Source organism: Trachemys scripta, chromosome 5, assembly GCF_013100865.1.
Source record: "Trachemys scripta elegans isolate TJP31775 chromosome 5, CAS_Tse_1.0, whole genome shotgun sequence".
NCBI classification, from domain to species: domain Eukaryota; kingdom Metazoa; phylum Chordata; order Testudines; family Emydidae; genus Trachemys; species Trachemys scripta.
The window spans coordinates 41,272,110-41,344,198 of NC_048302.1; the positions used below are offsets into that span (position 1 = coordinate 41,272,110).

The 72,089-nt window shown below is 39.1% G+C and overlaps 1 protein-coding gene across 7 annotated transcripts; it reads right to left on the reverse strand.

Annotated features, from left to right (window-relative positions):
• Positions 1-5,931: 5,931 nt before the first annotated feature.
• ANKRD50 (ankyrin repeat domain 50) lies at positions 5,932-59,913 on the reverse strand. 7 transcript variants are annotated; one of them, XM_034770647.1, is made up of 6 exons: positions 57,367-57,488; positions 53,011-53,200; positions 36,727-36,810; positions 35,143-35,372; positions 11,127-14,677; positions 5,932-8,327 (listed from the first exon to the last, which is right to left on the reverse strand). In XM_034770647.1, exons 4-5 carry the CDS (start codon positions 35,345-35,347, stop codon positions 11,130-11,132), a joined length of 3,753 nt encoding a protein of 1,250 aa, XP_034626538.1. In that variant the 5' UTR covers positions 35,348-35,372; positions 36,727-36,810; positions 53,011-53,200; positions 57,367-57,488; the 3' UTR covers positions 5,932-8,327; positions 11,127-11,129. The 7 variants fall into 7 exon arrangements, with proteins under 7 accessions (XP_034626538.1, XP_034626537.1, XP_034626535.1 ...); XM_034770646.1 differs by having other exon boundaries at positions 36,727-36,940; XM_034770644.1 differs by lacking the exons at positions 36,727-36,810; positions 53,011-53,200 and adding an exon at positions 59,779-59,913 and having other exon boundaries at positions 57,367-58,569.
• Between the last annotated feature and the right edge of the window lie 12,176 nt (positions 59,914-72,089).

Here is a 72,089-nt window from a genome sequence, read left to right on the forward strand (position 1 = left end):
AGATGACCTCCTGAGGTCTCTTCCAACTCTAATCTTCTATGATTCTATTATTCTCTCACAGGGCCTTCAATTGAAAAGCTTTGCATTAGTTTACCCTGCCAACTAGTCCCAACTGCCTTTTGGAAAATGCATGCAACTCACAAGCAAAATTGTCCTAAAGACTGTATAGAAGATTTGAAGCATTAATTTAATCTGACTTTACATATTCCTCAAGATCAGAGATTAAAAACAGGCATTCAATAATTTTGTTTAAATATTATGCTTATCAGAAGAAAATGTGTGATTGTGGAACATAGTATTTAGAGATTAATTCACAGGAAATACTTTGCTGTCTTTGTGAAAAATAGCCAGTGAACTAATCCAATGCATATGCTGTTATTCCTGGGCATAAAGAGCATACCAAAAGTGGGTCAATGGTTAGAGAAGGAAAACCACAGAAATAGTATACAAAAGGTAAATGAAAAACTACTTACAGTAACTATGTTTGCCCTCCCGCCCCCAATCTTACAAACCAACAAAGTCATAAATACAGAGACTGGAATGAGTGCTTACCAAGAAACAAGTAGGCAAACCTGAATGGTCAATGACAGAAGGCAGATGAATAGAGTTCTTCCTTGACACTCAGAAATTTCCCACACTAGAATCAAAATTATGCATATTAAAGAAGGGAGCAGAATAGGATTAGAGTGGAAGAAGAGATTATGACAATTACTGGAAATTCTTCCTTGTTGACTTGTTCTTCCATTGTAAAAGTACAAAGAGTCGATGTAGCAAGGACTACCATAAGGCAGGCCTACATTAAGCAACAGCCTGAAGAACTCCTCTTTTGGTGACTTCACTGGAGGAAGAAAGCCTGTGTTCGAGTGGGATGCAAAGATATGCTCATGTAACAACATGACTTGGCCTCTAGAGAAAATGTGCTTTTACATAACAAAAAGAACAAAGAAAATCACAAATACACCTAGAGATCGTAGTCTGAAGTTTTATTCACTTTGCTAGGCCTTTAAAAATAACAATGCAAAAAAGCCAGATTTTAGCCCATCCTAGATAAAAATTCATAACCCTTTTTGTGCTCAACAAATTCAGATTTTGTTCCTGGAAATTCTGATTTGGGTAAAATCATGTCTAAGCAATCAGTTCATTGGCACAGAGATATGAAATAATTGGAATGCTCTTGGGGAGAAGAATATATATGAAAAAATATATTTTCCAGAAAAATTAAAAAAAACCTTTCACATATAAAGGAATTATAGTAATTGGGGTGTTTAGTTTACCAGCCTTCCTGACAAATGTAATGGTATAAAGGTCATCTTGCAAGAAAGTACAATAAACTTCTTCTTTGAGTGATTGCACATGTTCATTCTACTTCAGGTGTGTGCATGCCCAGTGCACCAGTCAGAGATTTTTCTCTAAGCAGTACCCCCATCATAGTGGCAAATGTGCCCTCAGCTGTCTCGCACTGCTGCACAATGGTATAAAGGGTGGAGTCACCCTATACCCATCAGTTCCTTCTTACTACCTATGATCAGTAGTCGGAGCACATTGGCTTGCTACTGCAAGTTTTCTCCTGCAGGGAGAGTATCTTCCTCCTTTGAATAATCTGTTGGTACTTGACAGTTTAAGCTCTGTATTATTTTCTTTTTCTGACTTTGAGCATCAGATCCCTCTTTTACAAAGGGTACCATCAACTGGTACTGGGCTTTAAGCCTGGTGCTGGCTGCAAAAGTCTATGCCAGTGAGTGACCCTCATTCCAGGTGCCTGAAGTACCTCGGTGAGGATCATGTTTGAGACCACTGCCAGCTCTGCAGAGATTTCAAAGCCCAGACAAAGAAGGATAGAGAGGGGAGACTGTCACATTCCCAGAGGCCACCTGGTGTCTATCCTCTGAACCTTCCTGCTCAGGGTGGGCACTGAATACTTATATCTTGATTAGGAGTACTCCTCAGGACCTTGGATGGGAAAGTTGGCGCCGATCCCCATTTCCAGTGCCAAGGTTGAACCATCACTCTGCTAGTGGAGCTCTTCTAGAAGGTCAAGGTCCCTGCTACCATCCACTAGTAAACCATCAGGAGGACATCTGGAAAGGGATGCTTCCTGGTACCAATCTTTTCTTCTCATCAAGAGTGATGGATTCCGGCACTGTAGGGTTGCCAACTCTGACTGAAGCTATTCCAGATCCCCCCTCATCCCCCAACATGACATATTTTCTTAAAATATGCTATTAAAATCTCCTGGGTTGCTTTCAGTAGTCACTGAGAGATCAATGTCGATTCCGGGAAACTCCAGGCCAATCCTGGAAGGTTGGCCATCCTATGGCACTGGTGCCTGGGCCGTTGAGGCCTATCTCTACTGCAGTGCCAATTCCTTCTGTGTAATAGCAGCATGGAAATCGCTGAGCACCAAAGACACCAGAGGACCCGCTCTACCTTGTGGTGCAGAATTCTCCGATTGTGCAGGAGACATACTGGCCAGTACTGGTTGCTCCTCAGGCCCCAGCTACAGTTTTATCTCTGAGACAAGTTCAGCCCTCGATACCTCTTAATAGCGTCCAGTGCTTCCTTGCCAGGTGCAGGCTGTCCTCAGTACCAACATCTCCAGTGAGATGCCACCAGACTCCAGCACCAATTGGTACAGCATCTCCACTGTCAGGTGACTCAGAGTTCTCCTCTGAGTCTGAGGTAGATTCCTATATCCCTTGCTCCCAGGATAGAAGCTGACACTAACCTTTATGAGGATTCCGCTCCTGGTAGTTGTCAGATTTCCCAACATAGTCCAGAGACACAGTTCCTTGGAACAGTCATGGCTGGGGTCCGATGCCTTAGTAATGGTCTTATTGGAACCTGTGGGAGTTACCTCCCACCTCCAGATCTTCCATAATATAGATCACCAAGCAGATACCAGACTAGTTCCCAAGAGAAAGTCCAAGATGAGGACAGTACTGAGCAGGAACCTCAAAACCAATCTCGGATTTTGGAACCTCAATCCTCCTCAGTACAGGAGACCCAAACAACTGCCTTTGCACTCATCATCATTACCTGATGAGATTGTGGTGCCCGGGTGGTCTTCACCTGTTCAGGATGACTACTGGGCTTACTAGGAGTTACTAAAGAGTAGCTACCTGTCTTGATATTCAGGTTGAGGGGGTTCAGAAGAGTTCCCATAAGTTGGTGGACATACTGGCTTCTAGTATGCTGTTACCCATAAATGATACCATTCTAGAGCCTACAAAATATTTGTGGCAAATGTCATCCTTCTGCCACCAACAGCTAAGAGGACCAAGAGAAGCTACCATATCTCTTCCTAAGGTTATGAACATTTTAACACACATTCTTTGCCAGGTTCCTTAGTTGTCTCACCATGAATGAAAAAGCACATCAGGGATGACCTCCTATCCCAAAGAACAAAGATGCAAAGAGACTAGACTGTTTTGGTAGGAATATTTATTCCACAGCTAGGCTAAAAATTTTTATCTTCAACTAGCAAATCTAATTGGCTGGATAAAACTTCAATTCTTGTTCTAGGCTCCCTGATGGATGCTTTCCTAGTCTCTCTTGGAGAGAGAAGCTTCTGTATGCCTACCATCTTATCCTACCCAAGCTGTTATCCAAACTCAAGCAGAATCATGCTCACATGATCTTCATAGCACCGGTTTGGCCTCGCTATCGTTGGCTCTCCAGTCTGCTGAGCCTCTCTGCCAGGGCTCCTATAAGACTACTTCAAGTTCAAAATAAGATCTCCAAGAACCACAGTCAGATGTTACACCACAATCTATTCTGTCTCATGGCCTGAGTGCTCCATGGTTAATTCCTCAAGAGACAGAGTGTTCTGCAAATTTGCAAAACATTTCTGAACAGCAGGAAGCCATGCACTAGGTATACTTACCTGATGAAGTGAACACTATTCTTCATCAGGTGAAAGCAGAGAGGTGTTTCACCAGTCCTGGTCTCTATCCAACATGTTTTGGATATGTTTCACCTGAAATAGCAGGCACTATTGGTTAGTTCCATCAGAGTTCATCTGGCAGCAACCTCCACTTTCCAATCATCAGTTGTGAACCACGCAGTATTTTCTAACCCTATGTCAATCAGATTCTTAAGAGGTCTAGACAGGTTATCTCCCCATGTCAGGAATCCCATTCCTCCCTGGAACCTGAATTTGGTACTGGCAGGGTTAACAAGTCAACCCTTTGAACCCACAGCTACTTGCTCCTTACTGCATGTCTCTATGAAAGTAGCATTTTTGGTAGCTATTTTATCTGCAAGAAGGGTAATGCAGTTACTAGTGTTGGTAGATGACCCTCCTTACACTTTTTTTTTTTAAATAAGGATAAGGTATATTTATATCTGCATTTGAAATTCCTGACTAAAGTAGTTTTGCAATTCCACCTCAATCAAGCCACTTACTGACATTATTTCCTAATCCTGCTCTCATAAGGTTGAAGAAAGGCTTCATGCCTTGAATGTTCAAAGGACTTTGCTAAGTTTGATCTATAGTCATTGTTCAGATAGATCCCAAAACACATCTCCAGACTTAACTGCTCGTAAGTGACTTGAAATGAAATGGATGTGCAATCACATGAAGGAAAAAAATGGTTAGTAACCTGTTCTGTAACTGTTATTTGAGATGTGTTGCACATATCCATTCCAGCCTTCTTCCCCTTTATGTCGGCATCTGTCCGGTAAGAAGGAACTGAGGGTGATCCAAGGTGGCTCCACCCTTTATAACAGGGGTAGGCAACCTATGGCACGCGTACCGAAGGCGGCACATGAGCTGATTTTCAGTGGCACTCACACTGCCCAGGTCCTGGCCACCAGTCTGGGGGGCTCTGCATTTTAATTTAATTTTAAATGAAGCTTCTTAAACATTTTGAAACCTTATTTACTTTACATACAACAATAGTTTAGTTATATATTATAAATGTATAGAAAGAGACCTTCTAAAAAGGTTAAAATGTATTACTGGCACGCGAAACCATAAATTAGAGTGAATAAATGAAGACTCGGCACACCACGTCTGAAAGGTTGCCGACCCCTGCTTTATAACATTGTGTAGCAGCACAAGATTGCTGAGGATGTACGTGTACCTAAAGGGCACCACTTAGGAAAAAATATCTCTGACTCTAGTGCGCTGGGCATGCGCACACCTGAACAAAAATGGACATGGGCAACATCTCAAAGGACAAGTTACAGAACAGACTAATAACTGTTTTTTATTCCTGCTGGTTTCAACGCCTTGTAAGAATGTGAAATACTAAATCTGAAGTCAGTGGAAGCTGCTGAGAACTCAGCATTTTTGAAATATCAGGACACAAACAGGTGTCTAAATATGGACTTAGGAGCTAACTTCAGGCATCCAGTTTTGAAAATGCTGGCCTAAAATGCTTACGACCTTTCTAAATCATATTCTAATTTCCATTAGGTTTTATTAGACGCTTAACAAATGCTAGTCAAGTTTTCCTAATTTTTAAGAACCTTTTCCTGAAATGTCCCAAGAAAGCAGGTTGTAAAATATAACAGATAGCTGCTGAAAAGCAAATATATTTATTATGCACTTTCATATACATAGGGTTTTTCGCTTAATATAATACAAGGAATAAAATAAAAATTTTACAATGTGAAATTCATTCAATGTACATTATAGGCTATATACAACCCAATCCAGGAAAAACAAACGAACAAAAAAACCCCCCAAAACACAGTCTATCTGCAAACCAAGTTAACTGAACAGACCAGATGGAGGATATTAAGCATAACACACATTTGCATAGCAGAATAATGAGGGAAACAGACTTTTATTTTTAAATCAATGGTAATACTTTCAATAGTGATCACAAGGAGGACAAAAGGGCATCATGTACCTCAATACCTTTTTAGGTCTGACAAATTTCAATACTTTTCTCTTTTGAAGGCTTTCTCCACAAGTATATGGTATTGATGTTAATGTTCACAAGACAGTCCTTTCTCTAGCTTTCCCATCATGAATTTGTGATCACTTCTGGAGATGGTTGTTGGAGAGACTATGTGAAATGTGAGGAGGAGGAGGAGAAGGAGGAGATAGGACTAGTCGCATAGTGGCTTATGAATAACAAGATTGGGAACAGAGAAAGATTTGACTTAAATTCTGCTCTGAGTTACAAGTGTGCAACCCCACTGACTTCTGTGTGATTGTACAGATAGCAGGACATCACCCAACATTTTAAAAGTCCAAATTGAATTGCTAACATTTGGGGGATATTAGTTTTACTTTCTTACCATGATACAGACCACATAAGGTGTAATATTAAAATCACACACAAAAGCAATGCAGAATGTCTCACACACCCTCATCAAAGCGGATATTTTAACAGAGTAGTTCATGCTCTATTCCAAAGCAATACTGAAAAGCTGCAGGAACTGTTATTTTGATTCAGAAAATAACTTTTCAACAGGTCTTCTTTCAGTTGATTTATATGGGAGGTTTACCCACCAACTGTTTCAAATGTAAATATTATTCATACAAAAACTTGAAGCTGTCTGGAAACTGTAGCCCATTGTGAAATGGGCCCTCTGACCCAATGTGCACTTTGTAACAAAACAAAACAATAAAATTAAATAAATATAATCCCAACGACAAACTAGTAGTAGAAAATGTAAGCCTTCAGGGATATCTTTCTACAGAACAAAACATACACCCAATAAAAAAAAAAAAAAAAGAGGAAGTTATGTTCTTGCACAGTATTGCAAATGCACTACACTTAAGGTTCATAAGAAGTTTGCTGAAACTTTCTGGTACTCTCTTTTTACTGAACCATTAACATTCTTAAGGCTATTCTGCAAGAGTTCCATTGTGTTTATTTTATAAATATCCCACAGGGACAAGAAATTAAATACTTGAAACATTCACTTCAGAATTATCAATATTGCTATGGTGTAAACTTCTAACATTACATTTTACTACACATCATATATGCCTATGAAAGATTTTCTTTTTACATTTGATAATATGAGTGAATAAGGAGGTGCATTAATTAAAAAAAATCAAATTGAATTATGTTCTGATGACTATTCATCATAGTAGTAAGCTACCAAGATCTTCAGTGTCCCAGAATATACATTGTATATGCATCCAAGGGCCATTTATCTAAATTTATAAACAGATCATCATAACTTTGGATCATACTATTCAGGGAATGCACAGACTCACAATATGAGAAAAGCTGAATTCAAGTTTTTAGAGGAAATACTTATGTAGAAAATATTAACTTTTATTATCTAGAGTCAGACTATGTAATAGTGAATGGTGCAATATACTTTACAGTTTCAGGTGTTAATCAGTTTTATGACTCATGAGTGATAGAGTTAGAGTTGTGCATGTTCATCCTGTGTAAATGGAGAAAATTTCATAGTGGACACTGTTACATATAATGGACCTGTTTTTGCTTGCACAAATATTACACAGGTACAAATTCACTTATTTTAATGGAGTTATTCCTGAGTTCTTATGGAGGCTAAGTGAAAGCAGAATCAGGCCTTAAATTTTAGCACATTCTATTTAAGCACCTAATATTGAAATTAATCCAGCTTTTTTTAAATCATACTAGACTATTTAGTATGGGCTAAGTTTTGCCCGTGGATGCACATGCATAGCTCCTATCGTTTTCAGTGGTAGCCAGTCTGTACATCCAGATATCAAGCTGTAATTATAGAAATTAGATTTTATTACAAAAAAATCCCAGAGGTGTGGTGTATGGTTATAATCTTGCATCTCTACCATTGAACAGAGTACTTGTATGTTCTGTCAGTAAAACTACTGCAAGTTCATCAAATACTGTTACCAGATTTGTTTTTCTTGAGAGAACTTTTGAAATACACAGGAAAATGACCACACATTACAGCAATGCAAATATGGTATAAACTGTATGTTTAGTTTCTTTTGTCCCAGGAAAAAGAAATAAATACAAAAAGCACTGTCCTCCCATAAATAGTTCATTGTGGCACATGCACATTTATCAAGCCTTCTGGGACAGGATATCAAAAATCTTTGCTCTTACAATTTTTCAGGTGTTGTCAGGGAAACAGAGCATATATTATTCTGCAATTAAGAAAAAAGTGCTTATTCTGTGTATTATGTACAAAGTACACAAAATAAACTTCTGAAGCGCAGAGAGTTACACTGAGAAGGCAGCCTTAAAATTTAGGCACATTACAGTAATTAAGGTAATTGTACTGCAGTAATCACATTCTTAGTTTTCTAGGTGGACTACCAAGCATTATATGCTTTCATCCCAGGCAGCTGATTAAACCATTCCAGGCAGAAACTCTTCTGTTCATAGCATCATGGAATTGGCCTAAAAGTGAAAATTAAGAAGTTAAATTTGGGAATATTCCATATACATACAGTATATACAGAAAGACTACTACACACAATTTCTAACTAAAGATATTTAGAAATAGGAATCTCGAAATAAAGATTTTCTTTAAAAACAAAAAGTTCACAATTGCATTCACTATCCATCCAGGCACTCATATGGCTCCAATAAAACTTTTGAAAATATTGCCAAAAAAAGGCAACAAGTGGTGAGAGCTGGAGTTCCATTCCTGGAAATCCTTGGAGATTAGATTGGCAATGAGTTTCTATATGATGAAATAATATTTTCTAACATGATGTTCCATAGGTAATTCACTCAAAATAATCAAGATTAATCTGTGAAATATTTTTTGGGGCAGGCACTGAGATGAACTTCAAGAAGTATTCGATCTCTGGTTTGTTGGTTAGTAGAATTTTTTTTTAATTGGGATGTGGCAAAGAAATAGAGAAGACATCAAAGTAAAAGATACTTTTGAGGCTGCACCATTCAGCTGTCACCACAACAAATGATATGCAACTTTACCATTTAAAACATAGTTGTAAAAAGGATTAAAAAGAATGCAAAAGCTACTCTTTGGTCATATTTCACTTTAACACTATGCAGGTGGGCAGGTGTTAAACTGAAAAAGAGCTAATGAACAAAGTCAACATATAGTTATAAAATTATGAGGTTATTTCCACAAACTTTCCTTATATTTTAAATCCATTTAAGTCAGACAATTCTAAAGAGTTAGCAAATTGAATGATTGTATCTACGCTCCTGCACAGTTTTATTCTGGTGGACTCCTTGACATAGCTTTCACAGTTCCATGATGTTATTTGAATTTCATTTCACTTAATTATTGTTTAAAAACAGTGTTTGGGGTGCTCACATTATAGAAGAGTTATGAAATAAAGAGACTGATTATGCAGCATTTTAACCTTATAAAATATTATATGGAACAGGGGTAAAATTTTCAAAAACACAAAAGTGCTGTAGGAACCTAAGTCCCATTTTCAAAAATGACTAGCACATTTTGGAGTCTAAGTCCTGTTGACTTCTAATAAGATTTAAGATCCTAAATAACGTAGGTGCTTTTGAAAATTTTACCCCAAGACATCTACTGGAAACAAGGTGGCAGCTATAGTTGCTATATAATTGAAGATAGTTTACTGAAGATAGTAATACTAAAGTTTTATATAGAGGCAAGCTCTGAATGGCCTTTGTCTGAGCCATCAAGTTGTTTTAACTGGTTAGCATTAAAGTTGTATCAAACATTTGGGGAAGCAGCTTAGGATTTTGTAGAATACTTTGGCTTTCTTCCCTTTACAATAAACCTCAGGAACTAAACTTGTAGCCTAGGAATAGCAGGAGGGGACATAGATGTCAGTGAAAATGACTTCTACGTTCCAAGGTAGCCTGGGATAAAAACCCTCTTCTTTTTTTTGCTAGAATAAGATGTATGAATGTCTCACCATCAGGTGATTGACACAAAACTAATAAGCAACTTTCACAAAAAACATCCTTGTTGACCTGCTGCAAGACTAAGCCAGCTAACAAGAACATTTTTGTTCTAAGGAAGAAAGAAATCTGGTCTGTCAGCATTCTAATGTTAATGTAAACAAAGAAAAGAAATATGGGAAATAAGCAATGTATATGAAGCTTTTGCATTTCAGAAAGATGCTGCTCCTCTGAAACTCAAATGTTTATTGGGATCATTATTAATAAAGTCACAATACCTTAACAAAAACTCAAACTTCATCAGGATGTTGCGGGTATAAAGGTTGGAGGAGAGTGAATTAACTATTTAACTAACTCCTGGATAATTTCTGTAGGAAAAAAAACTATTAAAAGCTGCAGAATTTCTGCTTGAAAATGTATTATGTAGAGAGTGAGAAACTAAAATTAATTTCATCTGGAGTCTTAGATTATACTTAAGAACCTTTGTATGAATACACAATTCCCACACTCAGAAAACTGTTCCCATAATCCAATCCTACAATGAGATGCATGAAGGCCATTTAGAATCCCATCTCCTTTAAAAGAGCATTGTTCTGTACTTCTCTCACTGCAGGAGATAGGCCACATTAAATATTTCAATTTAAAGTTGTAGAGTACTTATTCTTGTAACTTGAACATATATTTTACAGTTTCTTGAATAGTTTATATGTAAACAAATGAATTTCAGCGTAGCACTGAAAATATAGCAAGGTATTTTAATGTTAGCCTTTCAGTTGAAAATAATGCAGTGAATTAAGTATGTATGAAACATGCTACTTCTTCAGCTACTTATTAAAAGTACTGGAGCAACACCTTGCCTTTAGCTTTATATCATTTACAAGAAACTGTATTGATCATCCAATTGTTTGATTCTGATGCTTTGAAAAACATTTTATAATGTAGAAATCCGATTTGACACTTCACAATTTTGATTAAAAATTTATGTTTAAAAAAATTACACTAGTTATATTCTATTTATTTAAAATGCACATATTTTGTCTATAGGTTGTCTACATGGTGCATTACTGTGTACCAGCTAAGATGCAAGTTCTAGTGAATACCAGTGTGTCGTACGCTGTCCATGTGGACCCTACTGGTGTGCATTAAAAGCTCCCCAGTGTGCAGTGACATAATACTATTTGGGACAATGTCAACATGCACTAAGGAATTTTTAGTGTGCGCCAGCAGGGTCTACGTGGCCCGTGCAACACAATGGTGTGCACTAGAACTTACACCCCAGCTGGTGCACACTAATGCACCATGCAGAAAAGCCCTATGTGATTATGGTAAGCGGTTTACCTATTACAGTGGTGTTTCCTTCTTGTAGTTGAAACTTGGGTCAGTTCCCTCAAGCTGAAGTTTTAAGGCTTGCTTAAGGCTTAGTTCTGTCTCTGCAGGAGGATAGCCTTCCAAAACTTCCTGAAGTCCTCTCTCCTGTCCTGTTCGCGGGACAGAAACCCTACCAAGAAAAACCTGATTGCTTTGAAGGTGATAATTTGGGTTTGTCATTATTCCATTTCGCTTCTTCTGTTCCCCACTCTGTTGGTGAATTAGGAATTGTTGCTGAGGTCGACCAACTTCTTGCTGAGATGGAGGGACCAAAATTTTGCACTGTGGCTCTGCTGGTGTTGATTTAAGTGGCACACTGGTTCCAGATTTGGCAACAGGTACTCGTTTATCAAACTGAGTCATTTCATATTCTAAAACTTTTGGTTGAGAGGAGCTGCTCGGCTTGATTTTTTTCCCGGCAGATCCAGATTTGCTGGAGTTTTCTGTTTTTCCCCCTTTGTTTGCTTTAGTTGATTTCAAACTAGGTTTTACTTGGCTCCATTCAAATTCACTACTAGGTGAATTATGATTCTGACTTAAGGAATGAGTTGTGGAAGAAGGAGAAACAATTGACTGCCTGCTTCTGCTACGAGGCAGTGAATGCTGCTGTATTTGTTCTGTAAATGACATACTATGAAAACTATCTATAGGCACTGTCTGGGCAGTTGCTGTAGATGACGTAGTACGCAGAGAAGAGTTTTTGGAACTTTTCAGCGAATTATTTGATAAGGACGACTTCTGGCGGTCCACTGTAGAATCTGGAGATTCTGAGGGAGAACTAAAAGCATGAGCAGGCCCATTAGACAAACCACGTATAGTAGGCTGCATATCTCCTCCACCAGTGCTCCCGGAACTATTTGATTTTATTGTTAATGACTGCATTTTTGAAGAGACTGACTGCAAGGGTTTTTGCTCCATTGTGTGGACTGGTGATGGAGTGCAGCCATTTAGACTAGATGCACCATATTTTTCCAGTAATTTAATAATCTGAGAATGTCCATTTTTTGCTGCAACACGCATAGCAGTACGTCCAAATTGATCTGCATGATTCGGATCAGCACCATGCTCCAGTAATATCTGCACAACATCAATGTGTCCTTCTTGTGCTGCAATGCAGAGTGCAGTAGCACCTTGATTACAGGTGTGGTCAACTAAGGCTCCATGCTCAATCAAAAGCCGAACTACTTTCACATGGCCTTGCCAAGCAGCAGATTGCAAAGCAGATCGCTTCTCATTGTCTGCAGCATTCACATCAGCATGGTATGTTATCAGTACCTGCACCATCTCCAAATGGCCCTGCCAGCAGGAAACATGGAGTGCTGTCCTTCCTTCTGCATCGCTTGCTTCTACATTTGCACCATTTTCTAAAAAATACTCGGCCATTGTAAGCTGGTTTTCTAATGCCAAGATGTAAAGTGTTGGTCGGCCGTCAGCATCTTTGTAGTTTACATCTGCTCCGTGGCTGAAAAGTAGTTCAACTATATCTCTATGACCTTCTAAAGCAGCAACTCGGAGAGAATTTCTCCCATCATAGCCTCTCTGATCAATATTAGATTTATTTTCCAGTAATATCTGTACACAATCATAGTGACCTTCTTGTGCAGCCAGTATGAAAGGTATACGTCCATCATTATCAATTTCATTTGTTCTAGCACCTTGTTCTATAAGTGCTTCACATATCAACCTGTGACCTTCAAAAGCTGCCATGTGCAAAGGTGTCCATCCTGCATCATCTCTATGATTTTCATCTAGGCCTCTGTCCAGCAGAGTCCGTACTACTTCAACGTTACCTTGGGCAGAGGCTATACTAAGAACTGTTCGCCCTTCACTATCAATGCTGTCCACAGCAGCACCCCAAAATAAAAGAGTATTTACAACTGAAGCATGGCCCATAGAGGCTGCTGCCAGAAGGGGTGTACGGCCATTATTGTCAGTGTGATCCACATCAGCTCCTCCTTCTAGAAGTAAGTCAACAACATCTACATGCCCTTCGTAGGCAGCTACCAACAGTGGAGTCATACCATCTTTGTCACAATGATCTACTTCAGCACCACGGTCAATTAAAAGGCTAACCACTGAAGCATGCCCCTTACTAGCAGGTACACAAAGTGCAGCAACAGACAGAGCAGTCCTTCCATCCACATCCTCATGATTTACCTCTGCACCATGGTCAAGGAGGTGCTCCACAATCTCTTTATGTCCCATGTATGCTGCTGCAATCAAAGCCGTTCTACCTTCATTATCAGCTTTGTTGACTTCAGCTCCATGTTGTAGCAGATTCAGCACTATATCTTCGTGTCCTCCCCATGCCGCTGCTCTCAAGGCTGTTCGACTGTCAGCATCTGCACAATCCACTTTGACTCCAGCGTAAAGGAGTGCAGAAACCACCTCGGTGTGTCCACCCCAAGCTGCAGATCGTAGTGCTGTCCAGCCATCATGATCAGTGTGATTTACATTAGCCCCACATCCAATCAAACAATTGACAACCTTGGTATGTCCTTGTCGAGCAGCTAAAGTAAGTGCTGTCTGCCCATGAGTATCTTCTATTTCTAAATCTGCTCCTCTAGAAACAAGTAAGTTAACAACATCAAGATTGCCACTATATGCAGCATTAGCTAACAATGTTCTCCCATTTGAATCACACTGATTTACTGATGCTCCATTATCTAACAGGGTCCGAATGGAATCTTCCCTTTCCAGAGCTTGTCGTACAATGCAAGATGTACGGTCATCTTCACTGTTGACATGAGCACCAGCTTTTACTAGCAGCTGTAGTACTTCCTGCTCTTTGGGAATTAAAGTGGACAAAGAGTCTTTGACTGGTGTGCCATTCCATATCATCCACAAAGCCAACTCAGAAGTCTCTAACTGCAAATTTGAATTAATTAGATGCAATGCAAATTCTTGGGCCTCTAATGGTGTCAAATCCTTTGCTCGACAAGTGTAACTCATTGCTAACATTCTGTGTCCCTCTGCTGCATTACATAAATATTTCTGTGTACAGTGCTTTACATCCAGCAGCCATTCTGCAAAACTGTAATGAAACAAAATTTTAGTATTTCCTAGCCCATCAACAAGAACTTTTGACAGAACATCTAGTTTGCGTTGAAAGTCTTCCACAGTCAATGTCATGTTTTTGGTCCACACTGCATGATACAATTCTGTTGTAGTCAATGGCCTACAAGCTGCAAGAATTACATTCAGAATGGGCTGGACCTTTGCAAACTGTTTTCTTACAAAAAGCCTCTGACAAAGCCAGAGATATAGGCCATTTAGTGTTCCAGGAATGTCACGGATCTCTCTTAGCATGATAAAATTTTCCACAACTCCATCTAGGACACGTTCTAGATATAAAAAGCAACCACTGCTTTTGATGTGAAGCTGGTTTAGCATTTCTGCAGTTTCTTTTGTGAGATGTTGTCTCAGTGCTTCTTCTTGATCTAAACGATGAAGAATATACTGCTGCACATCTTTCACGATATATGCCTTTCGGAGATCATCTAGACTTATTTTTCGAAAACCTATTTAAAAAGAGAAGATAGATAAAGGTCAATGAACAATTCTGCGGTTTAGTTTTCAACTAGTTTTGGTTGTTCAATATTACAAAAGAAAAAGATGGCTTTTGGAGAGGAAGTTTGGGAAACAGGAAAAATGATGTATGTATCAACACAGTATATCTGATATTCAATGACAAATATCTAAACTAATAGTAGCGGAGAACTGTGCTATAATATATAAAGCAGCATATTTTTTCATATTCCACCAAAAAGAGAAATGCACATTAGTAAACAAAACTGAACTGGACCATGGGACAGAGACTGTGACACTGTCAGACAATGTCAAGCACACTGACAGCACATAAATAAATAATTAGAAATAGTAAAAAACTGATCTGCACCCTTAACAAAACACCACATTCTATATTAGGAATATGAGAAATTTAGAAACATAGTTGTTTTTGTTTGTTTGTTTGATGGACCATCAAGCCCAACAGCTCAGCCTTTTTATTTTGGTTCATCTTAACTCCACTTTCTGCTTTTTAAGAATACTCTAATTCATTTGAAAGTTGAACTCTAATCTTGGCTTCACAATCATCTACACAATTTTAATATATTATCCTTTGTGTGAAAGCGTTCTGCTTAAAATTTCCATTTACTCAAACTTTCTTAACTTTCAGATTATGACATTTAATTTTTCAACCTCTTAGAAGTCTATAATTAATAGTGATTAATCTCTTGCATAATTTGGGGACTTTTATTAGGTCGTCTTGAGGCCGCTTTTTGAACAAGAAAGATTTTGTTTAGTTTAGATTCTTTAGACCTGTTCCCCTCCCCTCCCCCAAGGCAAAAAACTGTGATACCACAATGACGTAAGCAAATGAGTAGCCCTACTAAAGTCAAGGGGTACTCAGAGCATACTGAAGTCAATAGATGCAATGATGAATTCATATTATATGAGGATGATGAAGTAGTTTTCAGTTCATTAACTGAGGAGGATGTTACACTTCATTTACTAGGGATAATCATTTAAAAATCAGTAGGACTGGATAATTTGCACCCAAGAGTCCTAAAAAGAACTGTCCGAGGAAATTTCTGGCCCACTGATATTTTTAATAAATCTTGGTGTAATGGGGAAATCTTCGTGTAACGTGCCAATATTAAAAAAGGTAAGCATGATGACCCAGATTATAATAAGCCAGTTAGCCTGACATCAATTCTGAGCAAAATAATGGAATATCTGATATGGGGTTCAATTGATAAAGAATTGAAGGTTAGAAATACAATTAATGCCCATCGACATTGCAAACAAACCTGATTTCATTCTTCGATGAAATTACAAAGGTAGCTGATAACGGTAACTGCATAGATATAATACGCATACATTTTTGATTTAGCACCACACAAAACATTCTGATTAAAATAAAATCAGTACTCTAGAGTACTGACAGAGCACATGTGAAATAGATTAAAAACTAGCCATTTGACAGATCTCAAAAAATGTCCATGGGGAATCATCATCAAATGAAGTGTTTCTAGTGGGGTTCTACAGGGATCAATACTAAGCCCAATCCTATTCAACATTTTCATCAATGATCTGAAAGTAAATATAATATCACTGTTGATAAAGTTTGCAGATGACAAAGACTGGTGGATTGTTAAATAATGATGTCAGTCATACAGCGTGATGTGAATCATTTGGTAACTTGGGCCCATTCAAAGAAAATATATGTGAAAAAGACACCCCTTGAGCAACACAAGTTACATTGCCCTAAGTACTGTTCACACCAGTGTTATGTAGGCGGGAGAGCATCTCTCGCTGATATAGCTTCCGCCTCTCGCAGAGGTGGAGTAATTATGCATCTTCACCACACGCACTACAGCTGTGCCGATGTAGCGCTGTAGTATAGACTTTCCCTGAGAGACTTAAATCTGTTTAATTTATCAAAAGAAGAATGAGAGGTGACTCAATTACAGTCCATAAGTACCAGGGAGAAAGTACCAAGTTCTAAAGGGCTCTTTAATCAAGTGGATGAATGCATGACAAGAATCAATGGCAGTAAACTGAAGCCAAACAAATTTCAATTAGAAATCAGGCCTTTTAAAAAAAAAAAAACAGTGACAGCGATAACCACTAAAACAAACTACTATGGGATTCCCCACCTTTTGATATCTTCAAATCAAGATGATGTCTTTTTGGAACATATGGTTTAGTCAAAAACAAATTATTGAGCACATACAGGAGTAACTGGGTGAAATTTAATAGTCTGATATACAGCACATCAGACTAGATGAGGCCTTAAAAACTCTATGAATCTATGACTATTCCCGTGCTTAAATCTTTGCAGACCCAGGGAATCTGACATGATGATCTGTGTGTAAGTGTAAAAGTACAAGTAGGATCTAAAAAGTACCTAACAGAATAACAGTATTATTACTTATGTATCTTCCTCATTAAAACACAGTAAGCTGTTTGCCTTTTTAAAAGTTGCTAAAAATTGGGGTGAGGTTTTCAGTACTTTCCCACTATTCTGTATTACCTAAATAACCTTGTTCTTTAAAGTGCTGACTGATTTCTGTATCTAGCAAAAATAAAATTTCAACACAAGTACTAAAAACCTCTATAAAAAGGATGACTAATCTGAATCTTAAAAAATGATCCGGGCAGGTAAGAACAATTATAATTACTAGTATTGCCCTCTGAAAATTAAAATTTTAATATACTCTAATGCTGAGAGTTGAGTACACTGTACATTTCAGAAAGAATTAAGCATACCATTTTAATATTTTACTCAATTCTTGTTTGAAATTAATGCAGCTATTTCAATTTGGAACAACATTATAGTTATATACTGTAGAAAAAGATAATTCACTCACATTAGAGGAAATTATGGCTAACAACAAATGCATAATGATGGAGAATTTCCAAGTTAAAAATAAATACAATTTACTGCTGATAGCATGATCATCTTAATCTCCTTTAACAGCCTTCAAAATATTGAAAGCGAACACTGTCAGAGATATATTTAACTATCTTTGTAATCCTGTAAATTGCACAGTATATGATTCTGCAAATGAAGGTTGTAACGTAGATCAATTTCCAACTTCTTCAGTAGTACAACGAACCAGGTTTCCTCAATGTCACGTGGTCCCTTTGTCTTCCTCTCTGTTCTTAAGAGGAAGAAGGGAAATCATTACACATACAAGAATGCTATACTTGGAAATATGTCAAAACTGACTCTTGGAAGTTTTAGTAGCCTGCCGATTCCCAGAACGTAGCAGATGGATAGAATGTAGTGTATAAAAAAATTCAGTTACATGTAGCACACAACTGGTCTCTGTCATTTGAAACATCAGTCTTCACAGTGCCAAGTTTTGTATTTGCCACAGATCGTTTTTTTCTAAACAATAAAACATAACAATGCTTGCATACCACTTTTCTGGAAGCTACAGAACTCTAAGAAACTCTAGAAGTCATAGAAACAGCAATTTAAGTTGCTGAGTAAAAAAAAAAAAAATATTCTAGGCCACAATTGTACCTCACCATTCCAGTGACAGACAGTAACCTCATCCATCCACAGTAACAACGTACACACATTTTCTTAGAGTCAGCTAATCTGACTTAAAAACTTTTTTTTTTTTAAACCAAAAGTGGTCATCAAACTGCAAATTATCTTGGGGGAGAAGCAATCATGTGGTAACCAGTTCAATCCAGTTTTGACCATTATTCCACAGAGCTAATGGTTTGAGGTGATAGATCCAAACAATGCCATTTTTTATTGTATGTTTTGTTTAACATGACTTCCAGATCTAAATACTCAGTTTATAAATTTTGTTCTAGCTGCAAATTCAACCTGGGTTCTAAGACTTAAGATGGATTATCCCCTTTTCAAGCACCCTCACTAAAGGTTCTGCATCCCATATTAGGCCCTCTGTGGTACCTATGCAACCCCAATTACCTTCATGGGGGTTGCATAAATAATACTGACTAGAGTTTAATGAACAATTCTGTTAATATTACTGAAGAAAGAATGTAGTCTAGCTTAGGGATGCAGTTTCATTCCTTTTGGAGCTTAGGACTGGACCTAACTACACACACAGACATGAGATGCAGCTATTTCTAGAGTGGAGGGTAGCAGCAAGCCAGCACACAGCATGCATCATCACAGTGCTATAATGAGGGAGGGATATTCTGGCCAAATTAATCCGACTAAAACCTTGATAAAGGAACCACAATATCTTTCACCTCCAAAAAAAAAAAAACCAGCAGAAAGGATCCTCCCAATTCCACCCCATTTTTTTTAAGTGTCATATGAAAGCAGACAGCAGAATACTTAAATTAATGGCCTTGGAAGAATGATGGACTGAGCTGTCTCTGTCAGGATCTTAACCCCATACTTCCATAGAGATATAGGTATTTTAAATTGAAGCTCAGATTATGTCATCCTCTTTTATCATGTATAAATGCCATTCTGAAAAATAACAAAAAAGTCAGAGTTTAAAGCCAGAAGGAACCACCAGATCATCTAGTCTGACCTCTTAACATCACAGGACACCAACACCACCCAGCACCCACACACTAAAACTAACAACCAAAATTAGACCAAAGTATTACAGCCAACAGGAAACTAGACTATTACACTGGTCTACAATTTTTGAGAAGTCGTCTGCTTCAGAGATAAAAAGTGCTATTTATTATGTATTTTGATGTGCTGAATTCAAATATGACAACTGATTGGCTACAGTTTCTAAGATATTTAAGTTTTTACATTTTATGTCTATGTGTATTGTGTAGATAGTAGAGTTTTAATCATAAATTGTAAACCTAGGTCTTTTCATGTGTTTATGGTTGCTTTATATGATAAAGCAACCTGTCCTGTTTATGTAACACTTTAAAAATCGGCAAAAGGGTTATATAAATAAAATGTATTATGAAACAAAAGGCAAAAAACTATTATGTACATAGTTTAGTCCTATTCAGTGTCTACTCAGCGCTTCTTGGCTTGTCTCTTGTATTCATTACATGGAGCATCTCTTGTCACTGTCCAGCAATAGTCTGCAAGCATTGATGGGCTCCATTTGCCCTGATGAAATCGCTCGCCGTGCTTGTCGCTCACTGCTCCGCAGTTCGGTGGAAAAAAATCTAAATGAGAGTGCAAAAAATGTATCTTTAGTGACATGTTGCAACCAAGGCTTTTGTATGCCTTGAGGAGGTTTTCCACCAACAACTTTTAGTTGTCTGCCTTGTTGTTTCCGAGAAAATTTATTGCCACTAACTGGAAGGCTTTCCATGCCGTCTTTTCCTTGCCACGCAGTGCATGGTCAAATGCATCATCCCGAAGAAGTTCACAAATCTGAGGACCAACAAAGACACCTTCCTTTATCTTAGCTTCATTTAACCTTGGAAATTTTCCACGGAGGTACTTGAAAGCTGCTTGTGTTTTGTCAATGGCCTTGACAAAGTTCTTTATCAGACCCAGCTTGGTGTGTAAGGGTGGTAACAAAATCTTCCTTGATTCAACAAGTGGTGGATGCTGAAGACTTTTCCTCCCAGGCTTCAATGACTGTCGGAGTGGCCAATCTTTCTTGATGTAGTGGGAATCTCTTGCACGACTATCCCATTCGCAGAGAAAACAGCAGTACTTTGTGTATCCAGTCTGCAGACCAAGCAAGAGAGCAACAACCTTCAAATCGCCACAAAGCTGCCACTGATGTTGGTCATAGTTTATGCACCTCAAAAGTTGTTTCATGTTGTCATAGGTTTCCTTCATATGGACTGCATGACCAACTGGAATTAATGGCAAAACATTGCCATTATGCAGTAAAACAGCTTTAAGACTCGTCTTCGATGAATCAATGAACAGTCTCCACTCATCTGGATCGTGAACAATGTTGAGGGCTGCCATCACACCATCGATGTTGTTGCAGGCTACAAGATCACCTTCCATGAAGAAGAATGGGACAAGATCCTTTTGACGGTCACGGAACATGGAAACCCTAACCTCACCTGCCAGGAGATTCCACTGCTGTAGTCTGGAGCCCAACAGCTCTGCCTTACTCTTGGGCAGTTCCAAATCCCTGACACGGTCATTCAGTTCACCTTGTGTTATGCGGTGTGGTTCAGAGGAGGAGGATGGGAGAAAATGTGGGTCCTGTAACATTGATGGTTCAGGACCAGAAGTTTCATCCTCTTCCTCGTCTGACTCAAGTGAGAACGATTCTGGTGCATCAGGAACCGGCAGTCCTTCTCCGTGGGGTACGGAGCGTATAGCTGATGGAATGTTTGGATAATGCACAGTATATTTTTTCTTCTTTGACACACCTTTCCCAGCTGGAGGCACCATGCAGAAGTAACAATTGCTGGTATGATCTGTTGGCTCGCTCCAAATCCTTGGCACTGCAAAAGGCATAGATTTCCTTTTCTTGTTCAACCACTGGCGAAGATCTGTTGCACGAGTATTGCAACATATGTGTGGGGCCCACCTCTTGTCCTGATCTCCAATTTTGCAGCCAAAATAAAGGTGATAGGCTTTCTTAACCATAGTGGTTATACTGCACTTTTGTGATGCAAAAGTCACTTCACCACAAACATAGCAGAAGTTATCTGCACTGTTCACACAAGTACGAGGCATCTCTGCTCACTTTGGCTAAACAGAAATGTGTCCCTTTGCAAAATCAAACACTGACAAATAAGAGCACGACACTGTATGATTTCTACAGCTGATATAGGGCAATTTGTTCAGCAGAGTGATGTAAGCTTCGTTATGATTGCATCATCCATGACTTCTAGGAATAACATGATGCAATTCATATCATGTATGACTCAATACCAGTGTCAGATTGCATCATTCATTGTTTTGCCTAAAAAGCAAGTACTGTCCAAACCCAGTCATAGATTTATTCATAGAACCAGTCAAAGATGTATTTTAATCATTTCTGGTTTAAATTGAGATCCCTTCCCTTTATAATGCACGTATCCTCCGCCATTCCCAAGTCAAGGGTTGTATATACTGACCCAATAGCATATCTTGAAAATAGAGCCAATCAACAATTTTAAGCATCATTTTCGTTCTCAGTGACCCAGAATTAGTAAAGTTTGACTACATTTATTTCAGAAGCATTTTGGCTGTAGAGCAGTGTTATATGTCACAGACAGAGAACAGGAAGGACAGGGGTGCAACCCATGCCAGAGTCTCCTGCAGTGGCAGCAAAATGATTGGGCATATTTAATTTAGATAATCCCAGCAAGTGACCAGCACTCCATGATGGAGAGGAAGGTGAAAAAACCTTAAAGTCACAGCCAGTCTGACTTGTGGGAAAATTTCTTCCCGACCCTACATATGGAAATCAGTTAGACCTCAGCATGTAAGCAAGAACCATCCAGCTGAGAGAACACGCTTGGTGCCACCGCAGAGCACTGTCCCACCCCATCCAGTATCCCATCTCCAGCAATGGGCATCTCTGATGCTTCATATGAAAAAGAAAAAAACCCCACCAGAATACATGCGGGGGTTAGGGGGAAGAAGAGGAAATCCCTTCTTGATCCCTACAGGCGACCAGCTGAAGCCCTGAAGTATGAGCTTTTTGGAACATCAGACGTAAAGCAGAAAGGACCACCATGGCTGCTGAGCCCTGCCCACAACATCATGAGCCACCCCATCATACAATCCCATTCATAAATTTGTTCAGCTCTCTCAAAACTAATTATGTTGCTTGCGTCACAACTTCTATTGGGAGGCTGTTTCAGACCCTGACTCCTCTGATGGTCAGACAATTCCTTGTCATTTCCATCATGAATTTGCTCACAGCCAATTTATATCCATTTGTTTCTTGTGCCAACAGTATCCTTTAATTTAAGTAGCTCTTTCCCCCTCCCTGCCCTGGTGTTTACCTCCCTCCCTCAAATGTCTTTATAAAGCACAATCATATCCACTCTCAGCCTTCTTTTTGCTGAGCTCTTCTAGTCTTGTCTCGAAGTACATGCTCTCCATTTCCCTTTGTAATAAACTTTATACACAAAAAGTTAGAATTACAAGAATTGAAGTTCTAAAATTTCCATTGCTAGCTCAGACTGAAGGACTAAATTAAACAAAGTTGTGATATTTTCTAAACATTTATCTAAAAGGAAGGCATTTTACGTGTCTAAACAAAAATCCTAATAACTTGCTTTCCAACCACATCAGACACAATAAGCCACTTTCATTAGGCTGTCATGCATGAAAAGCATCAAAACGTTATGAAAAAGCTCATTTTGTTTCAGATACATTCCCATTACCTTCTTGAGCTCAGCAAAACAGGAGAGCAGCAGATACAACTTACGGTCCCACGACCCTGCTTTTGCATTGTTCAGATTTTTTTTACAACACATAATTTTCTGTCCAATATGGATTTCCCTGATTTATTAAGTTCCCTGGCAGCTCTGTAAACAGTTCAGTTACAAATGTAATTCTTGGCATCCCACTGAGGTCTTGGGTCATTCAAAAAAAAAAAAAAAAAAAAAAAAGTGTCTTCGCTAGAGAGATACTTTAAGAGTAAAAGGACCCCTTTCAAACCTTAGTACAACAAATATACGTTCTGAACAAATTGTGTTAAATACACTATTTTTTCCTCTCAAACATTTATCTTAATCATTTTATTAAATACAAATTTAAACCAAACACACACACACACACATATAATATATATATATATATATATATATATATACACACACACACACCCTTCCTTCACTTAACTGAAAGCATCTTAAATATTTATGATGAACGAGATATACAATATTTTAGCTATGAATAATTTACATTGCTGATCTAAAAAGGATTTCAATTAGGTATTTATATGAACTTTTATGTATAACCTCCTCATAAGGAGCTGTGTGATTCACAGAATATCATCCACCTGAAAACTGAAAAACCGCATTTAACCTTTTTGCCTAACCATGTGCAGCACACTGTACATTTCACATTCCATCACACTCACCAGACATACCTGCAATATCAAAATATGACAGAATGAGTTAGAGCAGCCTCAACTTTGAATGTTGTTGCTTTCATAACCCTGCATCACTGCATAAATATTTATTTATTCCTTAAAAACTTCATAAAGAGAACACAGGCTCTTAACTTTAGAACATCTTACCTCCCCCAACCTGTAAGAACTATTAACTACTAATTGCTTAAATAAAACAATATTAGGGAGTTTTTACAAATGCATACCGAACTTCATGTTAGTTAATATATTATATTCCATATCAACCTGTGCAATGTTAATCAGAGAAGTGCAAGAAGAGGAGGCGAACATCAAATAGCTAATAAAAAATCATATCCACTGGCGAGCACTGCTCCCAATTTTAGCTTCCAAGCCTTTGAGTAAAAGTTTAAAAATTGTAGTATAAGAGTACAAAAACTTCACAACTATATAGATATATGGGACAAAAGATGTCTTATAATCAAGCTGTACAATTTCACACAGTGAAATCCACTACTTGTGAAGCCTTTTCAATAACGTGACAACTATTTTAAAAGTACTTCTTTAACCTCTAACACAAACTGTAGGATAACATGGATTTTCTTCTCATTAATGAATCTCTCTTGACATCTACATAATAAGATCCCAGTATGGTAATTTTGGGTATCACTCTAAAGCCTATACTGTCTGCAGAGTCAGTATCAAGCAATGGAAGCAAGATGAGGGCTCTTTTTATTCATAATATCACCATCTTCAATGATTAGTGGGATTAGTGGTCTGTTACCATCCAATTTTTACGTTCACACCCATTTTGACTTTATAAATTATACCAGTGAGACAGCAAGCATCTATGCCCATGACAAGGCCTAGACCATCATGATAGCAGAGTAATTACCACACTTATTCTATAGCTAATTTTGCATGCAACAGTTTTATTGGTTGTATGAGAAAGACTGCACAGATGGAGGAGAATAACTTGGTTCAACTGCCACAGTTCTTCAAAACAATGTACACCACACAACCAGCACACACAATAACTCAAAAACAGAGCACCTCACCACAGCACCTACCCATCATTTGCTCACCTGTACAAATTCACACAACTGTCCCACCACAACACAACCCAGGCACCAGTCAACACAACCACCCACACAACACAATCAGCAAACATAACCCCAAACATCACTCAGAAGCCTAGAACGGCTGTTGAGTCAGTGTGAAGCAATGAAAACAGCTACAAGCATGGCTGAGAGCAATTTTTGTTTAGAATAGCACTAGGTTCAACCACCACTGAGATTCGTGGCCTGTTACCATTTAATTTTTTACTTCTCCGCCTTTTCTTTTTTAAACACAGGAATTTAGGGGTTACATCCATGAAATAGCATGGGCTGTCAGTTGCTTTTATCAATTTTTTTTTTTTTAAATGTGGATGACTAAAAGAGGAAAGCTCAGCTCCACAAGGGACAATCGATTTTATTAGTAGAATTTAGGAGTAGCATAGACAAAGTAGTTAAGAGTCAGACAAACAAGTTGAAATTTTGAACTTCAGTAAAACCTGATTATAATTTTTACCAAAATTCTCCTTAATTGCTAAGGACCTTTTCATTTCCTAATTTTAGTCAGGATCACAACTGGAAGGACTAAAATACTGGAAGACAGGCTATTCTCAACATCCTACCCAACCAAAACCGGGAAATAGCAGAAAATGTATTAGAAAGCCTGTGCTCCCTAGATTTCTAGCCCAGAAGATATTCAGATAAACTTCAGTATTTTTTAATGATGACCCAAACATCTGAACCAAAATGCTGGATAAACTGAAGAGCAAACTATCTTGCAGTATTCCACAGGAGGCAGAAACTTTGCATGAACCATAGCAGTGGAGAGGAAGGGGTGGATTCAGATATGTTTTAGAAAGAGAAGCCTGCAGAGATGTTTGTGCCACTAACTGCACCTTAGACACCAGGGATCTTAGCTCCTCCCTCTGATCTTGTGGAAGCTTCTCAATGCCTGGCAACATCTTGCCCAGTTCAAATCTCTGTCGTTTAAGAATATTGCCTGGTAATTGTAAATACGCATCTGGAGAACAGATGAGGAACAGATCTTCCTGCCAAATAAATCAAGCTTTTTAGGGTCCATTTTTCCGTAGGAGTCATCTTGGGAAGCCTCTGTTGCTTGGATCTTTCATGTTAGTAACATTACTTGTAAAATTAGTTCCATGCAAACGCCATGAAATTTAATACTTTACCATTTACACTGTTGTGAATTTTCTAAAAAATAAAAATCATGATTCCCAAAAGGGCCCTAGCTATAAACCATGCTTTCCAATCTTCTACTCTTTCTTGCATCTCTTCTCTGAACCCTCTCCAATTTATCACCAACCTTCTTGAATTGTGGACACCAGAACTAGACACAGTATTCCAGAAGCAGTTACATCAGTGCCACATACAGATGTTAAAAACCTTCTCTGCTCCTACTTGAGATTCTCCTGCTTATGCATCCAAGGATTGCAGTGGCCTTTTTGGCCACAGTGTTGCACTAAGAGCTCATGGTCAGCTAATTAACCACAATGACCCCCAAATCTTTTTCAGTATCACTGCTTCCCGAGTCTCCCTATTCTGTAAATCTGGCTTACATTATTTTTTTCTAGATGTATAACTTTATATTTGGCTGTATTAAATCATATTATTGATTGGTAAGCTGAGCACAAGCAAGCGATCCAGATCACTATGCATCAGTGAGCGGTCCTCATTAATATTTACCATTCCCCCAATTTTTAATCTTATCTGCAAACTTTATCAGTAATGATTTTATGTTCTCTTTTAGGTCATTAATAAAAATGTTAAACAGTATAGCGCCAAGAACCAATCCATGCAAGACCCAACTAGAAACACCTGCTCAGTGATGATTCCCCAATTACAATTATATTCAGAATTATCAGCCAATGTTTAATTAATTTACTGTGTGTCATGTCAATTTTGTATCATTTTCATTCTTTAAAGCAAACTATTAAGTGGTACCAAGTCAAATGCCATACAGAAGTCTATTAAATCAACACCATTACCATTACCAACCAAACTTGTAATCTCATCAAAGAAATAAAGTCAGACAATCTATTTTCCATAAACCCATGCTAATAGGCATTAATTATATTATACTCCTTTAATTCTTTATTAATTGAGTCTCGTATCAGTCAATACCATTATCTCACCCTGGATCGATGTCAGATTAACAGGTCAATCACTACCTGGGTCATCCCATTTACCTTTTAAAATATTAGCACAATATTAGCTTTCTTCCAGTCTTGTGGAACCTCCCCAGTGTTCCATAAGTTACTGAGAATCAACATTAAGGGTCTAGAGAGCTTCTTGGCTAACGCCTTTGAAACTTCTGAATTCATGTTATTTGAACCAGCTGATTTAAAAATGTCTAACTTTAGTAGCTGCTGTTTAACATCATGGGATGGAAAGTGTTTCATTATCATCAGATCATATGAATACATCATCTGTTCTTTCACCCTCAAATACAGAACAGACATATTTATTAAATACTTCTGCCTCTTATGCATTATTATTGATAATTCTACCATTTCCATCTAGTTATGGCCCAATACCATGGTTAGGATTCTTTTTGGTCAAAATGTCTTTAAAATACTTGTTCTTATTGTTCTTAACTCTGCTAGCCATAGATTTCTCCTTGTGTCAGTTTTCTAAAATTCCAAGCTTTCTAATAATTTCTAAATGATTTTGTGTATTCTAATTTATAAAACCCAGAACCTCAATGGTACTGGGGTTTGGGAGAGTTGGAGGAGAGGGAACAGAGGACTGTCATTATTTGAGCCATCTCAACATTTTATATTCAAATATATATAAAAACAAGGTCCACATTTCTTTGAATTCATATAATTGCTCTCCGTGACAATAAGTTATTCTTTCTTTGTCTGCTAACTCAGAAAGGTCTGAAAACAATTACACAATTCTGAATATAATATGTGTTTGTTATCTAACAAATAATGTGAACAAGAAGCCAATTTGTATTTTAAAAAAGCGTTGATCTCAATACTGGAAAAAAATATGTTTCATCTAGTAAAACTTGTTGAATAATTACACTATAGTTATCTTCCGTCTGTTAGTTCTTTTGTCACAACTATGATCTAAATGTAGGGATAGTTGTTTTCTACCTGTAGTCTAAAAAACAAAAATTAAGTACGTACATACCTAAAAATCTGGCCCTTTGAAACAACAGTTAGCAACCTATTTGTGAGCAGAAATATTAAAAAATTAAATGGCAAAGTAAAAGGTTATGAAAAGTAAATTTTAAATATGGGTAAGTATCGGCTTCTCAATGCCAAGTACCTAGGTACTTTATAACAAAGCAGTTTTATTTAAAGCTATTAAGTAGCTGAAAGCCTATGCTGTTGCATAGGTGTAATTCATAAAGTCACACGTAAAAAAAGGCCCAAAATGGCTATGAACTTAAAAATTGGATGGTAACAGTCCGCAAATCCAAGTGATGATTGAAGCTGGTGATATTCTCAACAAAAAAAAGCATTCCATTGCTTCACACTGACTCAGACATTTTAGACTTCAGTGTGACACACAGTGATAGTCCTGGAATCTTATATAGATATCATGGATTAATACTTGCCAGATGCCACGTTTAACAAATCAGTTTATTCTTAGAAGGCCAACCACCATATTTTTACCAGTTAGAGGATTTTTTCCTTTAAAATGAAGTTATCACTTATCAGATTACTTTCCAAAGCAAAAAAAGTACTTAAACACAAAAAAATATTTTTAGCTTTTCACAGTCTACGCAAATTTCAGCACCAAGTACATTAGAAATACCTAAAGACATACTATAGAATCTGTAAAGGAATGCTAAAAATTCCTAACAACCCCTAGCAAGTATAGTGAAAAGACGATATTTAATACTGCCATTCACTTGCCCAGTAGTTAGATATTCATAATTAGACTATAGGGGAAGTGCACCCGAGGGGTAATGAGCATTATGGGAGTGGGAAGAATAAATGGGGAAAAGTGGAATGTTGAGTACATGAGAAGGGTGAGCAGCCATGCGAGGAAAGCTACTGGTGGCATGCACAAGAGAAGGAGGCAGGGGAATATTGCCTCTTCCCTGACTTTTCCACTCAGTGAACTGAAATTGGCTCCCCATGGAAGGGAGTCACTGCTCCAACTGAGGACAGGTCAGTTATGTGGATCTGCTAGTGTTCCCTCTCTTCCAAGGACCCATATTCTTTTTCACTTCTCAAGCCTCTACTTCAGTCTGTTTTCCCTCAATTTCCCTTGCCCCATATGAGTCAGCATAGCTATTGCCACACCTTTATGCCCCTCAAAGTTCCACTCATGTCACTCACTCCTCATTTCCACAGGCCCACGATCACTTCCTGTGTACCCAACCCAAACGCATCGTCTCCAGAATTTTTTTGAACCAGTACACCTATATATCAATCTACTGCCTTTCCTTTACTCACCAGCCTTGGGGGTCCCCAACCCACCTGGATTCACCATATCCACTTATTGATGATATCCCCACCCACAACCTTCCCAGCCCATTGCCAATACCACTTAATCATCTATCACTACTGTGAGGTTGAAGATAGATAGAAGATAGAACCTTTTGTTCAAAATTCTGAATTCCATCAATTCTCATTGGTGCTTCTTCCTGTTACTCAAGAGGGAACTGAAACCCACCACTCTAGCTTAGTAGATCTGAAGGTAGATAAAATGCCCTAAGGCCTAATATTCTCCCTCACTTAGGGCTACCTCTGAGGTAGAGTAGAGCAGAACATGTACATGGGTGAGAGAATTGTGAAACAAAATAAGAACAAATACTAGTAGTTGGAGACAAAGGTCAAAAACTTCAAATGTGCTTGCTCAAGAAAATCTATATTCCCAATTTAAACATGTAAATACTACTATGGCCATGCACAAGTTGGGGTTTAAGCACACAACCTGGACATGTATTCAGCATAAGGGTGTAGCAAAATTAAAAATGGGTTGGTTCCATTGTTTTTTGTTTCACTTTGTCTGTCCCTATATGCACAAACACACATTCACAATACACAGACCAGGTGGAAGAAGAATGTCCAAGGGAATACTCAACTTCAAAACTGATTTTTAATTATCTGAGTGACCTACAGGTTATTAACTTCCCCTGAATGTTGAGAAGGCTACAAGAGACTAAAGCACACTAAATAAGACTAAGAAAGATAAACAGTATCTTCTGCAAAGTTCTAAAACAGTATATACTAATACATCATACCATTGGGGAAGAATTAGCATTAGATAATTGTTTATTTCAAACAACATAGTAAGCTGAGCACTGAACAAATTAGCAAACAAAATTTAACAGACAAAAGACAGATAGAAGCAGGAATGGCAACCTGGTTAGGTTATTTCTTTTAGAGACAAAAGATAAATTCAGGCTACAAAGGTAGGCAGGGAGTTCGATCTGTGGTACAACAATTAGAAAAATCAGCTCAGAAACTGTTTTCCAAGACAGAAAGCCTGTAAGAAAGTGAAAACATACCATGTGACATTTCAGTTTCCTAGATCTCAGTTAAAATATTACACAAAGTCAGAAGAGTTGAATGAAATTCTGAAGAGAGAGCAAGTGAGAGTGTTTAAATAACCTATGGAGCCAGAGAGACAAGATGGGTGAGGTAATATCTTTTATTGGACCAACTTCAGTTGGTGAGTGAGACAAGTTTTTGAGCCACACAGAGCTCTTTTTCAGATCTGGGAACAAGGTACTCCAAGCTAAACAATCTGTTCCAGCTGGCATTTTGCTGTGATGCTCGGAGTACCCTTCTCAACACCTGAAGAGCCCACTATTGAAATATTTGTTCCCCATGTAGGTTCTTGGCCTTCCTGGTCATGAAGTACAAGCTGGTGGGTGTGCTGGAGAAAAAGTTTCTTGGACTAGAGAGGCAAATAAAGATGCTACAGAGAATCAGAGAAGCCGATGACTTCCTAAACAGCCAGGTTTGGGAAATATCAGTATAACATGTTCAAGGAAAAAAGGAACTGGCGAGAGAGAGAGAGAGAGAGAGAGAGAAGTCCTGGCAGTTTGTAACCACCAGAGGCAAAAGGTCATGGCAGCATTCTACGTGGCTGGAAATGGACAAAAAAGGGCAGGCAGTAGCCACCAGAGAAAGAAGGACCAGGAGGAATGCCACACAGCTAGAAGTTTCCAATCAATAGCACGTCCTCAACATGACAACTGTGGAAGATACCTCTCAAGAGCCAGCTGGTCCAAGGGAACGGAGAGATGTACAGGACACAACTATGAATGGCAGCTTGGTTACACCTGTATGAAAATCGAGCTTGCACACAAATCTCCAACATCCAAGAAAGACAGACTATACTTGTTAGGGATTCAATATTCAGAAGAATCGAAAGAACTTTCTTCAAGGGACAGATGGACAACAGGAAGGTGTGCTGTCTTCATGGAGAAAAGACACAAGACATCACTCTAAGACTGACAATGCTTCTGGAGTTGATGGTCATGGATCCATCACTGATGTTTCATATCATGTCACATGAGATCTCATGGTTAATAGCTTACTTGGAAGTGCATTGAAGAATAATAATACCTAAATGATCTTCTCTGAGAACCTTCCTGAGGGAAAAGACGACAGTAGGCAAAAGAAATGCAAGTGAACTGCTGGCTTGGTAAGTGGTGTAGGGCTTTGGTTTTGTGAAACATTGGTCCACCTTCTGTGGGGAGAGGGAACTGTATAGTTTAGATGGTTTACACCTCAGTAGTAGGGGAAACATTTTCCTTGGGACCAGACTGACTAGAGTAGTTAGGAAGGCATTACATTAATAACAAAAGAAGAGGGTAAAAAGATGGAAGATATAAGCATTCATTTAGCACTAAATCGAGATCCTGAAAACAAAATTCATCAAGGAACTAAATTCTTTAACCGCCTATAATCCAATGCTAGGGTAACAACAATAGGAACTAGATTAGTTCATTATGACCATAAATTCAATCTAGTTGGTATTGCTGAAACCTGGTGGGATGATTCACATAATTAGAATGTTAAAATCAATGGTTATAACCAATTTAAGAAAAAGGCTGCATTGGTTAAAAAATTATTTGTTTAGAGGGGAAGTGAAGGCTGCTATATAAAATTTAAAAACAACATAACAAATGGAAGAAAAGGGATGTTGATAAAAATGAACAGAAATTAGAAGCTAAGAACTGTAGAAAATTGATAAGGGAAACAAAGAGACACAAAGATAAATCTATGGGAGGCAGAGTTACAGACAATAAGGAGGAATTTTTAAAATATATTAGGAACAAAAGAATCCTGACAATGGCACTGGCCCATCACTAGATGGAAATAGTAGAACTGACAGTAATAAGTAAGATAAGGCAGAAGTGTTCAATAAATATTTCTATACTGTATTTGGAAAAAGAAGATGATGTAGTCTCATCACATGATGATAACACTCTTTCTATGCCAAACATAAATCAGGAGGCTATAAAACAGCAGCTATTAAAGTTAGATATTTTTAAATCAGCAGGTCTGGATAACTTGCAACCAAGAGTTTTAAAAGAGTTAGCAGAGGTGCACTCTGTACCATTAATGATGATTTTTAATAAGTCTTGGAACACTAGGGAAGTTCCAGGGGCACCAACAAATAGACATGTTTCTGCTGCTTACGCATGGGCCCACAGCCCAGCTATACAGCTGTTATAGACAGAAAAAAAACCCAAACCAGTCAAAGAACTCACAGATGGAATAAATACACCACTCACCAAGTCCCGCTATCTCCAAGCACAGAGTCTGCGGGCTACACCCTCCAAAACTCCCGTTATCTGCCTCTTTTTTACACCCATGGTCTGGAATAGCCTCCACAGTATTTGCATCCTCAAACCTCTGGGTAGAATGTCCACTGGAGTGCAGCTCCCTGACAATTTACCAAGAGTTATAATATTCTACTCTGGTGGAGATACATGTGACAGTGTACCCCATAAGGCTTTATGGGGAGGGGGTGCTTATAAATGTATGTATGACATAACTGGAATATGTTTTGTGCTGCCTGTGCCATGTAACATATCTCCATAAGGGTTATGATCTACTATATCTATTCATCCTATTTGTACATATATATCATTTTCTACTCGAGGTTAAGAATATGGGCTGTATGCTTGCCTGATTTCTAAGTAAGCTTTGTGAGGCATTTGGTCAGCTTCTTTAGGAAGGAATTCGCCAGGTTAAGTACCTGATCAGGAGACACTTAGGGAACAATGCATCTTGGAATGCTCCAATCCACATGAGAAGTCTTCCTGGAGACATGCAAGATGCCATGTGAACAATGGCGTTGGCCTGCAAAGACTGAGTCATGCAGGGGCATGTGACTTGCCCAGGTGACTCCAAAACTCCATCTTGGAGCTGGGCTTTGCATAGGAGGGAGGTCTCCACCCACAAGAGAGAGTCTACTTAAACCTGTGGGAGACCCCTCCATTTTGGTCTTGAGCTGGCTAAAGAAGGAGCCTCTCCACCCCCCCCAGGATACTTGAAGGAGACTGAAACAAAGGACAGTAACTACAGGGGGTGTGAGTGATAGCTGGACCCAGGCTAAAAGGAGATTAGCCTGTAAAAGGGAGCACTCTGGAACTGGTGAGGAAATTATCTGTATTCAGTTTGATTAGGCATAGATCTGCGCATTTTATTTTATTTTGCTTGGTGACTTACTTTGTTCTGTCTGTTACTACTTTGAACCACTTAAATCCTACTGTCTGTATTTAATAAAATCACTTTCTATTTAGTAATTCACTCAGAGTATGTATTAATACCTGGGGGAGCAAACAACTGTGCATATCTCTCTATCAGTGTTATAGAGGGCGAACAATTTATGAGTTTGCCCTGCATAAGCTTTATGCAGGGTAAAACGGATTTATCTGGGTTTAGACCCCATTGGGAGTTGGGCATCTGAGTGCTAAAGACAAGCACACTACTGTTAGCTGTTTTCAGGTGAACTTGCAGCTTTGGAACAAGTGATTCAGACCCTGGATCTGTGTCTGGAGCCAAACAGGAGTGTCTGGCTCAGCAAGACAGGGTGCTGGAGTCCCGAGCTGGCAGGGAAAACAGAAGCAGGGGTAGTCTTTGCACATCGGGTGGCAGCTCCCAATGGGGTTTCTGTGATCCAACCCGTCACAATACAACCTTCTCCAAATATACTCAAATTCATTTAAAGCTGTGTCCAATTATGTTGGGTATCATTCTTTCTGGCTATATGTAATAGCCAGAGATGCCAAAGAAGAAAAGATTTTAATGGTTCACATTGAGTTGCAACATTTCAAGCTAACTTCCTTATTATGTTATTCATCAAACCACCCTCTGAGGAAATGAGAAGCTAATTCATTCAAATGAAATTTATTTCAAAGCTTATACGTTAGTTCTGCTGATTTTTCTTGTCAGGAACTCCATCTGGAAATATACTTCGAAGACAACAGAACAGCAATTTTCCAGGACTAATTTGCAACATGATGTGATTCAAAAGAATGGAAATAAAATTGCTCTGAAGGTAGTTTTTCTCTGCTTTTTTGACAATGACTAAATATCTAAGCAGCCAAGGTTTGAAAAAACACTATTCCCATGCATACACCCAAAGATACTCTAAGAAGCCACCCAAAGCCTCTCTTAATTTTAGTTCTCATTCTCCCAAATACCATTTTCATGTCTGCCACTGATTAATACAGTACTTGATTTCAAAATGCAGTTATCACATTGTCCTTTGGCCACTGTGAAAACTAGTAAGCCTATCAAAGATTTGGGGCTATATTCCATAATCACATTTTCATTCCAATTGTTGCCTTAAACACACACACAGGCTTGATACACAGGCCTGGAATGCAGTTTTGGTGCTTCCCTTTATTAAGCTGCAAGAAACTTCCAGTAACAATAGCATCACACTGATGAAATGGTCTTATGACATAGCAAGGACTGGATGAACAAGTTGTAGGAGATTCTTTACTGTATAACCTTTGCCAAGAAATACACTCCCAAGACCTAATTCTGCATTCGGTTAAACCCATGCACTTAGCTTGCACAATTTAGCTCCTGCTTTCTCAAATAAGATGACATCTTGATGTTAGATGAAAAAAATCTCTGAGACTCTTGAAGTCTGTGTGTGTAGGGGAAAATATATGTGGGGGGGGGGAAATATATACTATACATGTCACCTACACACTTACAAAATCATGACATAGCTTTTTAAGACCAGAAAAAGAAAAAAGAAAGCTCCGTGCCAACCTTACCTGGCAGATCTAATTTACCATTTACTATATATTACCTACTGATCAGCACTATAGAAAACCCAAAAATAGGAATATATGTTTAGGATTGTCAAGGTTTTTAACTCTTTGGCAACAAAATTTAGAGCAATTAAAATGTATACTTTGCACTTTCAACCATCAGTAAGGTTTCTGTAAAATTATGTTTGTTACAGCACATAGGTAGCTAACAATTCACAATTGCTTGTACTCACCTGTAAACATTTTTGTAACAGTTTTACTCTGCTTGCGAGCAGAGCAGAGGAGGAGCAACCATGGAGGGAAGAACTCGTAGTGATCAGCTAAAAGCTCTGCAATAGTTCCAGATATGCCTGTAGAAGTCTGTTCACCTTCTGCAACATTACAACCCTCATCAATCGAATCTACAAGCAGAAAGAGGCTCTGCTGGGGGGGCTTCATCCCCAAAAGAGGAAGCAGAATGCACCTGTAAGAATTATTAAACAAAAAAAATCAATATTCTAAATATACTGGGCAACACACCAGTTACTGTAATAGTCATTCATGTCAAAGTGACAACCTTTTAAAAGTACACTACCATTTTTAAAACTATCTGAGGAAAGTATTTTAGATGGTTACTTTTAATAGAGAATATACTGAAGTAGACTAAGGTTTTTATTAAATAAAGGTATTCTGAATAAAGGCAATCTGATCAATTAGTGATGTTCATCTTGACTAAGCAGTGCTAGTTTTCTGGCAACATCAGTAAATTACAATTTTATGAAAAGCATAGGAGAAAAAGCCTTAGGAGAATTTTAGCTTACAAACTAGAAGGTTTTCTGTTCAAAGTTTAGAAAGTTCACTAACATTGCATACCAACCAATGTTAAGCACTATTTATCACAAACTACTAGTGAGTGATGACGGTGAAAAGTCTCAAATAAGAAAAAAAAACATACCTGAGCCTTCAAAGTTGTCAGTGTTATATACTTTATAAAAAGTTTGGTTTTATAAAGAACCATGATTCTATATTTGTATTTCATGCTGTCAAGACTGAAAATAATTTAACCCAGTTGTGCTATAGTTATTTTGGTGGTGCATTTCCTTGGGATAATGACATTGTAGTTTTTTCATTCCTACTCAAGTGGCAAAGATCCCAAGGTTGTGCAACTGAATTCGCAACAATGATTCCTGAGTGGGCAAGGGTCCACATTAGTGGACCCAACTGTAGGATTCAAGCCTAAACATACTGTAAATAATAAATACTCTAAAAGTATCTAAGGCAACCTGATTTAAGTGTATTTAACATTGCTCTCATACGGAGTAGCATTATTAAAAAAAATGTATACTCTCGTTTAAAATACAGTCTAACTTTGCATTTATGTGCATTTGTTTACAGTCAATAGTATACAAACTATACTTCATAATTACTAGAATGTAACTATTTATTCAGCACGTCCATTCTACATCAGAAAGACATAGGGTACACATTTCCAAAGCACCTGAATGATGTAGAAGCTTCAGATCCATTGATTATCAACAGAACTTAAGCACTGAAGTGCCTAAACTGCTTAAATTCTGAATAGGATGCGGAGATATCAGCCTGATGGGATAGGAACAAGTACGTACTGAGATCAATTAGATGGTCACATATTTTTGTAGGTTTGCTCTTTTGGTACATCCCCTAGGTAAATAAGTCATATTACTATTATAAGTCCAGTTTTAAAAAAGTAGACCCTTTAATTTGTTTTACTAAATAAATTCAACTTTTAAACATTTTAACTAAAATTTAATGATTAGTTGCCATGTGGTCAAATTAAAGTATAGCAAACTCCTGCCTACTAATGGGGAAATACTGTCCTCTTTTCAGATGTGAAGATTCTCCCTTGGCAGTACTGAAGTGGTTTTCCTCTTGGGAAGGTATGGCTGGGGGAGGAGAGGGATGAGAAAAAGAGTAAAAAGATAGACTGTGAAAGAAGCATCAGTTCCTGCAGTGTGGTAGCATGTTCCAACAGATTTCAATGTGTGATAGTGCACTGCACTACCAAAAATACTCCTAAGGAAAAGCAAGAAGTACAAGATTATACAGTATACACCTTTTTCTCTCATTCTTTCAGTGTATTTAACATTAAATTAACTTTTAATTCTCCCCTACCTTTTTTCAGATTCCCAGGGACTATGTGGAACAACTTCTCTAACCCTTCCTATCCTCCAAAAACTCAGCTGCCCTTTTAGAAGCATTTAGTTGCCCAAATGTTACTTCCAAATAAAGTAAGTTTGAATATGTTGGAAGCATTAAACAGCTATCAATTTACAGAAAAGAAAATGAAAGTAGCCAGAAGATGAAAATTATTGCTTTAAGGGATGCCAAGCCCCTGGAGAAAGAAGACAGCTACGCATATTCTACTGCCTCTGTCCCAGAATACTGCCTCTGCCCTGTCAGTTATTTAGGTATGTTTCATTGGTGGATGAATTTTCTTCCACTGGATCTTTTTCTATCAAAACAGATTTTCTTTTCATGTAGTTCTCTGTGTGAAGTTAGTTTTACATTTCAAAGTACTGTGCCATATTTGAAATTAATTGATAGTGATGGCTCCAATTTTTAAGTGATAAAAAAACCCATTCTAATTCCAAGCTACATAAAAAAAAACCAAAAAGAAAAATGCAAGTGATCTTTTCAAGACACAGTATGAAGTGTATCTGGGTTTATTGTGGTTTCCATTTTAATATTCACTTGTGAACACAATTAAATAGAATTATCAAGTTTCATGTTGGGGGGGGGGAAGTCTTCACTTATTTTGTTTGATAAACATTATTTTATTTCTGAATCTTAACCTAATTTAAATTCCACCAGAAAAAAAATGATGAATTACAGTATGAGATGCAACCAGTCCTCCAAGGTTAAAGGATCACAGCAGGAGAAGAAGTGGGCTGTAGTCCACGAAAGCTTATGCTCTAATAAATTTGTTAGTCTCTAAGGTGCCACAAGTACTCCTGTTCTTCTTTTTGCGGATACAGACTAACACGGCTGCTACTCTGAAGCAGGAGAAGAGTAAGTAGTAAAGGAACCAGTTATTACCCTCTCTTTTCAAATGAGTTTACAAACCACTTGCTAACCTCCTGTTCTATCAGTGTGATGACCTCAGGCCTATGCAACAGATTCTTCAATCAGACAGCTGTTCACAAAGTGAAAAAATGCCTGAAAAACAGGCTTTAACAATTTATTCTGTTTTTCAAGAGGAATGAATTGTGATTCCTCATCCCTTCTTGTTTCAGGTCAACGCAGACACAGTAATATGTCTGGAAGAAAGAGAATGTATAATTGTACAAAAGTGACCTAGGAAGTTTTGGCAGTGGAAAAATATGATCCCTAGACATTTTACACACACACAAACACACACACTCAACACAGAGGTGCAGTAAGATGGTGGCTGAATTTTCAGAGCACATTCATGAATACAAATACTCAGATTTCAGAAACTATTCCTTTTTATTTCTATATAACTTACGCGTTTGAAAAAACCCGAAGTGCATATTGAAAATTCATTAATTCAATGCAGAATTAATAACTTCTCAAAACCTAGTGTGCAAATATATATAATTATTAGGGCTGTCAATTAATCGCAGTTAACTCACATGATTAACTCAAAAACAATCGCGATTAATCACAGTTTTAATCTCACTGTCAAACAATAGAATACAATTGAAATTTATTTTCATATATATTGTATTGTGTTGTAATTGAAATCCAAGTGTATATTATTTTTATTACAAATATTTGCATTGTAAAAATGATAAAAAAATAAACAGTATTTTTCAATTCACCTCATACAAGTACTGTAGTGTAATCTCTATCGTGAAAGTGCAATTTACAAATGTAGATTTTTTTTTTGTTACATAACTGCACTCAAAACCAAAACAATGTAAAACTTCAAAGCCTACAAGACATTCAGTCCTACTTCTTGTTCAGCCAACTGCTAAGACAAACAAGTTTGTTTAGATTTACAGGAGATAATGCTGCCCTTTTCTTATTTACAATGTCACATGAAAGTGAGAACAGGCATTTGCACGGCTCTTTTGTAGCTGGCACTGCAAGGTATTTACGTGCCAAATATGCTAAACATTTGTATGCCCCTTCATGCTTCGGCCACCGTTCGAGAGGGCATGCTTCCATGCTGATGACGTTCGTTAAAAAAATGTGTTAATTAAATTGGTGACTGAACTCCTTGGGGGGAGGACTGTATGTCCCCTGCTCTTTTTATCCACATTCTGCCATATATTACATGTTATAGCGGTCTCGGGTGATGACCCAGCATGTGTTCTTTCACTGCAGATTGGACAATACGCAAAGAAGGTACCAATGTGAGATTTCTAAAGATAGCTATAGCACTCGACCCAAGGTTTAAGACTCTGAAGTGCCTTCCAAAATCTGAGAGGGACGAGGTGTGGAGCATGGTTTCAGAAGTCTTAAAAAAGCAACACTCCGACACGGAAACTACAGACCCCAAACCACCAAAAAACTTTAATCCCAGTGGTTAGAGACCTCACCGAGGATGTGGGATTCAAATCCATTTTTGTCGGTCCTCTACCTCTCAGGAAAGTCCCTAAACAACTGGGTTATAGGTAAGCCTGGCAGAGTTTCATTTTTTAATTTTAAAAATAATGTTGACAGATATCTGCTTTTAAGTCGTCGTCCCCCCCATTTCATATATCTATTAAAATTTTCTTAGTTGCACAGAATTATGGAGGGTCAGACAATATTATTTAATGACAGCAGTTGAGATTCAAAAAGTTAAAACTTTATAATCATTGAAACACATTTTCAACATCACAGGTCAAAATTTACAAAGTAAGTATCCTTAATTCAAACTTTAATAAATTCTCAAGTAGCATTTTTCTTTCTTTGCTATTTGTAAATGTTGATCATCATCATCTATGGAAATATTTTTCCATCAGTTTGTATATGTGTAATTATATCAACATTTAGATAAAAATCTAATCCCACCAAACTTAGTTATAGGGTATTGTGTGGTGGGTCTTTCTCAATCTGTTCTGTTGAACTTTGTATAAATAATTAATATTCATCGCAACAGGGACCTGAACATCTAGGTGAATGACTCTATAGCCAGCAGTAGGGGCAGTCTCACTTTCTCTAGTATTTAATTATTTATACAACATGGAACAGTGGATTTGGGTTAGGTGCCTAAACACAGGGGAGGGTTCACAGCTGGGAATCTTGAGCAGAGTTAGACACTCAGCAACTTTTGACTCTCCTCACCATTTCCTACTGGCTCACTTAGATTATTCTCTGCTCAGCTTGCTGGCTTTTGTGAATCCCATTCTTAGGTGTCTAACACTTCCCATATCTGAGGAAGCTAATTTAGGACTAAGGATTCCACTAGGCAGAAAGGTGCCTAAACTTGGCTATTGTAATGCTAAGCTTAAATTCCCTTAGTGGATCTAGCCCCCCAAATCACTAAGCACATACCAGCTAAAGTTACAGAGCAAAACTTTTTGTTTGGCCGCTGGTATACAACTCCCTCAACATACATGCAATATAGCTATAAAACAAGGCAAGGTTTGTAATTTCTTCTGGACTGTAGGCCATTGGGGGGAAATCTCGGTGTGCATTTATTTTAGCTACGGTTATAATTGTGGCTTTAAGGTTTCTCTCAGCAGTTATTTTGTTTTTGTACTGGTAAAATCCCACTGCTACATCTGTTGTAGGCAAAAACTACAAATAAGCTAAATGACAATATTTAACTTATTCAGAGATATGCCAAATTTCCAGTTTGCCCAAAGGAAAGCACAATACATAAGAACACAGGAATGGTCATACTGGGTCAAATCAATGGGTCACCTAGTCCAATATCCTGTCTTCCAATAGTGGCCAGTGGCAGATGCTTCAGAGGGAATGAACAGAACAGGGCAATTATTAAGTGATCCATCCCGTCATCCAATCTCAGCTTCTGACAGTCAGAGGTTTAGGGACACTCAAAGCATGAGGTTGCATCCCTGACCATCTTGCCTAATAGCCACTGATGGACCAGTACTCCAGGAATTTATCTAATTCTTTTTTGAACCCAGTTATACTTTTGGGCTTCACAACATCTCCTGGAAACAAGGTCCACAGTTTCACTGTGTGTTGTTTGAAGTAATTCCTCAGGTTTGTTTTAAACTGCTGCCTATTGCATTCGGTGACCCTTTCCTTGTTGTTGTGTTATGTGAAGGGATAAACAACACTTCCTAGTTCACTTTCTCAACACTCTTCAAGATTTTATAGACCTCAGTTTTATCTCTTTTTTCTAAGATGAACTGTCCCAGTCCTTTTAATCTCTCTTCATAGGGAAACTGTTCCATACCCCTAATCAATTTTGTTGTCCTTTTCTGTACTTTTTCCCATATATCTTTTCTGAGATGGGGCAACCAGTACTGCACATAGTATTCAAGTTATGGGCATGCGATGGATTCATATGCAGCATTATGATATTTTTGGTCTTATCTATCCCTCTCCTAATGGCTCATAACATTTTATTAGCTTTTTTGACTGATGCTGCACATTGAACAGATGTTTTCAGAAAACTATCCCTGATGACTCCAAGATCTCTTTCTTGAGAGGTAACAGCTAATCTAGAACCCATCATTTTGTATATAGAGTTGGCATGTTTTCCAATATGCATTACTTTGCACTTATCAACACTGAATTTCATCTGCCATTTTCCTGCCCAGTCACCCAGTTTTGTGAGATCCCTCTGTAACTCTTCCCAGTCAGCTTTGGACTTACTTATCTTGAGTAATTTTGTATCATCTGCAAATTTTGCCACCTCACTGTTTAGCAGCTTTTCCAGATCATTTATGAATATGTTGAAGAGCACTGGTCCCATTACAGAGCCTCATGAAACCCCACTGTTTACCTCTCTCCACTGACCACCTATTCCTACCATTTGTTTCCTATCTTTTAACTAGTTACTGATCCATGAGAGGACCTTCCCTCTTAGCTTCTGACTGCTTACTTTGCTTACAAGCCTTTGGTGTCAGACACTCTGAAAGGTTTTCTGAAAATCCAGGTACACTATTTCCACTGGATTACCTTTCCCATGTGCTTGTTGACCGTCTCAAAGAATGCTAATAGATAGGGAAATCATGCTTCACCATTTCAAAAGCTGTGTTGACTCTTCTTCAACATGTTGTGTTCATCTATGTGTCTGATCATTCTCTTCTCCACTATGGTTTCACCTAATTTGCCTGATGTTGAAGTTAGATTTACTGAGCCTTTTCAAAAAATTGGCATTAAATTAATATCCTCCATTCATCTAGTACAGAGGCTGATTCACAAACCAGAGTTGGTAGTTCTGCAACATCATATCGGAGTTCCTGCAGAACACTTGGTTGAATACCATTTTGTTCTGGTGACTTATTACTGTTTGATTTATCAATTTGTTTCAAATCCTCCTCTATTGACACCTCAATCTGGGACAGTTCCTCAGATCTATCACTTAAAAGGATGGCTTAGATGTGGATATCTCCTCCACATCCTCTGCAGAGATGACTGATGCAAAGAATTCATTTAGCTTCTCTGCAAAGGCCTTGTCTGCCTGGAGTGCTCTTCTGTACAGTGCCTCACAAAATGAGGCCCTATTCTCAGTTGTCCTGTAGGCCGTAACAAACACCATTAATAATTGGGATAACTTCCAGTGATGATTTCTAGAAGCATAGCATAAAATTTAGGGGAGCTTACAGGAAGTAGAATTTAGGGGAATATATGCTTTCTTGTAGTGGCAAGGCTATAGGGAGTATTTTGCAAGTGACCAGATTACATTTACAAAGTAGGAAAAGACAACTAAAACATGACTATAGTAACCTGTAGCTGAAAATTCTTTCCTCATGCCTATTAGAAGACTGGAGTAGGATGCTTATTTCTTATATTTAGAAGCAGGACATGTTTGCTTTATGCTGGATGTGTAATATGATCACTTTACGTAACCTGTCACTTTGATTTCCAGCCCTTCCTCTTTCCTGGATCTTCCACAGAGACAGTGATTTTGTGGCACAAATTAAGATCTATACCTCAGATAACTAAAACAATTTACACTAAATGATCATTACCTTTTCTTTCCTGGTTGTTTTCAACTAGCTTCTAAATATCCCCTTGAATCTCTCATGCTAGCTCAGGGTAATTATGATTAACTAGATTTTTGAAAAACCTCACAGTTAAAAAAATATTTTAACGTTTATTAGAAAGCATCAAGTAAACATGAATAATAGGGCACTTTTGTTCCATGGACTTAATCAGTTATTTTTAAAAGATCATCTGATTGGAAACCAACCTATAAACTAGTTACAGTCACTGTGCTCCCCCCAGTTTCCTAATCTGGGAAACTGGAATAATAACCTCCTTTGGAAAACACTTTGAAATTATTGATAAAAGGCACTATAAAAAGGATGAGGTATTAAAAAGAAGTTATTGATCAATCAGTGCTCTCATTTTGACGTACAACAGAATGTATAAAACTGCAGAGTTAGTTTTATACCAAATTGTTAACAAAATGCATTGCAAAATTAAACAATTTGGTCTTTTTATTCTCCTCCAGTAATTAGCCAGCTCCCTTAGCCATACAGAATCAATCTTCATTCACAGTCAATAGAGCGGCTTCAATGACCAATGTTAGTTGAATTAAACATTAAACCGAATCCAAGTTCCCACATCTTTATGCATTCTAGATTGGTCACTTACCAAACTATGGAACCTAACTAGCAAATGATAAATCTGACTAGTTTGGATTTATATACTGTCCAGACAATCAGCAGAGACTGACTTCTGTATAGATGATTATAAATATTGACTTTCAAAGCAAATATTAACCACAATAAAGGTGGGGTGAGGGGAGGCTGAGGAGCTGGGGCACTGAACTATTAGAGAAGAATACACTTGATAATCTGACTCTTGACAGATGTATTTTGAGTTTATAGTCTAAGTAATTACACTTCTGATTGTTCTGTAATCATGAAATAAAAGGCTCTATATCACAATGCATACGCACAAAGTGACTCAGTAATGGTACAGCAGGTTAACAATCTTGGTTTAATGTTAGATTAGTCTGTTCAATATATTTGATCTCAGGAGAAAAAAATACGATAGGGAGCTATGGAGCCTATTTCTGTGAGACATGAGATTCTTCAACCATCTTGGTACAGCAGCCTGGGTGCAGGCCACCATATGTCTAATTACATATCTTCCGGGGTTTTCAGGGTACAGGCTGGACAATAAAATGAGAAGTCCAGTTCCACAAATACTAGGTTAACATGAGAGTTCTGCTGGAATTCATCTCGTACCTGGTTGGATACTTGGGGTAGAGTATTCCCTCTTTTGTTGCCTCCTCATGTGTCTTTTCCCTCATTTACTGAGTCAAAATGATTGCTTTAAATCTTTAATTTCAATAGCCCTTAGCTGCAGAGAAATATATTCCCTTCTTTCTTTGCTCTAATACAGCCTATGTGGTTGTGTTTATATTTCTCTCCCTTCTATTTTTAACAGATACAGTTCCTCACATGAAGGTTTTATTAATTTCCCATATATCCTTGTATAGTATCTCTATGGTCCACCCATTTATTTTAAAAACATTTTGTAAGACCATCACCATGCATGTCTGATACTATCTCTCTGCACACTTAACTTTGGTATTTATTCTATAGTTTTTTATTTAGTATGATCCATTTTTAGCATTATCTATAATAGAATAAGGCAACTGATAGCTGTTATATTGTACCACCACTTTCGTTTTTTCCCCGGTACCATATAAAAGAACCATGTAAAGGAGTTATAAATGGGGTGTTTTATGGCACCAAAGACATGGGTGTTTTTTTGGTTTTGTTTTGTTTTTTTAAGAAAAAGGAAGTAAACAAGGAAAAGTGCCAGCATAAAATATATTTGGGATTAGTGAATTAAATTAATGCAGGTGTTACAGAATTTTCTGTAGTTCATGTTTTCCGGAAAATAATCACAGTTCCATTTTTGTGGGGTGCGGGGTGGAAGAGAAGGCTCAAACAGGAAGTAGCAGCATAGTAGGATACTGTTACTAATGGAGTTGATTTTAAAATTGCTGCATAGTGCTAGGTATGCAATAGGTTAATGAAATGGCTTGGATAGTTTACCTGATACTGACTAGCCCAAGGACAAAGCTAGTATGAAGTATACCTGTACCACCATTGCCACTCCTCACGCTCAAGAGAACGTTCCCTGCAATTTTAAGTCAATTCACTGGAAAAAGTTTCTTGCTTCCCCAGGGTTTAAAATGACTGGCATTTTAAGTGTCTTATGATTAAAAATTATATAGCAGTGGAGGTGAAAGGAACAGCTAGTATCTTCTTGAGTTTGGTGAGAATACAAGCTTTCACCAACTGCACACATCTGATTTACCCATGAATAGACCCTCTCCTGCTGTCTCCTAGGACACTTTGTGAAGCTACATAGGAGAAGGATGTGGTTTCTAGGTATTTATATCATGCTCATCACTGATTATAAAATATCAAAAATATAAAACAAGGAAGGGACGTACAAGGAACATATCAATAGAACAATCTTTGGACTGCAACTCTTCTTGTGTGGCCCCACTATTTCCTCTCTCACTCTCTCTCTAGTACATCCACAATGCAACTGCCAAAATCTTCTTGCTTGACCCATACATGGGCCACAATTAACTTCCCCCCTTTCTGACAATACCTAGTCGCCCCATTGGACCCATCAAATCACCTATTAAAGCAAACAGATTCCTGTCCTTGCTTTCAAGGTGTGGCACATCTACATGCCAGCAGATCTCTCTGGTCTTTTGATCAAATCCTGCCTGCCACACCTTGAAAGCAAAGGATAGCATCATAAGGCCTTCTTCCATTCCACCCATACCATGAATTATCTTAATGTAGTGTGACAGGATCCCACCCTCTTTAAAACCCACTTTTTACACCACCTTCAAAGGCCACCTCCCATACAAACATCCTCATCATCACTCCAACTTTTTAAATAAAAAGATATGTAAATTATCACCATACTCTGGGCCTCTTAATCTAAAAGACAAATGAAAAAGAGAATATATATTTCCTGCTTGAAGAATTTCTTTGTAGATGTTACGTAACATTATTAATTTAAAGTGAATTAATAGCTATTACTACCTCACAGGACACGGCAGATTTTTCAGTCTTCCTGATATATGGCCATTCCACGCATTAACATCTATTCCAGGACAAGAGCTCGGTCCTCTTCAGAGTAATTTCAGCAATAAATCAGTGGTTCTCAAACTTTTGTACTGGGGACCCTTTTTACGCAGCAAATCTCTGAGTGCAATCCCCCTTTATAAATTAAACACTTATTTATATTTAACACGAATATAAATACTGGAGGTGAACTGGGATTGGGAGGATGGGGGAAGAGACTGACAGCTTGTGACCCCTCACATAACCTCATAACCCCCTGAGGGACCACAATCCCCAGTTTGAGAACCCCTGTTCTAAATGCTAGTTTCTCGCAGAGTTCTAGGAGCTTGTGTTGACATACTCAATTCCTGCTAGCTCACAGAAGCCTATTCCAAATCTTTTGCGTGGTTAAAAAATTATATTATAGATAGATAGATAGATAGATACACAAATGTGGACACTGAGTCACCTGTCTGACAACTAATTAAAAAAGTAACTCTCAAACACTGCCACAAATCCTGGCTGTGGGAAAAAAATAAATCGGAACAACTACTTAAGTAGGGCCATCTTAAAGCAAGTGGACAGAAATTCATTATAAGAATACTAGGCTTGTTTCTTATGTTTATAGTTAGTGTGAAAAAATTGATTACATGAAAGAGGTTTCAAAACACTAAAATATATACTAGTCTGTTCTAGTCTAGTCTGTAGGAGCTGTTAGGCTTGTGAAATACTTCACAGGAAAAGCTGGAAGAATTAAGATTGCACTAGGTGGATGAAAGACTAAACATTAGTGTCTATTAAAATACAAGATGAGAAAGGTCTATAACTTGTCATAATTAGTTTCCCTTAGGGAATTTTATCTTAGAGCAATTCAAACTGAATAGGTTAAAATCTTAAATGGTATTATGTTCAATGGGTTCACCATGATTCCATACATATAAAAGAAAAGAATCCAACTTACCCTTATAAACACTATTATTACATGACCCACCTATTACAGAGGTTCTATAACAGAAAAGCTTCTGGAGAAATGTCACCAAGTACTTAAACTTAATACTTAACTAATATTCTAGAGCATCAAGCTGGAGAGGGAGAACATGGAAGTACAGTATTCTTTACACAAGATACTGTTTATTAATTGTGATAAGTAAAAACTTAATAGGCAGCCCAGAAGAGTCATGTTTTAGTTTGTACCCTTTCACAATGGAGTATGATACCTATCGCAAAGTAGGCAGGGGTTTCATTACAGTTAAGTGGGGAAATGATGCATAGTTTAAAAAAAAGAATTTTCCTTATGAAACATGCAATTTTACAACAGAAAGTTAAAAAAGATTCAGTCAGAACTACCATTTAAGTGGTCAATTTCCCTTTAATCTTGTGTGCTGGTTCCTTGCAGTGAAAGAATTATTTCTTCACCTCTGCGTTGGAGTTATCTTCAGTCTGCGTCCTGACCCTTGCATTATTTTGGGCTTTCAATAACATCTACTTTAGAATGTCACTGCATAATTAAAGCTAGGGGTCAAATGCTATGTTCTTTAGTGCAAAACCCAGGAAGTGAGTTACTAGATCATGTAACTACATATTAATTTCTGATTTAGTCCAGTTGGGTAAACAAGAGAAGAATGGTATTCATGATAGTCTACTTTAACTGTTGCAGATAGTAATAAGTTAACAAATTTAAGATAGCTAGTGATTTATAATAATGTTTAGCATTTATATACTGTAGCCTTCAAAGTATAATAACCCACAGAGGGTACAATTACAGTTTAGTTTTATGGGCTTATTTTATTTTGCTTTGTTCCTTATTTCTCTCACTGAGGCTGTCTTGGTCAGTTTTGGGTTTTTAGCTAGATCTCAAAAGATTTTTTGATCTTGTAGGTAATAGCACAGTTTACTGTAAACAGAGAAGAAGGTCCTATGTTGTAACAGTAGACAGAGCCTTCAAAAACTATTTAATGCATAGGAAGAAATTAAATATTTGCTACATTTAAGCTTCTTCAGTCAAAAAAATCTGCACTGTTTCCAAAGTCTTGTTGTAGATAGTTTATTTTAAAAATTCGAGTTTATCATATCCACTTGATGCTGAAGGTGGATGTTCTCGGCATAGCATTTCATAGCCAGGAATCAAGAGTTCAAGGCAAAATATATATATTTTTTTTAAATGGCTGACTCTTTGGTACTGGAGTTATAGAGAAGAGAATATCTGTTTTAAGTATTGTTACATGAAAATTAGGCAGACAGATTAAAAGACTCAAATGTTTACATACAGAACATGCATGCACATGTGGACTTTTATACCTTCTTTTTTAAAAAGCAGCCTTTTATATTTGCCTATTATGTGTTCAGAGCTTTCCTAAACAGCAGCAGAATGAAATCAGTCAGGTCAGTTTCATTGCTGCTATTTAGAACCCAAAGGACTCAGCAAGGCTGACAAGAACCATGACCATTTCACTCTGCTGCTGCTTGGGAAAGCTATGATCATAGCAGACACTGCCTGAAGCTATTCACGGGGAAAGAGGATCCAAAACAGAAGCCAAGGGATGATTGTGGTAGTATCTTCCAGCAGCCAGGAGCTGGGAGGAGGGGGAAGGATGTAGTGGACTCTCACTGCAACAGCCAGGGGACTCAAGTAAGAGAAGACAGGGTATGAAGATTCAGGTTCTGACTTTTCCAGAGGAAAATACAAAAGATGACAGAGCACACTGCAGACAGCACACTGATAGAAAAAAAATCATCACCCTCCTACTTCATAGCAGCTTAGCTTTAGGCTACTGCAGGGGTTCTTAAACTGAGGATCAGGACCCCTCAGGGGATCACAAGTTGTCTGCCTTCACCCCAAACCCACTTTGCCTCCAGCATTTCTAATGGTGTTAAATATATTTTTAAAAGTGTTAATTCATAAGAGGGGTCACACTCAGAGGCTCACTATGTGAAAGGGGTCACCAGTACAAAAGTTTGAGACCCACTGGGCTACTGCAACTGTCCACAGACTAGATCTAGCTTGTTACCACAGTCAGGCTAGGTCTACACTACGCAAGTTGTGTATTTTAGGTCGACTTACCTGGCTGTGAGGACGGCGGCGAGTCGACCGCTGCCGCTCCCCAATCGACTCCGCTTCCGCCTCTCGCTGCGGTGGAGTTCCGGAGTCGATGGCAGAGCAATCGGGGATCGATTTTATCACGTCTACACTAGACGCGATAAATCGATCCCCGATAGTTTGATCGCTACCCGCCGGATCGGTGGGTAGTGAAGACGTGCCCTATGTCTTCCTTATCAGCCTGTGGCTAATACACATCTAGTAATTTTTTTAGAGCCTTGATGGTTGTATGGACTTTCGCTAAGCTTAGCTCTATTCAAAAGGAAAAGCTTGAACACCCATGTGCCGTGCCCTCACCTTTTACTCTCAAAGTTCAGACCTTTCTCACAGCTATCATTTTGATATGGGCATCAGTGAAACTGTCAAAGATAGTGTCCACTTCATACTGCTGCCTGCTGCGAATAGCAGAGCAGGCAAACAGCATGAAGTGGACAGCACTGTAGTTATGCATTAGGGAGGTGGACACAAAACACTGGGCAGGGGTAAAATAGCAAAGATCCATCCTACTCCCCTTTAAAGCTGCCAGGATCATCTGTAGACAAAACTCTTGCCTCAGCAGCTAGTGATGTAGAGCTTCATAGTTTCACACACCCACTGATCAGAGTTCAAGCAACAAGAACCCATTCAAAAGGGATAAATGACTGTTGCCTCAATGGTGAAGATCTACTACAATCAGTATTTTAAAAATTGAACAGTAAGCACCATCAATCTAAAGCACAATCTAGTTCATATATTTCCACCATGCTAGCAAGGTGCCTCAAATAAATAAATTTAAGACAATACAGTCCAAACAATGAAACACATACTAATTAACTAGTCGATAAAGTCTGTGTAATTCCTGAACATTCAAATTACTATTATAAAAATAGCTTCTTCATAGTTTTCATTTGACTAGTCATACTAAAATATTAATACACTTAAGCCAAAAACAAAAACAAAAAACAAAAATAAAAGCAAAGCTTTTTCCTCTTAAATGTGACTATGCTCAGACAAGCAACGGTAAAAAATAGGATTATGGTGGGGGTGGATATTTATGGTCTCTCAGAGGACTTCCATACCACTTTTGCTCAGTAAATAAGTAGATTTTTTTTTCTAACTGCAAGACCTGTAAAATTCAATCTGAAAGCAAAGCGTGTTCTCAACACTTAAAGGGAGGTAAAAGCCATCCTGAATTGGAACTTTTTTGACAATACAGCAGCCAGAAAAAAATCCAGTTAATTTCCTGATAGCACTGCAGAGTCAATATTGCTAAGAGAAGGGGGAAAAAAAAAAATAATAAACTTGTCTGCAAAGAAGCTGACAGAATACACAGATTGAGTAAGATTTTAAATCAAATTCTGACCACGAAATGCAAAAGCCCCAGTCCTTTACACATTTTTTTTCCAAGCACACAAGTCATTCCAGTGAACACCACAGCTCCTAATGTAGGTGAAGCTACTTAGTAATCCTGTAAATTTATATGCACATAAGTTTTTATATGGCAACTTCTGGATGTATGATTTACTGCTTCCCAAAACGATGTACTCAAGTACTACATAAGCTTTCACTTCGAACTCTGACACCCAAAAGCAATATATACCCCAACTTCAAACTTGCAGCTAATGAAAGATTTTCAGTGACCTTCTGTGCTTTTGTATAAAACAGATCAGCATTCGTGATCACACATTCCATGCACTTGAAGTTCTATTGCTTTAACACCGCTGACACTGTTAAGGTTTTGCATTAGAATGCAAGTTTGACAAAACAGGAATATATATATATATATATATATATATATATATATATATATATATATATATATATATATATATATAGAGAGAGAGAGAGAGAGAGAGAGAGAGAGAGAGAGAGAGAGAGAGAGAGAGAGCGCGCGCGCGCGCGCCTTTAAATATCTGTTTGAAATGGAAGTAGAAGCCTTATCGAACTCTAGAATATGGGAAGATGATGAGGAATGTAGACGTCTCTCCCATTAACATTTTCATGCCTATGAATTTTTTGGGTGGATGGGGTATATCCTGCTGCAACCTTAACTGTCACTAAATGTAGTTCTGTTTATTAATTTCCTTGTTTTGTCTTTTTTTTTTTAAATAAATAAATATAACTTTGCTATACCTCAGTGGATAATGCCCCAGAATCAAGGAGAAGAGCTGCACCTCTATGGGAATTAGTTGGAGAATCTGTGATGCTGAAATTGCTTGTGATAACCCTCCTGAAGAGTAAGAGCTGTGACACGCCACACATAGGTCGTGCTTCCATAAAATTTTATCCCTATTTAAAAGCAAGTGTACGAAGAACAACCCTCTATGTTTAGCACAGATGACAACCTATCAGCTACAGGAACTTCCAGGAAGAATTCCAGGCAACACCAAACTCAGAGCAGCTCTTCCCTTACCTTCTCATATTTTGGGGTTCATGGCCTTAGTCAATAACAAGGGTAGTTAACTGCCTGGGAGTTAAAAAAGTTAGAAGATTTGAATTCCTGTTGTCCTCTTTCCCAGCTCCGGGAAATTTCTACTGGGCTATAAGGGTAGTTGACGAGTTTCTCTCCCCCTGCTCACCTTCAATCCCACCCTAAATGAAGATTCAGCAGGCTTGCTTTAATGCAGTTATTTTCCATTATGGTAAAAATGTTATAGACTATACTATAGGCAAACACTACTTCCATATAATGGATATTCTGAAATCCGCATATGAGAAGCAATAATATGGCCAAAGGACAGTTCCCAAAGTATTTGAAATTTCTTTAAAAAGGGATACAAAGGAAAGTAAGGGGCCAGGAGAATTGCCAGAGAAGGAGATACATGAACTATGTGTATTAATTAGTTTCAAACCACCACGCACAATTAAAATAGCACTCCAAGTTTATATTTTGTTTTGATTTTTGCCATTCAATTTTTTTTTTTTGGTAAATAAAAGAAATAAGCTCCCATTAAACACAACTTTAATTTGTGTTGCAGCTAACCACTGCACTATAATATCCAATGAATAACTACTCAATTTAGGAAAATTAGAAGTGAAAATATTGTTTACTATCCACATAGCATGGTGATAGATATTTAAAATGCACCTTAGTGCTTGGGAAAAGTATCATTAACAGCAGTGGAGTCTGGTCCTATACTCGTAATGCAGGTACAGCAATCACCAGAAGTACAAGTTTGCCCACTACCCCACCTTGCCAATATACCTCATTGCCTGACCTAGAATGACAATATTGAATGGTTAGGGAAACAACTATTTTTCCAACACTGGCTGAGACGGTCAAGTAAATAAGCTAATTTATGCCAGTTAAGGTAGAAGGCTGCATAATGTGGACATATGAGCACTGAGACCACTGAATCTTGTCCTGTCACAGCCACCATATAGTAAGTACACCTCTACCCTGATATAACGCGACCCGATATAACACAAATTCAGATACAAAGTGGTAAAGCAGTGCTCGGGGGAGGGGAAGGGGGCAGGGCTGTGCACTCCAGTGGAGCAAAGCAAGTTTGATATAACGCGGTTTTACCTGTAACACGGTAAGATTTTTTGGCTCCCGAGGACAGCTTTATATCAAGGTAGAGGTGTAGTAAAAGTCTTCTAAACCTATTTGAATTGTAATATGACCTAGAGGGGAAATATTTCATTAAGATAGTGGTAACTTGAATCATCTAGTCTGACTTAAATTTTTACCCCTCAGGCCTTTTTATATTCTCTATGATATTATGCACTTTTATTTTTAGTGTCCCTCCTCCTTTTCATTTTATTAGTTTCTGGCCCCTTTCATGTCAACCTTTACTCTATTTTCTTTTCATTTAAACTGTGCTCTGCACCTTTAAATCCACAAAGAATAAGGGTTTTACCTTGTTTCAGGAGCAAGGGAATCCCACAGAAGATTACATCTGTACCTGAGTTGTTCCTTTGTGTAAAACACTTAGTGGTATCAGCAGAGCAGAATCTTGTCACTGTCATAATGCTCCTGCTGGCACCAGTGGAAAAGATGTGTGTGCAGAAAGAGCATAGGCATGTTACTCTGCTGAGATTGGAGGTGTTCTGTGAGGGATAAGGAAATAGGATAAAAAAAAAGAGGCAGATTCTTGCTTCTTCTTTCCTCCCTCCATTACTGGGTCTATACCCTGAGCCCTCAGCAGCAGAAAGGGGCAATTGCATTTGCTTCACTGGTAGTGTTGCAGCAAACTCACTAGTGAAGCACCATGAACAGAAGTGTGATCTGAGAGGACAGGGAGGCAAAAGCACAGACCTGGGAGGGAGACAGTAAAAAGATAAGAGGACTGGGAGAATCCAATACAAGTAGGAAGGACTGAAAGTCTAACAGTGGAGAATACCGATTTAGGACCATGTTCATTCTTCACTCCCCTGGCCAACAGGGACTATTTTCAATCATTTCACATTTAAACTTTGAAGACACAAATAAACAGACTATAGTTTTGAAAGTTTATATAATTTCCAAGTTTACAAATTCAGGATCAACCAAATATGAAAAACCTCCATACCAAATTAGGACTTTACAAGTCGTTTAAATAACCAATATATTTTTAAAAAAAATGAATACTGTACCAGTAATGTACCCTTGAAGCCTAAGGGTAATTTATTAATACTGCCCATGTTTTTCAACAGTGGATGCTTAAAGTTAAGCTCAAATCCAAATTGAGGCCAGGTCTCCAATATAAGCTTCTGCTGGCATACTTAGGTAAGTCAGGGATGTGAAGAGGTGTCATCCCTGACTCACACAGCTGTGCCGGCATGTTTCTCTCCTGGGAGTAGTTTTATTATACCAGTACAAAGCGCAGGTCTGCCAGTATAGCTGCATCAATATTAAAAGCACTTTATAAGTACAATATAACACACAAACTAAACCAGAACAGTGTTCCAAGGTAGACATGAACTAAGTTACATAAAGCGGTCCAATTTTCAAGCTTCTATGATTTAGTCATAATGGTGTGTCTAAAAATAACGTATGAACCTAACTTCAGGTACTCATTCCAAAAAAAAAAAAAACTCTTGGCCATTGTTGTAGTCTATTTTAACTTTTCACTTCTACCAAGTACAGATAGCACCACAGATTTGGTTTTTTAGGTAAAAGCACAGTTCCATCTGACATTTTCTGCAATTAAATTAAATCTAAAGCTTTGATCCTTGCAGAGTCTTTTGAATCTAGAACATCTAAAGGAAACAGCAACAAGCGAAGGTAAGGGTATGTCTATACTTACCTCCGGGTCTGGCGGTAAACAATCGATCTTCTGGGATCAATTTATCGTGTCTTGTCTAGACGCGATAAATCGATCCCGGAAGTGTCGCCGTCGACGCTGGTACTCCTGCTCCGCGAGAGGAGTACGCGGAGTCGACGGGGGAGCCTGCCTGTCGCGTGTGGACCCGCGATAAGTTCGAACTAAGATACTTCGACTTCAGCTACGTTATTCACGTAGCTGAAGTTGTGTATCTTAGTTCGAAGTGGGGGGTTAGTGTGGACCAGCTTTAGGATAGACAAGAATCTAAAGTAAGAACTTCAGCTGCAACTGTGTTCATTCACAAACTATTTTGTGACAGAAAATATGCTCATCAAGAGGAGTGCCCAAAAGCAGTACTACCAGCAGCAATTCCTTCTTTTAGTATTACATCCAGTGACTGACATTTATTAGGAGGTCTGCTCAAGTTTTCCACACTCTTGATCTCATTTCTCTTTGAATTTGTTCCTAAAACAGGATGCACAATTCAAAGATTATAAATGGGTGGGAGAAAAAAGGTAAATATATTAAACTGAATGAATTAGTTTACTTGATTTTACCTTTTTTGAAGAAAAGACATTTTAAAATATGAATAAGTTTGAAAAGCCTAATTTTTCTGGGTTACAATTATACTATTCACTATGCATAAAAAATTAAAGCATATCCCAAGACTGCTGAAAACACGCATGCTTAGCACATAGGATGTGACAACGTGAAATGTTTATTAAACGGTATTCACTATGAAATTTTATTTTTCAATTTTGTCAAATAGTAAGTTGTTTCTAAGTTAATCTTCACAGGGAACCTAAAATATTGGGAAAGAAAAATTTTCTAGGTCAATAGGCAAGTGGAGTTACCAATATAAGCTTGTTTAGATTTATAAAACAAAATATTTTCCATTCTAGGCTATGAACTTGCAACAGGTTCTGCACGGGCAGAACCGTGCTTCTGCATGGAACCCACTGACTCTGCCCATCAGGGGCTAGTGCTGGTGCCTGATTTATAGATAGGTATTGGTCACTTTCACTTCTGGTAACTGCAAACAGAGAAATGGAATTATACTACTAGCACTGGGAGTACTAAGCTGAAGCGTGGATGTGAGAATTTGAAGTTGTAAAGGTACTGAAAAAACAAAGTTAAAAAGGCAAGAGATTAGGAGCTGTATATGCTTAGAACTTTGCAAATTAAGTACTTAAACTGGCCTGAATACAGAAAATTTTGCCATTAACTTTGTTTACAGTGAAAAAAAAGTTCACTATTTTCATGGTCTATTTTAAACTTTAGCGGTGGGGGTGGGGGTAGAAGAAGGCATGATCAACTTAATGCTTGTGAAAAATGTTGGTTTGGAAGCACTGGAGACTTAACATCCTATTTATCCACAGGGTAAAAACAGGACAGGTACTGTAATGTAAGCTTCCCTCATTCCACTTTGCCATGGTGATCAGGTACTGTTCTTCAGTCTCAGTGGCTGTTTAGCTAACCAGTCTGGTGAGACAAAGGAAAAATTCTTATGGTGATTTTCATGATGTGGACATTAATCCACTTAGACTTCAAAGACCACTAAAAAGTTCATAGAGGCCACCTGAGAGCCATGACTTACCTACTATTGACTTGGGAAAGTTTCATACCAATGACCTAGTGGTAAAAATGCAAGTATTCCACTACAAATACTCTATTGAGTCACTGTCTTTACAGTTTTTTTCCTTCATTTTAATAGTTTAGAGGAAATTAACCTCTTATGCAGCCAGACCCCCCCACCCCCAAAAGTGTCTAGTGCTATGATCAAGGGTACGTCTACACTACCCGCCGGATCGGCGGGTAGCCATCGATCTATCAGGGATCGATTTATTGTGTGTAGTGTAGACGCGATAAATCGATCCCCAATCGCTCTCCCATCGACTACTGAACTCCAGCTCGGCGAGAGGCGGAAGCAAAGTCAACGGGGGAGCCGCGGCCATCAATCCCACGCCGCGAGGACGCGAAGTAAGTAATTCTAAGTCGATCTAAGATACGCAACTTCAGCTACGAGAATAGCATAGCTGAAGTCGACGTATCTTAGATCGATCCCGCCCTCCTCCCCCCCCTCCCCCCAAGTGTAGACCAGGCCCAAGAATATACACTCCTAAAGATCTTTGTGTAAGTTGCTTTACAAACACAGATTATCAATGTTCCTGCTGCAGATAAAAAGCTTTCAGCAGTATGTTGAATACATTTTTGTATTGCAAGGAGCACCGATGGCAGAAATGAATACTGCACTGCTGAGCTAGTGATTTCCCTCAGTTATTCAGTTTGTGATTTTGCTTAAAAAAAAAAAAAAAAAAGCCCCACATCTTAAAAGTTACTTCTACACAGAGTATGGATTCCCTAGTTTCTTTAAATACCTACTGAAAGAATAGTTATGATTCTGTACCACCTTGTACTGTGAAAGAGTGGTAATTCCGTAAGTAATGTGAATTTAGTGCAATCCATGCATATGTAAGTGGGATAGATTCATTCTGACTTAATGTTTTCCTACCTGATCTTGTGGGACACAGGCCAGGGGTTCGATGCGGGATTCTTAAGGTCTACCTAGTCCACGATCCTGTCTGACAGTGGCAAGTACCAGATACTGCAGAGTTCTTGCAATTCCTCTGAAGTATGGAGATGTGGGATAATCTGCCCCCCTATCCCATCCCTCATGGGCTTTAATAGTTATTATCTGAGGCCCTGGCCCTATCCCTTCAAAAATATTAATTATAGCTCTGGGTATTTTTTATATCCCTAACTACGTTTTGAAATGAAGATTTATGTGAGCTATGGGAACAGGAAGTTAGATTTTTTTTTTCCAATGACAATTTTGGAAGCTATGGGAGCAATCCATGGGATCAACAAGCCATGATGCTACAAGAAAAACACATATTTTTCCTGTCTGTAAGTGCTTTAGGCGCTTTGGATGAAAGCCACTATATAAACACAACATGGTTTTATTTTTACCTTTTAAATGCTTCAGCAGGATTCCTCTCACATTCCCCAGGTTGCAAGAGACTTTGAACTGCAGGATCTCTTAGTTTGTCTTCATATCCCTGGATGAGTCCACTGCGGCAGATCTGGGTAACTAAACCTCTAATAAACCCACCCACACACAGTGTGTCAGAGTCTTGGGCCCTGCAGAAGTGGAAAGCTAGAGCTTGGCGATGCAAGCCTCTTTGCAGGCTTGCAGATGAGCTTGGCCACAATAATTCAGTACTGAGGGCTGTCTTCCCACTACCAGGCCCTCCTACCAACAACACACCCCAGGCAGTTCCTTTCCCCGAGACAACACCAGCATTATTCCCAGAATTTGCTACAAGAGATGGTTTGTTGGCAGCAGTGTTGCTGCAGTTAGCTTTCTCCTGAAGGCAGTGCTGAAGCTTGTGGAAAACCCACTCCCTACAGTAAAACTGCTTCCCTTGCAGCAAACTCGTTTGAGCCATTTTGTAGACCTTTGTCCCTGGTCATAAGCAGCAATACACCTTCAACATCTTAAAGTCTGGATATAAGGATCCATCTGCCACAGGATGACGATACGAGTTAACCCTTCTTGTAAAAGAATAGCCTCTTTATAAGACGATCAGACTCATTCCTTCAGATGCTTTATCATGATTACAGTGTAGAGTGTTCAACTGCTTATGCAATGAAGCGAAGCCTGGTACCACAGGCTCAATAATACTTAACATATGGGTCAAAAAGTAACAATTCCTTGACTACACCTGTAGTTTAAACAGCTGTGCATGTTCCCAGAGTACAGAGGAGACGATGCATCTGGAGAAACATTTTTTTTTTCAAGTACGTACTAGATGCTTCTCAATTCCAAACATCAATCTCTTTGGATTCACATCGAGAAAAAACTGTCCACAGTAAAATACAGCTTCTGAGGGGTTTTTCTTCAAAAAGTAAAATTTATATTGCAAACACGTAGATCTGTACCACTTGTTGTGAAGTGGTCTGTATAAATACTAAACATTGCAGGCTTCATACATCTGGGCAAGCACCAGGGAAGTGCTTCAAATTATGGTCTCTTATGCAGCAGAGCTGATAGGAAAATGTTAACACCTCCTTAATGTGGGACAAGTGCTTTCTTCCAGATCCTGAATTCTTCCTCAACTCTTTCTCAGAAATCTCAATTGCAAGATGTCAAAACAAAGTTCTTCTCTAGACCTATGAAATAAAGAACAAGACAATGATTTAACTCCAGGTGCAAGATATCACATCACGATTTACTATACATCTGCTAAAACCAAGAATTCATATTCCTCATTTGTACCAATTTCTGAAAGTCTTAAAGTTAGTCTCAAACTTGCAGAGGAGAAATAATTTTAGTTAAGGTTCTCGTATTTCTGCTATGGGTATGAGCTGCAATCAGTCACATTCACATTCTTTGATTGGTTTTAAAGTGACCTCAAAACCACACCAAGGAAAGTAAGCCTCCCACTGATCCTAAGAAGGAGACACATGCACCCTATTATCCTGAACATCCTTCCTTACCAACATTTGTTCATTTGATTATCCTTTTACTTGCTTTTTCTACTGCCAGGTGCATTTTTACACACCAGTGCTGTCCACAGCTCTCTTTACACACTTCTTTGTTCATGATTTGTATGCACTAGGGCACACAGCAGCCTCTTGGAGTCCCATTTTAATACATCCACCACTAACACCCTATGGTTTATTCTTGTGGAGCACATTTCTATTATCTGTACTATTCCCCTTGGCTGGGTTCAGTCTTCTTTCTTTTTTTGGTTCTTTGCTTTAGGTCCCCAGTGCCGGACTTTACATTTCAGCTGATACAGAGGCAGGCTGAAAAGTCACTTCACCAGGTCCTGCTGGTCGAGCTATATTTTTACACCCGGACTGTCGAAATGAGCAGCTGTGAGCTCTTCCCCATCTGCTTCTCATACACACCACACTAGAGACACACGCCCTGTCCCTCCCCCCGGCCCCACGCAGCAGAGCACACAGCGCCCGGCACAAAGATCCCAGCCAGCAGCAGCCCCGCGCCGCTCCTCCTTCCCGGGTGTATTCGGCTTTTCCAAGCCCCTGGGCCCGCTGAACCTCCCCAGCCAGCCCCTATCCCGGGGCCGGGCTCACACCCCGCCGGCACACGCTGGGTTTCGCCCTCAGCCCCGAACGCCGCTCAACACCTCCTCCCTCCCCCGTCACTGTCGCCCTGCCTATCCCGGCGGGGCGAGGGGCAGCCGCCCGGCTCGAGCTGCAGCCCCAGCTACAGACACAGGCTCAGCCCCCGCTCGCTCTGTCGCAGGCTCGGACGGAAGCAGCGGCGCCGACTGCAGCAGCAGCAGGAGCAGCCGCCGCCCGGCTCCCCCAGTCCGGCGACTGAGGAAGGGGCCTCCGCAGCTGCTCGGTTACCTTCCCCGGCCACCTCCGCTCCCCGCCGGCCGCTGCTCCCGCACGGCACGTCTCTGCCCCGTCCCCCGCCTTGTTCTCGCGGCCGAGCCCCAAGGTCCGTGACTGTCTCAGCCCTTCTGGTCCGCTCGGCTCCTCCCTGACCCGTCCCAGCCCCTGCGCTCGGGGCCACACCCCTTCCCCTCTCGGCCCCGCCTCTTCCCCCCGCCTCTCGGCACCGGCCCCGCCCCTCGCGCGTGCGGCGACGGTTAGGGAGGGGGCGTGGTGGGACAGATGCTGCATGACATCTGGGAAAAGAAATAGTTCGCGGCGGAGGGAGATGAGTTGCATATTTCGTCTCCTTCCACCACCTCATCACCCCCCGCCCCCGCCTGGGGCTTTGTCCTGCAGTGTGCGTCGCCTCCCCTCCAACTATCGGCAACAGCCAGGGAACTCAGTCCCGCCACCTATAGCGTGATCGCAGGGGTAGCAGCAACCTCCCCGCGCACCCCAGTGGCAGGTGGGGCTGGCTCCCCCCATGCACGCAACTGCAGCCCCTTCGCCTCAGTAGTGCCCGCCCCATAGCTCTTGCGTGGCCGGCACCTGCCGCTGGGGGCTCCTGCAATAGTTGGTGGGGGGAGGATTACAGGAGCCCCCTCACACCTGCCCGTTATTTGTGGGGAGGGTCACATCCTCATTTTACAGAGTTAGTAAATACCCAAATGTGGCTCCCCTGCACTGCTATTGCTCAAATTTTACAAGAGAAATACTCATGCACCTGAGCGGGCACTGCATAAGGAAAGCCCGCACCGCAGCACTTTAATGGGTCCTGCATTTTTAAGTCACAAGGAGCACCCCACATTTGGGCCGCTGCGTGCATGGGTGGTGCTGGCAGGGTATTTACTGACCCTGCCAGCACCACCACCAGGATTTTGTGTAGTGGCACACGGTTTAGTAAAGGCTCCACCAACCATCACCACTCCAGCTCACCTACTGTCCTGCACTGCCTTCCACAGGTATATGTGCTGGAGGTGTTGCTGCACACCCTGGCTTGAAGTGGTTTCCAATACATACATGGTTTACAGTTTGGTTCAGTGGTTCTCAGCACCACGCTATACAAATTCTTCTAGCATCCCTACCCACAGGGGAGGTGTGGCAGGCTAGAAAGTCTCCTGAAACTAGCTTTTCTTAGAGCCGCTTCTCTTGTCCAGCTGGGGAAGACCTGCAGGTGGCAGCAGCCCAGAGTTGGAGGCTCTGCTCCACGTGCCTATTCTCAGTCCGTTTACATGGATTTACAAACCACCACCCAAAACTGTTAGTTGCCAGAAAAACACAGTTCACAGCTAAATACAAAAAATTAAGATTAAACAGAAAGCTCACAAAACAGCAATTCTAACTGCAGAGATGCAGAAATAATGCATTTAGATTTGCTATACCTCTTGAATTCTTTTTTGTTTAACTAAACCCATACCTGATAATCTCACTCCCTCCTGCCACTCCATTGCCTTTTCTCATTTTACACTGAGTTGTCCTATTTCAGACACCAAATTTCATTTCGCTGACAGAAAGCGCAGCCTTGCCAAGCCAACTCTCACAAATTACTTGCAGTAATGTGATTTTGGACAGTTTTCCCTTGCTGCTCATGATTCACTTAAGCCAAAATCATAGCTTTTCCAAGTCTGCTGCTGCTAGGAGGGATGATATGCTGTCATTCAGCAGAGCCAAAGAGCTCACACTTTATGGGGAGTGGAAGATTACTACCTGCCCCACTCACAGGGCACAGGAAGGGGAGACAGAGCAAGGGAAAAGCACTACTGCCAGCCTGCTATATAGGGGCAGAAGATGACTTGCCATCTGGAGTCACTCTGGGGAGTGAGGATAAGGCAGTGCAACACACTTCCAAGGACATTTATTCCCTGCTTCAGGCTGAAGATGCCACAAAGCAGGACAGTGGCAAAAAAGAGGAGTAATGAGGGAATAGGGTGACAAGGAGTAAATCAACCATGGAGAGAAGAGGAGATAGTGATTATGGGGGGCAGAGGTACTACAGAAGAAGGTGGTAGAGTGACAAAAGGGAGAAGGAGAGAAAGAGCTCTTTCCTCCTCATTGAGGGCAGGTGGGGTTCAGGAAAGAAAGGAAGTGCCTCTCACAGCAGCAGAAAGGGAGTGTGAAACTTACTCTCCCATTTTTGTGTATAATTTCAGATTGAATTTTCAACATGATGCACACACAATTTGAATAGAGAGAGAAGGGGCTGCATTTCACTACCAAGTTCAAAAATAGACAAGCATGTTATGTTTGCTCCATCATGATTTTCTGACCTCTTGTAGTTGGTTGCATTGTTTATGGGAGGTTTTCCATTGATTTCAGTGGATTGTGGATCAAGTCCTATACAATCACCACACAGTACTAGTATGCACCTGTGACTTTTCACATGTCAGGATAGTGTGGTTTATGCAGACATCCAAATCCACTTAGCCATTGCAATGCTCAGCACCTCACCATCTAACTTGTAAAAAATCATTGGAATAACATTGGTATCCACAAAGCCTGAGTTAGACAGGCTATTCAATGCATGGGGAGAGGCACCTAAGAATGGGATTCACAAAACCAGCACAGCAACTGAGGAGCTGCCTAAACTAGCCACTGAGAGATACTGATAAGAAGCATTGTAAGCCCCACCCCCTTAGGGAATTTGGTACCTAAGTCTAGGCTACAGGGAGGCTCCTATCTCTGCTTGTGATCCAGTTTAGAAGCTTTCTCCTAAGCTATTTCTTGAAAGAATGAGTTAGGCACCTGCTTAACACCACACAAAATGGCCATGAGGAGGAGAGGACCTCCCTTCTAAACTTTAGCCCAGTGATTTGGGTACTCATCCAGGATGTGAGACCCTAGTTCAATATCAGCTCTTCCGAATATGGAGAAGGGATTTGAACAGGGGTTTGTTTCCCAGCTATCAGGTGAATACCCTAACCACTGGACTGTACAGTGATTTTTACTCATTCTGGCCCAATTAATATTTAATTAACTTAAAGTCAAATGGCTCCAACAAGAGAGAGAGACCAACATTAGAATATCCTGTAGTCCGGTGGCTAGAGCATTCACCTGAGACATGGGCCACACCTACTCAAATTCCTTCTTTACGTCAAGCAGAGAAGGGAATTTAATTAAGGTCTCTGTAGGTGAGTACCCTAACCGTTGGACTAAAGGTTATAAGGGAGGCCCTCCAGCCCACTGCTGGCCATTTTATGTGGAGTTAGATATGCATGGAGCACAGCAAGTGGCTTACGCCCCGTGGGGAAAGACAGGTGTTGCAATGCCTATCTACCCCCCAACTTTGTGGATTGTGCTGGGACTTAGGTATGAGATAGGCCTCTGGAGAGAGCAGTGTGCTTGTTCAGAGGCAGACATTTAAGCACCTAGGGAACTTTTACAGCAGAAATTTAGGTGCTGAGTGAATTTAGGGTTCAGCTGCAGCTGAGCAGGGTATTTTGTAGATGGTGCCTAAATCTGGGACTTAGTTGCCTAGCATTGGGGTTTAGGTACAGAAGTCCCTTGGTGTATCTGGTCCAAAAATATGTTTTGCATATTGTAACTGAGGAGCTTAGAAGAAACAAATAAATATTTGTCAATAACAGTTGAGAATTCTCAATTGTGAGTGAGTGATACTTACTTGATTGTAAAAATGACAGCTGCAGTTAAGAGAAGTAGGTAGAGTGTGGTGGACAAAAGAATGTTATTGATTGCTATAATGACAATAAGTGCAACACATTACCAAAATGCCATGGGATCAATATCACAAGTTGTCAAATCCAGTCTATGCATTGTTGTTGTAGCCATGTTGGTCCCACTAGAAAGACAAGGTGGTTGAGGTAATATTTTTTATTGGACCAACTTCTGTTGGTGAGAGAGACAAGGTTTTGAGCTGCACAGCTCTTCTTCAGCTCTGGGAAAGGTAATAAGGGCTTGTCTACACTGGTACTTTACAGCGCTGCAACTTTCTCACTCAGGGGTGTGAAAAAACACCCCCCTGAGCACAGCAAGTTTCAGTGCTGTAGAGCGCCTGTGTAAACAGTGCACCAGCCATGCTCACAGCGCTGGGAGCTACGCCCCTCGTGGAGGTGGTTTTTTTACACAAGCCACGTATAGACTAGCCACATATAGACAAACCCTAAGAGTGTCACAGCTAAATACAAGATAGAACAGATCATTCAACGTGAGGTGTCCCATTAACACGCCTGTAGTCATAGGACAAAAAGGGAGGAATTAGTGGGTTACAAATTGCTGTAATAAACCATTAATCCAGTGTCTTTATACTGTCTAACAAAGTAATGAATTTATGCTCCCAGGGTCGTATTTTGAAAATGTTGTGCATGTTTCCTTTTGAGGGGGAGGACTGATAGGTCAGATATATAGTGATTCCTTTATGAACAGTGTTCACCCACAGGTGATGTGGTGGTTTTATCATTTTCCTGTGTGAGTTCATTCAAGAGGATGTAGTGATGGTCTGGTTTCACCCACATAAGAGCTATGTATGATCTTGTATTTAGCTGATTTCCTTTCCCAGACCTGAAGAAGAGCTCTGTGTAGCTTGAAAGCTTGTCTCTCTCACCAACCGAAGTTGGTCCATTACCTCACCCACCTTTTCTCTCTAAAATCCAGTCTAGTCATTTTCACGTATTTAAACTTTCTTTCTGTAAAGACTGGAGTACATGGTAGTAGTTTATCCTTTTTATTTCCTTCATACTGTGTTGTGCACACTGTATGATTCACACTCTAAAATATGTATTCCCAATGCTTGATCATGCAACCTTTATGCACACAAATTCTATTTAGTTCAATGCAGGTTTTACATATTACAGACTGCAGATTCAAAACCTTCACACTCTTTTAAAGAGCCTCACGGGTTTCTACTATGTACTGTAAAACTTTCAGTATATGGTGATTAATATACAAAATTACATGCTTAATGAGAAATACTAAGGTATGCCTGGGATATGGTCATCTATTTGAGCATATAGTTACATTTTCAATTTAGCCCTTTTCATTACCGTACTTTTCCAAGTATAATTGATTTTGCATGGTAATTATATTTAAAAAATTCTGTCATGCTTTGTTTTGTTTCTCAGACAGATCAAATTTTTGAGGAAGAAGATAAATTGTCTGGTGCAAAAACAAGGGGATATATAACTAAGAATATTAGGATGAAATCAGGGAAAAGCAAACATAATCTGAGTATCAGGAGACTAGTAATAAAAAACATCTTTTAAACTGTGTGATGGTTTCCTCAAAGGAAGTGATAGAAACTACATCACTTGAAATATTTACTGTGGCAAACAATGTTCCAGCAAAGGAATGGACTTCATAGTGCTTTTCAATATCTATTTTCTATGATTCCTTTATACTAGGCCCCAGTTCAGGAAGGCTAAGCAGTTCCCTTAATTTCAATGGAACTATTCATGTGCTTAATTTTAAGCACATGCTTAAATACCTTAGTGAATCAGGGTCATTAGTGAACAAGGGGGAAGCAGCTGCCTGAACTCAGTACTTAATTTGTGCCAGGGCTGGGCCTCCACACTTCTAGGTTTAGCAGTTCATAACACCAATACCTCTAGGCTTGCCGTGTCAGTTATGAAAATAAAAAAAATGTTGGAGTCCAAGCACCTCTTTCATTACAAATTAGGCACTGCCTGAACTGAATAATTTCTTCTAGGTCAGAGATTATTTTGTACATGCAGTCAACAGGATTTTAAAGACTCTTCACTCAATTGCATGTTCAGTTAGGCAGGTAGTTGTGTAAGGAAAAAAAATCCTTTCATACAATATATGTATGTGCTTAAAATTATTTTTTTCAGAATTATTCTGTAAGACTCTGCGGTAAGTTTTCATCAACTGGTGGGAAAAATTAGGAGGGAAAAATAACAATCAGACAAGATAAGCGTTTTACGCAGGTAGTTTCATTGCCAGGTAATCACAATACTTGGGGGTCTAAAGAGTGCTATCTCTTTAAGGGCCAAATACAAGAGGAAGCTTTCTCTATTTTTCCCAGCCCATACTTCCAGACAAAATGTGATTTACCCTAGCCAAGCCCCAAAAGAAAATAATTCTTTATAATGCTACTTCTCAGTTGCAGGCCTGATGTGGACTTACAGAAATAGATTGCCCAGTTTTCCACTAGAAAATAAAAATAGGTGCCTCAAGGCTGCTTCTGAGTTTCAGTTCTGTTAAGAGTTTATTTACTTCACCTTCCTAATATAACCCTTATGTAGGGTTCGAGGAGGAGGACCTTTTCTTTTCCACTGTTGTCTCCACCCGCTCCTGAGTATCTATGCAGTAAAGACAAACATGGGAAGGTGATTAACTGCTTTCTTGCCAGTCAAGGGAGAAGATCTCTACGCTGCATTGCATATGGTATCTGACTTACAAATGCAAAAAACCAAAACAGACAAACAAAAAACATGTACGTGTGCAATTGTATTTGCTTGTGCAAATACACATCTGCATTGACAATTATTCTAGGCAGGTCCGATTATGACATTCTATTGCTTACTGAGACAAAGTGTTCACTCAAATGTCATGCTCTTACAATATTCCCATTATCCATGGGTGCTGGAACTAGGGGTGCCGCACCCTCTGTCTTGAATGGGGTTTCCAGCATATACATGGTTTACAGTTTGGTTCAATGGCTCTCAGTATGCCCACTATACAAATTGTTTCAGAACCTCTGCCATTGTGTTATGCTATAGAACAGGGGTCGGCAACCTCTGGCACGAGGCTTGCCAGGGTAAGCACCCTGGCAGACTGGGCCAGTTTGTTTACCTGCCGCGTCCTCAGGTTTTGCCAATCACGGCTCCCACTGGCTGCAGTTCGCCACTCCAGGCCAATGAGGGAGGCGGGAAGCTGAAGCCAACACATCCCTCGGTCCGCGACGCTTCCCGCCGCCCCCATTGGCCTGGAGCGGCGAACCGCGGCCAGTGGGAGCCGCGATCGGCCGAACCTGTGGATGCGGCAGGTAAACAAACTGGCCCGGCCCGCTAGGGTGCTTACCCTGGCGATCCGCGTTCCAGAGGTTGCCAACCCCTCCTATAGAATACCGAAAAAATCCATTGACCTTGAGGATTTGCTGCAAAATCCATCTACTTGCTCTGACTTTGTGAAGATCGAAGGATGGACATGTTGAGTGTCTTTCGGAAGGGATATATTTTAATAATTGACCAGCTGGCACTTTTTTTTTTTGTTTTTGCATGTGGGTTTAGCTGTGTGGCTAGAATTTGATTTTTGTATGAATTGTTATTTTAAGATGTATATCACTTCGTTATTTGTCACTACAAAAAAGAATCAAATAAAATGTCAATGAAACAAAAGATAAAAAAAGCATAGCTATGAACGTTTCAGCAATTCATATGAACACAGAGCTCCCATGATATCCATTTTCTGTCCAATCCAGCCTATGTCCTTAAACGCTGATGTGTATGTACCCAGAAGCTTGTGTATTTCATCTTCCTTTCCTGCCCCAGAGTAACATATCTAATATATGTATGATATAAATTATAATATTACTTGTTCCATTTAATAACAGTTGGCAATACACAAGGCAAGTCAAAATTAGCAATAAAGTGTAATATTCTGGAAACAGGTGTTGCTGTTGATAACTAGTTCTGTTAAATGAAAATGTACGAGGAACAACAAAGAATTTAAATGCCATTAAATGATGGTATGAAAATACACATGGAGTGGAAAAGAAAATCAGTCAGCAGTAAGCCATAAGAGAAAACTAAATCAAGAAAGTGACCTTTCATGTGAGTTGGACCAGAAATATATTCAATATAATTCACAGACTGCATATGACAAGGATAATCAGATGCTTAAGCATAAGAAATAATACTTATATGCATGATGAAAATGACTACAATAAGAGAAGAAATTATGTTAATGTAAAATCTTATATAAGTTTAGGGAAATCTAACATCAAAGATTGTTTATTTTCCACTAATATTAATGAGTAAAGTAAACTGTGTGCATCCAGATATTTTTTGTGCCTAAACTGGCCTATGTGTACTATGAACAGCTGACAATCTCAGTGGTTTCACTGTAATGTGTGTATTCTGGGGTTTATAGAGCAACACTCAGAGACCTGAGTTCTATTCCCAATTCTGCCACTGACTTGTTGTTTGACCTTGGGCAAGTCATGTAACCTTTCTATGCCTCAGTTTACCCATCTGTAAAATGGGGATAATTCTCTTTCTTTTTCCAATCTCCTGCCTACCATGTTTGTTTATTTATTTATTTTTTTATTGCAAACTAGAGTGAGATTTATCAGTATGCTCTGGCTGCTTTGTGCAACTCCAGTAGCACAAAGCAACCATAAATTTGCTCTAACTGGATAGTTAAGCAGGGTTTATGGCAGCTGTGTATCATTGCAGAGTGGGAGAGAGTGCATAGCAGCCAGAGTATACCAGTAAATCTGGCCTTCAGTTTTTAATTTATTCTGTTGTGCCAAAAATACATAAGGGTCTCCAGACACAGTATTTGAACTTACAAATGTGGCTCTAATACTATAGCTACTCATGTACATTCATGTGAGAAGTCCCATTGACATACAATACTGAATCAGTGTAACTCATTCTGTCTCATGTGCATTTTGTGGTATTTGTGAATTCATACATTCCAAATCCTTCAATCCTTACTCAGACAAATCCCGTGAGATACTGATCACCCACTGTGCACCGAGGTTCTTGAGAACTGTGGGTGTTCTGCTGATTGCAAGATTTCATATTCAGTTTGGACTGTGCTTTATATGCAGACTTTACTTACATTGGGATCAATATGTTCCTTTTGAAGTTAACAGGACATTTACTAGTATTTTTAGTGGGTGCAAGATATCAGATCTATAAAATGAAAATTTAATTTATCTTTAATCTAATCTTCCAAGGTCATTAATAATATTGCGTGAGATCCTGTACTACACTTAATCTCTTTTACTCGACTGTGGTGTTGTAAAGGGGACTTAAAGGTAACTTAAATTAGCAACTGGGAATCCTCCTTATTTAGGGAAATCCCCACATGGCATAAAGACAGTATAGCCAGCTCTGCATGAACCATTCCTGAGCCCAAACCACTGGGTAAACAGGGGCATGTCAGAAGCAGAAGGGAGTATGGCCAGAGTGCTCTATACTCCTGTGATTCTTGCTGGTATAATGGCCTTTAGGGAGTCATTACAAGCTTACCTTGGACCTTGACTTCCCTCAGGATTGCGTGTGCAGAAAGACAGCATACAACTATCTATGTATCCATCATATATGTTGAGCTGCACTTGAGAATCAAGCCCATTGTTGGCACATTTATATTTATTATAGCGTTAAAAACAAAAAAACAAAACAACCCCCCACCACCACAATTGAGACAATTCCAAGAAATTACAATATTAGTCAGTTATTTCATATAATCCAGACTGAATATTGTGCTACTATTAAAAAACTGAATTACTATTATCAAAATATTGATAATTGACAGTTCACTGAACCTTGATGGAATTTTGATATACCATGGTTTGATGAAATTATTAATGGCAAACATAAAAAACATTAATCATCTCCATCACTCCTCTCTAATACATGTCTACATACACAGAGAAAATATATAGGAAGAGGATGAGATATCTGGACATCAGTTAATTAATGTGCTTTAAAATTAATTTGTAATCTTCTGGATCGGTAATGGACAGCAGAAACAGATTTATGAAGTTGGTGACCCACTTAGGCTTGGTCTACACTACCCCCCCCAATTCGAACTAAGGTACGCAACTTCAGCTACGTGAATAACGTAGCTGAAGTCGAAGTACCTTAGTTCGAACTTACCTTGGTCCACACGCGGCAGGCAGGCTCCCCCGTCGACTCCGCGGTACTCCTCTCGCCGAGCTGGAGTACCGCAGTCGACGGCAAGCACTTCCGGGTTCGACTTATCGCGTCCAGACTAGACGCGATAAGTCGAACCCAGAACTTCGATTTCCAGCCGTCGAACTAGCTGGTAAGTGTAGCCAAGGCCTTAGAAGTATTATACTAGCCAGTAGAAGTAAATTAATAAAGACATAAATTAACAATGCATTGAAGAAAAAGTGGGTATATTTTAAAGTGTATGATCTACAAAAAATATGGTTACCTACTCATAGCAGTGGTAGAGTCCCATACCAATTTACAAATTGGTTTATTTGAAATAACTAAATGCTTTCTCCCTTCCCATATGGAGAATTCAAGTTTAATTCCCAAATAGCAAGTGGATTTAGGCCCCAATTCAACAAGGTACATAAACTTATGCCTAATGTTAAGTATGTTAGTAGACCTGTAAAAATCAGTAAGACTACTCACATGCTTAAGTTATGTACATAAACACTTTATGAATGGGTCTTACTCTTATTTAAAGATGTTTCACAGTTTTTTCCTCTGAATAGCAGAATTCCAAAATCCCTAAATAAGAAACTGATTTTAAACAATAGCCATCTTTCTTCATTCTCTGTCTTTCAGATTCCCCATTCGGCATCCTATTTGATTTTGAATAATTAGAGAAATATATTTTTTAAAAGGTTTAAAAGAAAAGGGCCAAATTCTGCCTTTCAGTGCATGCTTGCAACACTCAGTGAAATCAATCAGATTTCCATTCAAGTATCTGAGGATGGAATTTGTACTAAGCAGCTAACATTTCCAAGAGCTCCTTTCAACTGACAGCCAATTTCAAAAACTATTCCACCTGTAATAATAGTAGCAGCAGTTTCTCTGTGCTTGTCTACCCATGAAAGTTCAATGGTTTAACTGAACATGTGATTTTAAAACGATTTAGTTGAACCAGTGCCAGTGCTGGCTGTTGACAAGATCTCTGCTAAAAGATTAAAGTAAACAGGTTTTGAATTTCATAAGTATATATTATACGAAGATGGGTAGGATGTAAAATCTGTATTTTAATGGAAGTCCAAGGGAAAGATTGTTTTACAAAGGGAATATCTGCAGAAGTATAAATAACAATAATAAGCAATAGTAATAATAACTAGAAGAATAGTAATGCTTCCTAAAAATGTTAGCATAAAATTGTTGTGTATCCTAATGGGGTAACAGTGAACAAATAATTTCGTAGGGTTTAAAAATCTGAAAAAACATTGAAAAAACATTTTAAAACCAGGTTTATGGCAATGAAGTTGATACATTATTAGCATTTATTTTATACAGGGTTGTAACCAGGGTTGGGTGAGCACGTTAGACAAACACCTGTCAGGGATGGTCTAGATAATACTTAGTCGTGCCATGAGTGCAGGGTACTGGACTAGATGACCTCTTGAGGTCCCTTCCAGTCCTACAATTCTATGATTCTATATAAAACTGCAAATGAACACAGCATTGTACAAGACAGAGAAAGATAGGTTCCCTGCTCTAAAAAGCAATTCGGGCAGGGCGGTGACAATGTCTTCCTCTGTGTTTGTAAAGTGTTTAACAAATATTTGATTATGTCACAATTAAGATAAATAATAATAAATAATAATAAAAAATTAACAACAGCTTCCACAGATGCCTCCTTCTACATACAGAGAGCCAGGAAGCTGTTGTCCTGTATTGAGGGACATACTTGGCCAACGTTATCCCGCCATTTATGACCCCAGTTTTGATCAGTGCAATGCACCGAATCTGGGAACAAATGTGCTGGCTTTAGAGGGTTTTAAGTGTGGCACCACACCTGCTAAACAATACATCATTCTATTGCTTCTCACATTTCATTTGTTCCACATAGAAGTCCAGATTAAATTCAAAATCCTGGTCCTGATCTTTAAAGTCCAAAGGACTTGTGCCCAAAATAGCTCCGTAATTACTTCCTCTCATGATCAGGAAATACCCTGACAAATTCTATCATTAGGAGCAATGGAAATGTCAACGAGATTGAAACTCAAGAGAAGAGATGAAGATTTTCTGGCAGATGGCTCACAGCTGTGGAACACCCTGCCACAAGAGATTAGAATGATAATAATATGAGCATCTTCAGGCTGTAAGGCAAAAGTCACCTCTTCTTTCTAGCTTCCTCACAACAGTCTCTCCAAGGAAGAAAAGACAAGAAGAAGAGAGTAGAGAAAAATAAAGTATATAAAAATAAGGGGTGAGAGTAGGAGAAGAAAAAATATTAACTCGATAGAGCAGTGTCTCTGAAGCAACTGGCACTGGTCACTGAGGGTACATCTACACTACAGGGGGGAGTCGATTTAAGATACGCAAATTCAGCTACGTGAATAGCGTAGCTGAATTCGACGTATCGCAGCCAACTTACCCCGTTGCGAGGACGGCGGCAAAATAGACTTCTGC

Coding starts and splice junctions, on each gene's coding strand:
- ANKRD50 (XM_034770644.1), bottom strand. CDS start 57,845: ATGGCTCAAACGAGTTTGCTGCAAGGGAAGCAGTTTTACTGTAGGGAG. Junction 35,373..57,366: donor CCTGCTGAAGCATTTAAAAG/GTAAAAATAAAA, acceptor TAATTCTTACAG/GTGCATTCTGCTTCCTCTTT. Junction 14,678..35,142: donor TGTTACAAAAATGTTTACAG/GTGAGTACAAGC, acceptor CTTTTTAAATAG/GTTTTCGAAAAATAAGTCTA.